The following is a 65,553-nucleotide window of genomic DNA, read 5'->3' on the forward strand; positions in this document are numbered from 1 at the left end:
CTCTCCTATAAAAAGGCCGAAAAATAGGCCAAAAATTCATTATAATCCGAAAAAAGAAAAAGTTGAGAAGAGGGAGGAGAAGAGAGGAGAGGAGAGGGGAGGAAGAGAGGTCGGCGAAGCCCTGCTGCATTTGGGCCGCGGATTTGAAGAATAATTTCGGGTAAATCTTTTTTTTCTTTTTATTGTTATTAATTAGTGCAGTAGTAGTATATGACATAGGTTTTAGACATGTGTGACCTAGGGTTTAGAAAATTGTCAAATTTATTTAGAAAATGGTATGATAGCAGTGCAATGTAGAATATTATTTTTAGTATATTATTTTTACTATATTGGGGTTGTACCTGTGGACGTAGGAGGTAGCAGTATATGATAATTTGCGAACCTAGGATAGCATTTAGAAATTATTTTATCCGATAATTAGAAATATAATTTATTGTCTTAACATTGGTTATGTTTGCTGGTGTTTTCAGGGATGACAGATAAATTAATTTTTCAGATATATTATGGTGAGGGTAAAATTAGGTACGGTCATAACGGTGTAGATCTGTCTGGATTTCGTCATGTCATGAAGGGGCTTAGTAAAGCTAATGAGAGGACCATTGTGGGTGTGTGCAAATGATTCATGCGGTTTTTCCAACTGGATTTGCAGCAACATGAGCTGAAGTTGAAAGCTGTCCTCAGCCGTGCTAGTCATGGATACTTTGGTGAGCTTGTTTCCATCGAAGCCACATCAACTTGGAGGCAGTATATAGATATATGTTGTGAACGTGGCATACCGCTTGTTTTATTAGCTGAGGCGTACCTGAAAGATCAAAATGAGGTGAACTCTGCGGAAGCAATAGCAGGACCAAGTGAGGCAGTGGAAGATGAATCAGAGGCGGCTAATGTCGGGCCAGGGAGGAAGTTGGTGATGTTCCAGAGCTGCAACCGATGAGTGTAGCTGATGAAGGGGAGCACATCCCTAGCATCATTGAAGATATGGATTTGGAGGATGAAGAGTTGGAGGAAGGCCTTGCCGATGGGGATTCGTCTGACGAGGAGGGTAATGCTCCAGTTCCTGCAGAGTGGCGAGATCATGAATTTTTGAAGTTGGCGGTTAGCGAGGCTGACCAGACACCGTGGCAGTACCATGAGAACGAGGTGTCACAGGGTGCTATGTACCCTACAAAAGAGGCAGTTATTGATGCAGTGAAGTTCTGGTCGTTGTCTCTTCGTAAGCAATTTAAGGTTGTTAAATCCAGTAAAAGGGAGTACGATGTGAAGTGTTTGGTGCCTCAGTGCCCTTGGCGGGTGCACGCATTCAGAGGGAAATGGGTAGACTACTGGCACTGCTCAATAGTTAAGGAACATAATTGTCACATTGAGAAAATAGAGTTAATTGTATGCTTTATGGACGGATGCTATGTGAGTACATGGAGAAGGCTAATAAGAAGGCCCACATGCATCGCACAAAATCATGAGGGCACTACGGAGCACAGGTTCAGTGTCCTGTGTCGGGATAAGGGTCGGAGGGGGGTAGACGTGGGCGGCATGTTCAAGAGTGTGTGCTAAGGAGTGGGATATGCATATGTAGTTGTCAGAAGCCACAATTACTCCACAAACCTTGTACACATGTCATAGCTGCGTGTGCGGAGCACCATATGCTTCCCAGGCAATATGTGTCAAATTATTTTATGAAAGATCAAATACTCAACACCTGGAACCAGGAGCTGTATGGTTACGGCATTGTTGACACTTTTACAAGTAATCCAGGGCCTGCAAGAATATATGTGTCTGATTTGGAAAAGATGAAGAACGCACCGGGCCAAAGACAAAACTCGTCGGATTCGCAACGATATGGATGAATCTGAGGCTGGCCCTAGGATGAAGCGATGCAGTCAGTGCAATGAAATAGGTCACACATACAAGTATTGTCCCAAAAATGTACAAGGTGATGCACCTGTTGTCTAGGTGAGTTTTTATGTGCGTTGTGCTCGTTTTGTACCATTTTAATATTCGTTAATGTTGCATATAGTGATATAGTTAATTTGCATTCAAAGTATATTATTATTGTATTTATTTAATAATGTATTAATGTACATATTTTTCAAATGCAGATATGGCTGACCCTGCGACCCTCGAGCTTTTAGACCCTGCCGTGGACAAGAAGCATCGTAACTTCTTATACGCCGAGCACCAGACGGAGCTAGGAGTGTTTCGACCATGTGGCCCTGGAGAGTTGCTGACGATAGACGAGCGATGGAAGCACAAGTACTTCGATAATTTTATACAAAATTGCCATATCACTGATGTTGTTCCATATTATTGATATACTGCAACACTTATAGGTTGGCAGCGGCCGTACTCCTACTGCTTTGCCGGTTGGTCGAGGCCCGATTGACGGAGAACCCCGAGGTTGCAGCCCGTCATTTCTACTTTGATCGATCGCTGATTGCAGCACTGGTCGACCGATGGAGGCCGGAGACACATACGTTCCATCTCCCGTGCGGCAAGATGACCCCGACCTTGCAGGACGTAGCCTATCTCTTAGGCCTTCCTTGCGCGGGAGCTGCGGTTGGGGTCATCGATATGCATGCTGATTGGATCAACGACATGCATCAGCGCTTTGGCCCAGTGGAGCGAAAGGCAGACGAACCCCCCTACGTGTCTGAGTTCTTGTCCGATGCATGAGGGCCAACGAAGAAGTGGATCCTACAGTTCCAGGTACGGTACCATACAACCTATCAAATACTAATATAGTATGTAGTAATGCTCATTTTTGACACCAGTCATATTTGCAGCCGGCGTACATACACCCACATGCCAACGCATACGCGGTCTCCAGGCATTTGCAGGCCTTCCTGCTTTGGTTGTTTGGGTGGGTAATGTTCACTAGTGGCCAAGGCCACCTGGTTGCCAGGACGTTTGTGCCGTACGCCCGGTCGATAGCGGACGCTAATGCGGAGGACGTACCGCAATTCAGTTGGACATCCGCTGTTCTTGCTGTGACGTATCGGGTGCTCTGTGACGCGTGCACGAAGAAAGTGCCACTAGCCACTTTCGCCGGGTGTCCACTTCTTCTGCAGTTGTGGTCATACGAGTATTTCTCCATAGGCAGGCCGGTGGTGGACCGCTCCCCGTACCCAGAGGAATGGTACGACGAGCCGGATGAGGACGCGCCAACTATGTCCTCGATGTGGTGCCATCGCCGAGTACGTATTTTACATTAACAATTTCCTTCGTGTTCTTTTTCCCTCTAAAGATTTGTATTGATGTTTGTTACGCAGCCACACTGGGCGCACGAGCAGCCTCGCAGCGCGTACGAGCATTTTCGTACCCAGTTCGACAGGCTACGTCCAAACGATGTGGTATGGGAGCCATACAGCATCTTGGCCGTGCAGGGGCATGCAGGTTGCCACGTGGTGACCTCCCGTGGGGAAGATCTCCCCAAAGTGCAAGAAGACTAAGTCCCGGGAGAGGGCGCTCGGGGCCATGAACAGTGGTTCCCGGGTACTCGGGTTCCCTGATGATCCGAGAAGACCAAGTGCCGGGAAGAGAGTGCTCGGGGTCATGAACAGTGACCCCCGAGCACCCAAGTCCCCCGACGACCAGAAAAGCTGAGTACCGGGAAGGATGTGCTCGGGGCTGCGAACAGTGGCCCCCGAGCACCCGAGTACCCCGAGGACCCAAGGAAGGTAGTTCCGGGAGAGAGTGCTCGGGGCCGCGAGCGGCGGCCCCCGAGCACTCGGTTCCCTAAGGATCTGAACAGTCAATTCCAGGAGAGAGCGCTTGGGGCCGTGAAACAGTGGCCCCCGAGCACTCGGTTCCCCGAGGACCAAGAAAGGGCATATCCGGGAGAGAGTGCTCGGGGATGTGAACAGTGACCCCCGAGCACTCGGTTCCCCGACGACCTAAAGAGTCCTTCGTCGGTGGCCCCCACAGGGGTCCAGCGGTGAGGTGCCATCACGTGAAAGGCCCGATGCCGCATTTAAGAGGGCGCGTGGCCTGTCTCTTCCAACTGCTCCAGCCACGCTCGGTGTCAGTCCCTGCCACATTCTGGCAGGAGGGCGTGGGGACATTTAATGCACGGGTCCCATCCAGTGTCATCCGGCGCGCCTCGGGATAGCATCGCGAGGCCTGAGGCGCCCCGCCTGCCGCCCTGCTGTGTCAGGCAAATAAGACCGGGCGGGTACGTCGGGCTGCTCTGTGGCTGCTTGCGGCGCGTTTTCAACCCCCCCCCCCCGTCACTTTGCGCAGCAGCCCATGATGACTGCTTTTCCATTTATGGTGCCTTGGAACTCGTGCCCTCCCTATCGGGGCACGCTACCGCCGGCGAGTATTTAAGAGAGCCGGCGGGCACGGACAAGGAGAGATTGTGAGACTCTAGGAGAGGGGGATCTAGCTCTCTGACTCTCTCTCTCTCTCTCGGACGGGAACAAAGACCGAAGAACAAGAAACCCGAAGCTCTATGACAGACAAACATTCTTGTAACCAGCAATATCCCTGAGAAACATTCTCAGTGCATTTATAGCATCCACACAGGAGTAGGGTATTACGCTCAGTGCGGCCCGAACCTGTCTAAAAATCCCTCCAGTGCATTTACTGCATTCTGCATCCGATCGTTCCATCCCACCTGTCATTGCATTTACGTCCATTTATTTCACCCGAAAACGGATTCAGAATCATCCCCCCTGGCCGAATCTCAAAGGGGGTCCCTCCGGATCCCTGCTTTAGGAGTTCACCCTCCGACAGCTGGCGCGCCAGGTAGGGGGGTTGCATCCCTGAATTTGTTTGTTTTTCCTGCAGAAAAAATAGCAGGTGGCCATCGCCTCTGACGCACCGGCTCCAGCTCCAGTGAGGAAATAGAGCCCCTCGCACAGGAGGCCCTTGTCGCTACTACTTCTCAGCAGCAGCCACGGTCCGCATGCACAGCGCTCCCTTCTCATGGGGACCATGGCGCTGGGCCCAGCAGGGCCGCCGTCACCGTCGCTAGCATATCGCCTAACCCTCAGCAGGCGACAGAAACTCCTGCCACTAGATCCACGTCTGGACAGCGCCGGGTGCCGCTGCGGCGTAGGCTCACCTTTGGCGAGGCCAGTCCTGGAAGTGCGCTGCTTGCGGCGCAAGCTCTCCTCAGGCATCCGCCTGTCTAGGTGGCGGGGTAAATCCCAGAAGGCCGCTGGCTCCAGGAGGTGGCCGCCTTGGTGGGCACGGCTCGCCGTCAGGTGCTGGCCAAGAGCTCTCATGCTACCTCCCACCGCGGCACAACCAAGGCCGGCCTATCCTCGGGTGGCGGCCGAACCGGCCGGGGGGGGGGGGGGACTCCAAGCGGAGTGCCGCCCCCCTGGCCACTACCGGAGCTTAGGACCTCCGCTTGCACCTCAACGAGTGGAGGGCCGTCGAAGATGCACGTGTTACCCTTGAGCGCCAATGGGAGTCCTGGCATGAGGCCGAAGCTGAGGACCAGGCCTCCTCCTTGCCGGCCCATGACCCCGAGGCTCCCCGGCTCGTCAACGTTCACCGCCCAAGGGCGCCGCCCGCGCAGCAGGGTACAGCACAGGCTGTCGTGCCTTCACCAGCGAGCTCCACCGGGTCAAATGGCCCACCAAGTTCCGGCCAGAACTGCCAGAGAAGTACGACGGGTCCATCGACCCCGTCGAGTTCCTCCAGATCTACACCACCGCCATCCAAGTGACTGGCGGCAGTGAAAAGGTGATGGCTAATTATTTCCATGTTACCTTGAGGGGCTCTGCCCGCTCTTGGCTTATGAACTTACCACCAGGATCCATCGGCTCCTAGGATGACCTTTGCCGCCAGTTTGTGGCAAACTTTCAAGGCACGTTCACATGCCCCGGCCTGGAGTGCGGCCTCCACACCATCAAACAACAGGAGGGGGAGACATTGCGGTGCTTCATACAGCGCTTCAGCCAAGTCCGAAACACCATCTCGCTGATAACCCCCCACGCTATCATTGTCGCATTTCGGCAAGGTGTCCGCGACGAGCGGATGCTCGAGAAGATGGGCACGCACGAGGTCGAAACCACCGCGGAACTCTTCGCGCTGGCCGACAAGTGCGCCAAGGCGGCGGAGGCTCGGGCGTGGCACGTTCTGCGCCTTGAGCATCCCACCGCCGATCAACCAGGTCCTTCCAGCTCTGACAGGAGGGAAAAGAAAAAGAGAAGAAGGCGCGAGGCAGTCCCTGTCATGCCGGCCTAGGGCCCTGCCCCTGGGCCAGCCCAGGAGCCCGACCCCTGGCCAGCTCACTGGGCGGCCGCCGACAGAAGACCCGCGCCCGCAAGGGCTTCAGCTCGAGCCCCTCCGAGGGCTCCGGCTCCCTCTCCTGCAAGGGCCCCCGCTCCTGCGAGGCCCAAGCTGGGAAAATAGTGCCAGATCCACCAGACCAAGTGGTACAACCTCACGGAGTGCCGCACGGTCAAAGGTCTCATCGAGCAGCGCCAGCGGGATCGTGAGGAGCCCTGCAGGGGCGGCGACGACAGAGCCGCCCCCGACAACCAAGAGCTCGGCTTCTAGGAGCCTGAGCACACCGTTGCCTTCATCGATGGAGGCGCGTACACGCCCTCCTCCCACCACAGCGTCAAGACCATGCGGCGCGAGGTGTGCTCGGCGACCCCGAGCACTGAGGCCGCAAGGCCCCTGAAGTGGTCGGACTCCCCGATCACGTTCAGTCTGGCCGACCACCCCACAAGTACTACAGGCACGGGGTGACTACCCCTGGTAGTGTCCCCCACCATCTGCAACGTAAAGGTTAGCAGGGTGCTGATCGACGGGGGTGCCAGCCTGAACCTCCTTACCCAGGAGGCCTTCGAGAAGCTGCAGGTACCGTCCAGGCACCTGAAGCCGTCGCTCCCCTTCTACGGGGTGACGCCCAGGCACTCCCTGCCCCTCGAGCAGGTCGAGCTGTCCGTGACATTCGGGAGCCGAGACAACTTCCGGACAAAGAACGTCATCTTCGATGTCGTGGAACTTCCCCTCCCCTACAACACCATCCTCGAGCGCTCGGCGCTCACTCGGTTCATGGTGGTCACCCACTACGCCTACCTCACGGTCAAGATGCTGGGCCCTGCGGGCCTCATCTCCGTGTCCGTCGAGACCGGCAGCGCCGTCTCCTTCGCCGAGCAGTTATACTCGGCCTTGGTCTCAGCTCGGGCCAAGGTCGAAGGTCACCCAGGGGGCCCGTGACCCTCTTCATCCAAACCTCGACTCGCCGCTGACACCTCCGTTCCTACGAATAAGGTCGTGGTGGGCGAAGACGCTTCCCAGGTCGTCCGAATTGGCGGTGACCTGGGCGGCAAATAGGAAAGCGCGCTCGTCGCCTTCCTCCGGGCTAACGTCGATGTGTTTGCATGGCAGCCGTCCGATATGCCCGGGATCCCTAGGGAGGTGATCGAGAACCACCTGGCTGTGCTCCCGGACGCACGGCCGGTGAGGCAAAAAGTCCGGCGGTAGGCGCCCAAGCTCCAGGAGTTCATTCGGGAGCAAGTAAGCAAGCTCCTTAACGCCGGCTTCATCCGAGAAGTCCTCCACCCCGAGTGGCTGGCGAACCCAGTCATCGTCCCGAAGGCCAACGGCAAGCTCCGCATGTGCGTCGACTACACCGACTTAAACAAGGCTTGCCCAAAAGATCCTTTTCCTTTGCCCCACATAGATCAGATTGTAGATGCAACCGCGGGGTGTGATCTTTTATATTTTCTAGATGCAAACTTTGGTTATCATCAAATTCGCATGGCCATAGATGATGAAGAAAAAACTTCTTTTACCACTCCGGTGGGGACTTATTGTTATTTATCGATGCCATTTGGTTTGTGCAACGCTGGGTCATCTTTCCAGCATGCTGTGCGCATTACCCTTGATTCGCAGGTTGGCTGCAACGTCGAGGCTTACATCGACGATCTTGTGGTCAAGTCCCGAGACCACGCCACCCTGCTCGAAGATCTGGCTGAGACTTTCAACAGTCTCCGCACTACCCGCCTGAAGCTCTACCTAGAGAAGTGTGTTTTTGGGGTACCTGCGGGCAAGCTCCTCGGTTTCTTGGTCTCTAGCCGAGGAATCGAGGTCAACCCAGAGAAGATCCGGGCCATCAAGCAGATGCGGCCCCCGGCTCAACTCAAGGAGGTTCAGCGCCTTGCTGGCTGCATGGCGGCCCTCGGGCGCTTCATCTCCAAGCTCCGGGAGCGAGGACTCCCCCTCTTCAAACTCCTGAAGAAGACCGGTCACTTCGACTGAACGCCGGAGGCTAAGCAGGCCTTCCACGATTTGAAGAAATATCTCACTTCGCCACCCGTACTGGTGGGCCCCTCCAAGGGTGAGCCTCTACTGCTCTACGTCTCGGCCACTCCTCAGGTCGTGAGCATGGTACTAGTGGTGGAGCGTGATGAGTGCTCGGGGCAAGATGCTGGGTCCCAGCTCCCGGCCGCCCCCGAGCACTCCCTAGTCCTCGCAGCTCCCCCCGAGCTGGGGGTTGAGCCCGAGCACCTGGCTCCTCCCGACCAGGGAGTCGAGCCTGAGCACTCGGCCAGCCCCGACCACGCCGCCGAGCTCGGGGGCTGTGACAAGCCCTCAGGTGAAGCCGCAATCCAGGCCCGCCGTGTACAGCGACCGGTGTACTTTGTCAGTGAAGTCCTCCGAGATGCCAAGACAAGATATCCCCAAGCCCAGAAGCTGCTCTATGCTGTGCTCGTCGCTTCTCGGAAGCTGCGCCACTACTTCTAGGCGCACAAGATCTCGGTGGTTACCACGTACCCACTGGGGCCAATCCTCTAGAACCAAGAAGGCACTGGGCGCATCGTCAAGTGGGCGGTGGAGCTGGCGGAGTTTGATCTGCACTTTGTCAGCCGCCAGGCGATCAAAAGTTAGGCGCTCTCTGACTTTGTGGCAGAGTGGATGCCCGTCCCCGAGATCGACCAAGAAGAGATTTCCGCATATCCCGGGCACGATGCGCTTGGGCACTGGGTTATGCACTTCGACGGTTCCCTCACGCTGAAAGGTGCGGGGGCCTAAGTGGTTCTCACCTCCCCAACTGGTGAAGAACTCTGGTATGTCGTGCAGCTGCAGTTCCGAGCAACCAACAACATGGCGGAATATGAGGGCCTCATCGCTGGCCTCCGGGCCGCAGTGGGCCTCGGGATTCATCCCCTCTTGGTCAAGGAAAACTCGCAGTTGGTGGTCAACCAAGTGTCAAAAGAGTACCAGTGCACGGATCCTCAAATGGCGGCGTACGTGGCTGAAGTCAGGAGGCTGGAGAGGCACTTCAACGACCTAGAGTTGCGGTATATATCTTGCCGCGACAACGCTCTGGCCGATGACCTCTCTCGCCTGGCATCTTCCCGTGCGCACGTCCCTGCCGGAGTCTTTGAAGAAAGGCTCACACGGCCTTCTGTCCTGCCTGCCGACCGGGATGAAGGGGAACCCTTGAGCCTAGTTGAGGGGACCCAGGCGGCGCCCTCAGTGGGGAGCCCCGTCAGGGTGCCGCCACCCGGCGAGTGCGCTGCGCTTGCTGGTGGTTCTCAAGATGCCTCGTGGATGGACGAGATCCGAGGGTACTTGAAAGAAAAGTTCCTTCCCGGGGATGATGCCTCTGCCGAGAGGATTGCACGGCAGTCCAAACGCTATGCCATAGTAGACGGGGGTCTCTACCGGCGCAGCACGGATGGTGTCCTCCTGAAATTCATCACCCGGGCAGAAGGCGGTGAGCTTCTCACTGAGATTCACGAGGGCGAGTGCGGTGGCCATGCATTGTTCTGCACGTTGGTCGGGAAGGCCTTCCGGTAAGGTTTCTTCTGGCCTACAGCTCTCCAGGATGCTTCCGAGTTGGTTCGGCGCTGCAGGGCATGCCAGTTCCACACAAAGCAGATTCACTAGCCAGCTCAGGCTCTCCACACCATCCCCCTGTCATGGCCCTTCGCGGCCTGGGGCTGGATATCCTGGGTCCATTCCCCCAAGCGATTGGGGGCTATGAGTACCTCTACGTCGCCATCGACAAGTTTACCAAGTGGCCGGAGGCGGTTCCAGTCATCAAGGTTACCAAGAACACGACGCTTCAGTTCATCCGTGGAATCAAAAGTCGCTTCAGCGTCTCGAACAGAATCATCACCGACAATGGCACTCAGTTCACCAGTGCCCTGTTCGGGGACTACTGCGAGGACCTCGGCATCAAGCTCTGCTTCGCCTCTTTCGCTCATCCTCGGAGCAATGGGTAGGTCGAGCGTGCCAGTGCTGAGATACTGAAGGGGCTCAAAACCCGGATCTACGACGTGCTCGCAAAGCACGAGAAAGGGTGGATCGACGAGCTACCTGCTGTGCTATGGGCCAATCGGACTATGCCAAGTCACGCCACTGGGGAGACTCCTTTCTTCCTTGTGTACAGCGCTGAGGTGGTCCTCCCCTCCGAGCTCACTCTTGGCTCCCCTCGGATGCAAGCCTACTCCAAAGGCGAATAGGAACAACGAAGGTGCGACGACGTCAACTACTTCGAAGAGCGCCGACGGTGTGCCGCCGTCTGAGCAGCCTGATACCGGCAAAGCCTGCGGTGCTATCATCAGTGTCACATCCGGGCCCGGTCTCTCGAGGTGGGGGATCTAGTTCTCTGACGCGTCCAATCGCGCGAAGGAAGGAATAAACTGTCCTCTATGTGGGAAGGCCCCTTTACCGTGATCGGTGTCCTGCGAGAAGGCTCTTTTCGGCTGGCTGTAGAGGACGGGCAGCCGCTCCCGAACGCGTGGAACATCGAGCATCTGCGCAAGTTCTATCCGTAGGTGGCATGTATGTGCTCGGGCCAACCAGGCCGGGGCCCCCCCCGCCCAAGTTGGCCGGGGGCTACCACTAACCATGTAAGTCACCCAGTCTTGTACAAAATTGTCAATATATATTATCATTGTCCAGTTCTTATTTCAAATTTTATTTTCTCTCTGGAATCCATATGTTTAATCTTTCTGGTGAGGTGCTCGATTGTGCGAGAAAAACATGCTCTCTCATTTTTCCCGTTGATAAAAGAATCCCGATCGGTATGCGCGCAGGTAGTTGCCGCCTGACCTAAGTCTGTTGTGGTAGGCTGTGGTGCCCAGTGCCATGGCAACACCCCGAGCATCACCGAGCCTCTGGGGCTCTCGGGTAATCCTACCACTTGAGCAAAGAGTGGTCGGGAGCCTAGACCCCAGGGGCGGGCTGTCGGTGTTCGGTCTGGTCAGTTCTTCCCGGGCGCCACCAAGCCATAGGACCTCTGGGTTATGCCTCTGTCTGCATATTTCACCAGTTCGGGTATTCGAGAGGTCTCGGGTCAAAAACGAGAGCAGTCTATAATGAGTACCGCACTAATAGAGCGCACCAAGAAAAGAATCTTTTTCTATTTTCTTAAGCTACAGATCGACAACCGAGAACAAAAGCAGCTCGACCGCAAGGGTCTCAGCGCCCAGGCCGCTGCTCAGGCCTAGGGGGTCCTCGGGTGGTCCTACCGCTTGGGCATGAGTGGTCGGGACCGCTTGGCCCTGGGCTCCCTCTCATGCTTCCCAGTGCTCGGGTGCTCCAACCGAAGGAACCAAGTTCCTGGGCACCCCGAGCTCGGAGCACATACCCCTCCTGGATCGGTTGGCTGAAAGGCTGACAACTGTCCAGTGAGTGGCTAAAGTCATACGAATTCACATTCTTACATATTCAGCAATGTATTGTTCCCGAGCTGTCCTCGGGGCCCTCGCATTCTAATATGTTCGGTGAGTGGTCTCCTCGCACACAAAACCTTGCCCATGTGTTCGCTTTTTCCAAAACGACAGAACAGACAGTAGAAAGGTGTACCGTACGAACGGCAATATCTGACTGAAGTCCTTCATGGTGGTCGTGGTGTTCGGCCCGCTTGACAGTACCCCGGGCACTACCGAGCCTCTGGGGTTCTCGGGTAATCCTACCGCTCGAGCAAAGAGAGGTCGGGAGCCTAGACCCTGGGGGCAGGCTGTCGGTGCTAGGTCCGGTCCATCCTAGCCCGGGCACCACCAAACCGTGGGGACTCTTGGTCGCATTTCCGCCCGCACGTTTCTCCGATCTGCTTGTTTGAGTGGCCGCAAAATGGGAAAGCGTTCACTGGTCGTGGCGTGCTCCGTGCTGGATCGACCCATCTCCCGAGCAAGGAAGTTCGTGCCTTTGTCTCTTGACTTAGCCGCTGTGGACTCGCGAAGGCTCGGGGGCTGAACGTGCTGAGAGGCCTCACTACTCGGGCAATGAGTGGTTAGGGCGACTTCGTTCTGGGGGGGGGGGAAGGTCGGGCTCGGTCTGACTAAGTACTCCTCGGGACATCAAGTGAAAAGAGAAAAGACTTCATCAAGCACCAAGACAACACTAGAGTTGCGATCCCAAGGAAAGGCTTCCATTATATTCAAAAAGGAGCTGTTCAGAGGGATCACTCCCATATTTACAACAAGTCAAAAGAAAACAAAATACAAAAGCCTAATCTAGGTCGGTGGGCTCTGGAGGTGCAGAGGAGTCCTCGCTGTTGCTGCCACTGCTCGGTACTGGTGGCGGCTACCGTGTGAAACAAGCCGCCACCTCGGCGGTGACGCCCCAGACAGCCTCCCGGGCGGCCCCTTCCTCAACCTCGACCACCCCCTGCCGGGCTGGCTCCAGCAAGATGTTGGGGTCCTGGCTCCAATAACAGGCCAGGACGTGCTCGGCCACCGCTTGGGCCAGAGCACGCCCTTCCCGGGAGGCTAACTCCTTCACGGCCCGGGGAAGTGCCTTCAGTCGCCGGCTGATCTCCTCGAAGCCGAGGGCGATGTGGCCGATGGTGTCTCGATCCATCCCCTTCTCGCCCATGTTCACTCACCCGAGCCCGGCCACCCTCACGGACCTCCGTGCTTGCCGACGGATGTCTCGCATCATCAGCTTGACGTTGGCCCGCTCTGTGGTAACGTTCTCGAGCTCGTCCTTCGCGATCTGCAGTCGCTCCTCAAGGGTTATCTCCTCGGCCGCGCTGGTCGGGACGGCGCTGGTCACCAGGGCTTTGGCTTGCCCCTGCTTCACGTGCTCGGCGAGGGCAGGGAGGGCCTGCTCCTGGGCAGTCAGCTCCGCCTCCCACTTGGTGGCCTGCTCCTCCCAAGCAGTTAGGGCCACCGATGCCGTGGCAGCCTCCCCTTGGCACAGGGTAAGCTGCTCCTCCCGGGCGTCCTGAGCTGTCCCCGTGATTTCAACATCGATCTCGCGGACCGCGACCTCCTCCTCCCGACGGCGGACTTCGGCACGACTCCACTCGAGCTCGTCGTTCCAGCGGGCTAAGTCTGCCTGGGAGGCCTCCACCGCTTTCTCGCGCGGCAGGATGGCGTCCTCCCGAGCACGCACCAGCTGCTCCCTGGCGAGCAGCTGCGCGGCTCGCCGCCACGATATCTCCCCCAAGCGGGTGGCTTCTTCCTGCGCGGTGACGGCTTCTTCGTGTATCTCCTCCAGCGCCTCCCATTCCTCGGCCACCGCGCGCCTCTCCCTCTCATGGGCGGCGCGGGCTGAGGCGACGCGGGCCTCTAAAAGCCGGCCGGCCTCCTCCAAATGCCCCCTCTCCTCGACGAGGGCGGCGCGGTCCGCCTCAAGCTGCGCCCACTCCCCCCCCACGGCCGCCTCCAGCTGCTCGATCACCTCCCGGGATCTTCCTAGCATGTCCGGGAGGGGTTCGGTGGCCTGGCTAGATGACGGCCGGGCGCTGGGTCCCCTGCGAGCCCTCTCTACAGAGGCGCTCGGGGTCCCCGATTGCTTCCACATTGGAACCATCCTCGCCGAGGCCATTCACCCCGCCCTCGAAGTACTCAGGGCGGGCTCAACCGGCGCCGGCTGCTCGGGCGCGGCCACTGCCCTCGGCTCGGGGCAGGGCGGCACCTGCGGCTCTGGCTCGGCCAGTGCGCTCTGCGGCTCCAGCTCGGCCGGTGCGCTCGGCTCAGGCGCACTCGGCTCGGGAGCAGGAGCCGGCCTCGGCCCCTCCGGTCGCCTTTGGTCTCCGGCGGCGTCCTTCGGCGGCCTGAAAGCAAACAAAGGTTAGTCCCCTAGCTAACTCCGGGCGAATCGCGCTCGAGAAAAAGGACACTTACGCTGACTTTGGTCCACGGTATTGCCATCGTGATTCTGGGATCTTGAACTCCGGGCCCGGCGGCTTCGGCCCGGAGTCCACCCTCCTCCTCTTCGGCGGGGGGCTCCGAGCGGCTGCCCTGGAGCCCGTCTCCGGCGGTAGGCCGACTTGGGCACTCGCTGTAGATGCACTCCCGTGCCGGCCTTGGTCTCTAGTCTCCGGCGCCCGGGGCCTCGCCTCCGCCATGGAGCCCGTCTCCGGTGGCGGGCCGGCTTGGGCACTCGTTGTACACGCGCTCCCGCCACGCCGGCCTTGGTCTTCGGGTTCCCGAACCCTGGACCTCGCCTCCGTCGCGGACTCCGCGCTGGACGACTGGCCACCCCGGCCTCCCTCCTTCGCGCCACCCACCGACGGCCGTTGCCGTGGAGGCGACGGTGACGACGAGGACGACAGCTGAGGCACGAACGTCCGGGGGCATTTTCCCTTGTCCCCCAGGGCCACTGTTCCGTTGCCGACGGCGCCTCTCCCACCGGCCTGATGGCTGCTGCCTGCGGCAGCCCCACGGCTGGCCTGCGGCCTGCCGCCCACGGCGCCCCGGCCGCTGGTCTGCATCCAGCCACCAGCAGCCTCCCTGCCGCTCGCCTGCGGCCCGCCACCTGCGGCGTCCCGGCTGCTGACCCTCGGCACGCCGTCGGTCTCCTTGTCCACCCCGGGGATCTGGATGGTCCTGGGGGTCCGGTGCCCCGGCCGATCGACCAGACCCTTGGCGTCAAACTCAGGCAGCATCGCTTGCAGCTTCACCCGTCCCGGGTCCGCGCAAAGCGCCAACTGCTCCCGGGGTAGCACCGCCCAGGTCAGGTCTTCCACACCGGTCACCACCTGGAGCAAGCCCGACAGCGCCGCCTCATCCAGGTCCCAGTCCTCGCTGATCTGGTTCCTGGTGATGTCCTGAGGTCCGGTGTACATCCAGCAGGGGCGGGCCCACTCCCGCAGAGCAGCCAGGCGACAGCGCAGATAATCCGCTACCACCATCACCGACGTCAACCCCGCCTGGCGTAGGTTGTCGATGTGGTTCAGCACTGGCCACATCCGCTCGTCCTCCACCGGCGTCGTCTCCTAGATCGACCTCTAGGGTTCCGCCGCCACCTCCGACAGCGTGAGGCGATCGTGGGGCCTGACGTCGACGTAGACCCAATCGCGCTGCCAATTATCCCACTTGCTCCGTAGCACTTGGGGGATGTATAGCTCCGCCAAGCCATCCCGCAGCCGGAAGTTGCAGCAGCAGGTGATGTCCGCGGTGGAGAGGCCTCTCTTCTTCCCGGCCGGCCACAGGACGAAGAAGTGGTGGAATAGCGCCACCGACGGTGGCACTCCGATGATCATCTCGCAGAAATGCACGAAGATCGCCAAAATAACCACCGAGTTTGGGCTGAGGTGCACCATCTGAATCCCGAACATGTCAAGGGTCTGGAGGAAGAATGTCGAGAACGGCGGCACCAGTCCAGCCGCCACGAAGGAGATGAAGATGACAACGCGCTCCAGCCGGTTTGTGACGGGCGGGAAGCTCGCCGGTGTCACCACCGAGGCCTCCCGCTGGCCTTTGGGCACCATCATCTTCCACACCTTTTCTGCCCCCTCCTCGTAGACGATCCGTGACTCTGGCAGTATGCTGTCGACCCCCTTGTCACGACAGCTGATTCCTACCCTCGGCATTATTTCAGGGTGGGGGGGTGTGCTGGAACAGTGGGGGAGGAAGGGTTTGATGCGAGCCAAAGGGAGGGTGAAAGCTTTGGAGCGCAAGGAAGAAGAAGGCAAAGCCTTGATCGCAAAAGATGGCGTAAAGGGGGGATGGTTCGCACCCCTCTCCTTTTTATATCTTCGGGATTTCAAATGATGCCTGTCTCGGCACGTTCGACGACACAAAATTCCTCGACCGACGCAAGTGCCAGGCGAATCTCCCTCAGCCTGCGTGGTTGTCAGCGGTTGCCAGGTGCACTATCCTCGATATGCGCGGTTACCACGCGCGCTGCCCGCCTCGTTATCACGATCCTCGGAAGTTGGGCGGGCGCGCGCCCGTTCGGCTTCCCGCTGGGCCGTACAGAAGGCCCAGGCCAGAGAAAATCGACGCCTATGAATCGGCCACGTGGCATCGGTGCTGGGTTCGGCCTCGGTGAGGACGAGGGCCCCATCCGCAGTCTCTGGACCATCGCCTGCCAATGGACCCAGGGGCTGCTGTTGGTGAATCAGGAACCAGGGGTCCCCGAATCCCGAGGCCAGACCAGCAGGTTACCACGTGGTGACCTCCCGCGGGGAAGATCTCCCCAAAGTGCGAGAAGACTAAGTCCCGGGAGAGGGCGCTAGGGGCCATAAACAGTGGTTCCCGGGTACCCGGGTTCGCCGATGATCCGAGAAGACCAAGTACCGGGAAGAGAGTGCTCGGGGTCATGAATAGTGGCCCCCGAGCACCCAAGTCCCCCGACGACCAGAAAAGCTGAGTACCGAGAAGGATGTGCTCGGGGCTGCGAACAGTGGCCCCCGAGCACCCGAGTACCCCGAGGACCCAAGGAAGGTAGTTTCGGTAGAGAGTGCTCGGGGCCACGAGCGGCGGCCCCCGAGCACTCGGTTCCCCGAGCATCTGAACAGTCAATTCCGGGAGAGAGCGCTCGGGGCCGTGAAACAGTGGCCCCCGAGCACTCGGTTCCCCGAGGACCAAGAAAGGGCATATCCGGGAGAGAGTGCTCGGGGATGTGAACAGTGACCCCCGAGCACTCGGTTCCCCGATGGCCTAAAAAGTCCTTCGCCGGTGGCCCCCATAGGGGTCCAGTGGTGAGGTGCCAGCACGTGAAAGGCCCGATGCCGCATTTAAGAGGGCGCGTGGCCTGTCACTTCCAATTGCTCCAGCCACGCTCGGTGTCAGTCCCTGCCACATTCTGGCAGGAGGGCGTGGGGACATTTAATGCACAGGTCCCATCCCGCGTCATCCGGAGCGCCTCGGGATAGCATCATGAGGCCCGAGGTGCCCCACCTGCTGCCCTTCTGTGTCAGGCGAGCCAGACCGGGCGGGCACGCCGGGCTGCTTTGTGGCTGCCCGGTGGGCCCTCTTCGTGACGCCCGTTGCCAACGCCATCATGACGACTGAGACCGGACGGGGGGCGCATTTTCAACCCCCCCCCCCCGTCACTTCGCGCAGCAGCCCATGATGACTACTTTTCCATTTATGGTGCCTTGGAACTCGTGCCCTCCCTATCGGGGCACGCTACAACCGGCGAGTATTTAAGAGAGCCAGCGGGCACGGACAAGGAGAGATTGTGAGACTCTAGGAGAGAGGGATCCATCTCTCTGACTCTCTCTCTCTCTCTCAGACGGGAACGAAGACCGAAGAACAAGGAGCCCGAAGCTCTAGGATACACAAACATTCTTGTAACAAGCAACATCCCTGAGAAACATTCTCAGTTCATTTATAGCATCCACACAGAAGTAGGGTATTACGCTCAGTGCGGCCCGAACTTGTCTAAAAATTCCTCCAGTGCATTTACTGCATTCTGCATTCGATCGTTCCATCCCACCTGCCATCGCATTTACGTCCATTTATTTCACCCGCAAATGGAATCAGAATCATCCCCCCGGCCGAATCTCAAAGGGGGTCCCTCCGGATCCCTGCTTTAGGAGTTCACCCTCCGACAGTTTGTCACCGTTGTGTACCCGCGACGAGGAGTACTGGCTCATGAAGGTGCCGCTTGTCTTCGACATCTACATCGAAGAGTACTTACCGCACAGCGTCATGCGGCAGTTTGGCCGTCACTAAGCATTCCCTCTAGTCCACATCCGTACCGTCCCCATGCAAGTCCACAGGTACATATGCAAAATTACAGTTTTTGCAACCTTCGTTTTACTATGACATACAATTACCGTGGTTCAAATGCAGGTACACACGGAAAGGCCAGCCAGCTGGCAACCTCTGGGCAGGGCGCTTGACCCCTTACGTGGCAACATGGGCCCAAGCGCTACAGGATGTCGTAGAGGAGGCTCGTCCCCACACCGAGCAGAACTTCAACGAGTACCTACAGTGGTATGTTCCACGTACACGCACACGTGTCACCTACACCCCAGAGGGTGTCCGGCCCCACATCGCGTCGACAACAGAGGCATACCCGGTGCATTGGGACGAGGACGTCGCATTAGCAGTAAGTTATTTTTTGAAGTCAGTAGTCCATATTGAACGAACATAACTGTATACTGTAATTGTTTACTTCTGTTCGTATCCGCAGGCAGATATCGTTTATGATGTACATAGGGATGCAGCTGGTGCCATGGACCGCCTCCAGCAAGGGCACCACCTAAGTGCGTCGGATGTTGCGAGCTTCATTAAGCGGGTTTTCGACAAGACAGCGCGCACCTTAAAGCTTACCTCCTGCCAATCTACCACAGATGTAGCAGGGGAGCCTCCCAGGTCCAGTGGTGTCCACGCCAAGTCGTCTCGGCCGTCAGACGTGCACCGTCGTTCATCCGTGTCGGCACCCACACGACCCCTTCTACCACGTCATGGAGGCTCGGAGCAACTTGGTATGAATTATACTTTTGAATAATATTGAACAATATCCTTTACTTATTATTAAACTTTCATTAGGTCCGCTTGCACAAGTCTCGATGCAGCCTCGTAGATCGAGCCCTGTGCGTCCACCCTCAGGTACTGGCGGCACCCTTCATCCTAGTTTGTAATACTTTCGACAAAATAAGTTAATATTGTGCTCAGGTTACTTCGGTGACGAGGCCGGTCCGTCTTCGGCGGCCCCACGCCCGACCCCACCCGTAACGTACGAGCCATACTACGGCACGACAGCGTGGCCTTCTTCTGTTGCACCATCGTACCACGCAGGTACAATTATACAATTTTTACTACTACTTCCAATACCACATTGTTCGTATCTAACGTGATTATTTGTTCGTAGGCCCCTCCAGCCAGTACACATGGACGCTTGCGGAGCCTTCACAGTCCTCCTACCATAGTCAGGAGGATGAGGCTGGCCCAGACGCCGCATATGACCTTGTCCGTGACTTCTTCCCAGGCACACCTAACTACGACGTCCTCCAGTGGTCCCAGGTTTCCAGTGCTCCCCTTTGGACACAGCCCACGCAGGACGAGGCCTCAACACCGGTGGTCCCTACTAGGCCTACCAGACACGTCGGTCCACCCGATCCCCTCACCTACTCCAGGGGTCACGTGAGGGTTAACCAATGGCATCGAGACCACGATGGGGCGCACGGGCGACGGCAACGAGGGAGGCAGCAGTAGACTTTTACATTTTATGTAACTTACATATGCATATTCGCTTCGTGATGTACTCCTATGTATTCAGACATGTTTACTTTGTATGGTCGACTTAGCATGTCATAAATGCATTTCGTATTCAGACACGTTCAATGAAGAAGTGACCACACTACTAAACTTTAACCATGACTTGACAACACATGCCTCCTTGCGCAGACTTTAAACAAGACGTGACAACACTACCCAGCTTTTTCCAAACAATAAATGACAACACGGGTACCAATAAATGTGGAATCTCTGACCATGATCAATGACACAACTTTCCCATTCTTCAAGATGGAATCCGATGCTCCTGCCACCAGCTACACCCCTGCCCTCACTCCTTTCTTCAAGAGCGAATCCAATGCTCCTGCCTCCCCCAACTATAAATAGCCGAACCTCCTTACGTTGAAGCATCACTCATTTCTCATATCTCTCAAGTGCAATGTCTTCCTCAGCTCCATCAAACCCACCAAAGAAACATTGGGGGACTACCATACCTGAAGGTCTCGAACCACCTATGTGCTTCTGTGGTGACCTTTGTAAGTTCCGCGAGTCGCAGGACATCTCATACACCTATGGGTTGCGCTTCTTCATGTGTGCCAACTACGAGTATGACAAGCCTCGATATGCAACAACTGGTTATCGATTGGTACGGTAACAGATATCCGCCTCATCTCTTCCGATTTCGCACCCTCTTTTACTAACCGCTCATCTTGTTCTATTTGTTCAGTCCCCTCCACCGCTATGTGATTTTATTCAGTGGCTCGATAATGGGCAAAATGACTCACAAAAGCAGTGGGTAGACATGAACATGAGGTGGAGAAGGGAAGCGTACGCACGTCGGGAGTACGAGCAACAGCAAGAGGAACTTCGCCTCAAGCGGGAGGAAGAAGAGCGCATGAGGAAGTCGGCGCACGACCGTACCGTGGCTCAGGCTCGGGAGGCTGAGAGGGAAAGGAAGCGGGAGAGAGCCCACCGTGCTAAGGCGGCAGGTCCCGATGCCCTCCGAAAGGGAAAGTATCCTAGATGCACTCAGTAGAGAGTACCTAATGTAACCCGACATACTTTCCCTCCCTAAGGCATGTTATGATTAGGATCGGCGCACTAATAAGTAGGTCTTAGTGCGAACCGTACATGCCATCTATGTTTCCTCATCGTGTCGTCACGGTTACAGTGTATTGTAATGTTTTCACCATATGTTTAATACTATGTTTGTATTCGTTCGCACCTCATACCCACGTAAAATGCTGTGACTGCTAATTACTAATTTTTTATTCTCTGACTATTAGATAACCTACTCCAAATTTAAATTCTTAGTTTCCTTACACCTCTTCCTTTTTATTTCTTCAATTACACAAAAATTTACATTTTTAGAGGGAAAAAAGGCCCTAACTGCCCCCTTAGAGGGCGGCAAGGGGGCTAACCGCCCTCTCTGGGCCTAACCACCCCCTAAGAGGGCGGGTAGCCCCCCTTGCCGCCCTCTGAGAGGGCAGTTAGGCCTGTCGCCCTCTCAGGGGGCGGTTAGGTCCTCTAACCGCCCTCTTAGAGGGCTGCAGCCCCCTGAGAAGGCTGCAGGCGCCTAGTTTTGCAAATTCTCCTGCGGGGAATCTATTTATTTAAAATTTTAATCAAAAAATATAAAAAAAAAACTCAATTTTTTGGGGTATGTTAGATAGGCTCATAACACTCAAAGCCGGCCGTAACAATATTACTGGGCCCATTGGGCTAGCCGGTGCCAATTCGGCGTCCACGCTGACAAGTTCTGATTTTTTTATATTTTGAAAATCAAAAAATTGTAGAACTAGACGTCGTTTGAAAAAATTGCAAAAATAGATTATTGTGATCCGTTGGCAGGGCAATAGGTGCATGTCTTCTTGCAACATGCGACATGTTAAAAAATAAAAAACACTATGTTCCATTGCTCTCAAAACTCAAAACAATATCAAAATGGTCACGGATTTTTTTTTTTTGGAAATTTCAGCCAAACACTGCACTCCACTTACAGTCGTGTACAATAAAATTTGTCTTTTTTTGTTTCTCATTGTACATATCATATTTTTGGCTGATTTTTTAGAGCTAGATTATAGTATCCTCTACACCACCAATTTTTTTAGACTTTTTCATGACCATTTAAATATTTTTTTGAATTTTGAGAGCAAAGATACACAATGTTTTTTTTGACATGTCGTCCGTTGGAAGAGTGAAATATTTTTTTTAAGCTATCACCTGTTGGATGGGTTACATGCACCTGCCACCCTTCCCACGAACGACGGTACCTTATTTTTACAATTTTTTCAAACAACAGCTAGTTGTGCAAATTTTTTATTTTTGAAATATAAAAATATAAAAACCTCGACAACTTCCCCTCAAGGTTTAGTGGTGTGGACACTTAGCCCCTGAGAGAAAAAAAAGGGTCTGTATAAACCCCAACTTTGTAAAATCAGATTAACTACCCCTCCCCCCCCCCCCCCCAAAAAAAAACTTACTCCCTGTGATTGTTTTCAGTGGCCGTTTTGTATAGGGGCTACTTAGGAACAATTGTTTTACCACCTAGGCAATGACATAGTTTAATCCAGTCCAAAGGGAGCTTTGGCGCATCCTTTAAAGGTAGGGAAAGCTTTGGCCCCAAAGGGAACGCATCGATTCGATAAGCTGTGCGAAGATGTTGAACAAAACATCAATCTGAGTTCTTATATTCATAGGATACAAGGTTCTCTTGAAGATCTACTAACCGAAACACAGAAAAGGCCACAAAGGCGAATATTGCAATGGTCCTAATACACATATTAAGACCTATACTAATCTACACCTTTGATTTTTATCGCCACTGTCTTCTACGCTGCTAATGGCTCATGGTCCTCTTGGCCCGTCATCATCGTCACCGGAGCTAGAGGAAGAAGAGTGGGCAAGGTGGCTCTCATTGTCGAAATCTGCCCCTATCATTTCTTCTTCTCGCCTTTTCCTGGCAGCAGCATAGTTGCCAGAGGCAGACGAGGAGGAAGCCGAGATAAAGCGCTTGTTGTCGATCCCTCTTTCTTGAGCTTCATCGTCTTCTCCTCCTACGAAGGCCATCGGTAGTGTGTTGCGATGCAAGACTCCAACATTCACTTACTCTACGATGTGATCCTCGGTCAGGGCCCTGTCTTCGCCATCTTCTTTATCTTCACGGAAGATCTCCTCAATGGTCTCATCGTTGTTGAGGTCACTCTCGACCTCAGCATAGAACTCCTCTTGCAGGGCATCGACTATAGCTTCATTGTTAGAGTTATCTTCATTCCCCTCTTCGAAGGATGATATAGGTGTAGAGGTCGGAGATGGAGGAGGTGTGTTTGTCATGGATGGAGGAAAGCTATGGAAGAAGAGACTTGATGAAAGCTTGAGGGTAGTATGGATGCGAGTATTCCCCCTATTTATAAGGGGGAGTAGGGGCATTTATTGTTCCATTACCAGGCGATGTTACTCCCGTTGGTTCGCATCCCTCCGTCGCTTTAGAGCCCAAAACAGTCTTTTCCTAAGCATCACCCACATTGATTTTTTTATTTTTGAAGAATCATGATGGCAAACTCTCCTCAGAAATTGTAATAGGTTAATAGGATGTGACTGGACAACAAATATTTTGTCAGGGGTGGATTCTTGGTCTTTATCTTCCTGATAATATTCAAAGTTGCCCTTATAAATGTTCCTGTATAAGGAAAAATTTCTCAAACGAGAGATTGACATTTAGTCGAGTAAGTCTCTTGTCTTGTTCCAAGATTCGCTCAAGATAGCCTCCTGACTGGCTATACGATTTTGAGTAGAATTTGGGGCAAGTTGATGAGGAGTATATAACTAATAATTAATTAGGATATTACTAGAAATACAATATTATCTAAGGAGGAACTTCCTTCGTACACATGTCTAGCTTCCGTGAGATAGGGTTCTAGAAGCCACAATGGCAAGCACAACTTGAACTCGTTCTTCAAGAGCATGTTCTATCTATACTTGAAAAAAAATCCCCTGATAAGGAAACAAGTGCCCCGGATACCCTGGGAGGTACATATCAAGCCGACTATGCTTGGGTGCTCGAGTAAGACACGACCCCTCTCCGTCCGACTATATAACCAGGGTAGAGGGGTATGATCAAAACAACTCAATTCAAGTTAGTTCAACTCTACAAGGTCTAGCTTTCAAGCTTCAGAGAAGCCCTCGACAAGTTCGAAAGACTCACCGATAAGCTTAGGGTTTAAATCTAGACATATTACATTATAATCCTTTATTCAAGTTAATACAAGGCTCAAGGCAACACACATGATATCTAGCCAAGAATATATATCAGAGCAATGTGAGCCCTATTATACTTGCACCATTAGAAAGATCAATAAAGTTGAGAGACACCAAACTTGATCAATTATTTTTCTTGTTCTCTTTCAAGTTGATTGGATCACCGAGAATTCTAAGTTTTGTGACACAACATTTTGTTTTTCGCACCTAGGGAATGTAATTTTTTATTACTAGGAAAGTTGATGGAATTTCTTCTTAACTCACTACAATAGGACATGTCATCCGCATCAGGTCATCATTGTCGACTAGGTTAGAACCTGTACTAATAAAGTATCAGTGTCAGTTCGTAACATCTCACGCTCGATCAATGATTGAGCCGGATTGAACCGGTGTTGATACTGAGTATCAGTGCTGGCTCTTGGAATAAACCGACACTGGTACTTCAGTGCCGATTGGTAACCAAGACCCAGCACTAATAAATTTTATTACTATCGGTTTGTATTACGGCCGACAGTGATGAGTGCTACTGGACCAAAAAAAATTATTGATTCTGCTTTTTGTCTCACACCCTCTCACGTCCGCCACCATTCCCTATCACCCCTACCATTCTTTATCCTCTCTGTCTCTCCTCTCTCTCTCCTCATCCTACCATTCCTTATCTACCATTGCATCCTCACCACGCACAGCCTCTTCTTTCGCAAGTTCTTCTGCGGCGACGGTGCCACCGTCGACGAGGCCGTGGATGCACCCGGCGCTCTGCTCCTGGACCACCTCAGCCCTTGCTCCCCCTCTGGCGCCTTCGCGTCCTCCTCATGTGGCGACATTAGCTCCATGACCACCTCGGCAGCTGCGCCCGACGTCGTGATACCGCGATAGCTGCGCGCGGATATGAAGTGTTCTGCTACTACTGTAGTTCTTATATAGCGAGCAGGTGTCCCTAATGTCACAGAAGAGGAAAATAGTTTGCCTGCAGTTTGGTGGCGGTGGTTGCTTCGTTAATGAGGTAGCTCGGGGACAAGGAAGTAAACAAGCTCTGCATAGCTCTTCATTCTTTCAGATCATAGGTTGGTCTTAGATATTGGTGCTCCTTTAATTCCTAATTCTTCTTGGACCTAAGAAAGCAGCTATGTTATGTTCATTCTGAGCAGCAATATCTATATCTCTCCCTCTCTACTTTTGTTTTATGTGTGGAAGTAGTACATACCATGTATATGTCAAAATGAACTCCCTCTGTATTGCCATATTTTTCCAATTCCTAGGCAATTGTTGCTTCATATTTTTTTAATTGAATAAATCAAGATTGACTTACTGCAAATGTTTGGTCTGTGCATCCGATTTGTGTCTTTGATAATCGGATTTGGTATATGCATCTGATTTGTGTTTGTGCTCATTGCCATAGCGAGGTCTCTCCTTTGCATCGGCAGCTCTGTGTGTTCATGCTCTATGAGATAATTGTAATATTCACTATTGTAAGACAATTAGAATGAAGTGGCTCCAGCTCGATGCATCAATCTGGCTTGTTTTCCGTAGATTTTTCTTTTTTTGTTTTCTAGAAAATGGCATCACTGCCATTTATGATAAAAAAAATTGACACTGATAGTCTGAGTATTAGTGTTGCTTCTTTGTTATGGACTGGCACTGATACTCATTATTAGTGTCAGTTCATAAATCGGCACTAAAAGTCATGGACAATCAATCTCGAGTAATCAGTATCAATTCAAAAACTGTCACTAATAATATTTTTGAGTTAGCATTGATGACCATTTCTGCAGTAGTGACTTGAGGTTGGTTAGGCATTGGTCTAGCTAATCTGACCCGATGCAAGCCTATCTCCGCTTTTGCTAATTAGTCCTTTCAAGACTAATAAAATCACTGCGACCTATTAAAATCCCGAGATACTTTCATTTAAAAAGTTAGAACATGGTCACTACACACCACATCGGATGATTCTCCGAGCGTAGGCCAGAGTAATGATACAACGGCCTCCAGGTCAACATGTCTCACTCACCCCCTTCGACGTGTGCTGGTTGGCGCTACCACCCGTCTGCCACGTCTTCCTCTTCCCTGCGCCATCGCCTCCTGTCCCCTTCTTGGACATTGTTTGCACCCTCAGGTCCTCCCTTGCGGCAGTCCTCCCAGCCTTCCATCCCTTTGTCAGCGACCTCGTCTACTTGCTGAAGATGCGCACCGTCTCCATCATATGCGGCGAGGACGCCCACGTCACGTTCATCGAGGCTGAGAAGGATCTCGAGTTCATGAGGTTCGTTGAGGAGGGCGTGAAGCATGACATGGACGAGTTCCGACAGCTTGTGCCGGACATCTTCCATAGGGAGCTATTAGTGCCTATTGGTTATGACTCCCAAGATAACGAGTATGTCCAATCCATTGAACCGTGACCACGTGAGTGACCAGCTCATGCTCCCTCAACCACGCACTTGACCAGATAGTTCCGACCATGAGAGTGATAACCTAGTTCATGCCATGCGAACAACCAGCTAGCGTGAGCTATACTCAAACACGCGTCCGCCTCGTACATGCTACTCTTTGATCACATTGATCTACCATCTATGTGTGAGTTGCATACTACTCGACGAGAAGTACCTGATATTTGACGAGAACTAGATTCTTGACGAGAACAACGAAACAGAAGAAGCAAGATGAAAACTCTTTAGAGAATAATTTACGACTCTATTGAACGTGTAACTTGACTTCTACTTTTAAAACTAGAGATTACAACTCATTTTTATAGCACCTACTAACTCCTAATCCTAATACGAATCGTGCCATCCCATGATTCAGACTCTGATTCAAACTAGACTCGTGCACACCGCATGTTACAAAGTCCTAAATGACACCCCAGCCATATACGAACCATATACGTACTCCTTGATTCCGCACCATGTGAAACGAGTCCCCGATACCCGCGCTAGGATTAAGTCCAACATACTCTCTCTTAATCCTGATATGGGCCAAGATCATGAATTCCTAGAAGCTGTCGCATGATCGCTAGCTTCACCACCGGCAATGCTTTCATCAAAGCGTTGGCTTGCTGCCCCTCCATGTAGATGAACTCTACCTCAATCTGGCCTCCTTCAACGCACTCACAAATGAAGTGAAACTTGGTGTCAATGTGTTTACTGTAGCCGTGAAATACTGGATTCTTCATCAACGCAATTGCTGAATTGTTGTCAACAAATAATTTCATAGCTTTTGACTCTTATGTTGTCAGCTTCCCCAATAGACTTTTAAGCCATTGTGTTTGGCATGCCTCTGCCATTGCTGCCATGAATTCAGCCTTGCACGAAGACAAAGCCACCATTTTCTACTTCTGCGAGTTCCATGACACCAGACTATCATTGATATAGAAGGTCATACCTCATGTAGTCTTCTTGTCATCCATGTCACTAGCCAGATCACTGTCCGTGTAGCCGGTGATCTCCTCTATTTCTCCTCTTTTGGTATACACAAGACCATAATGCATGGTGCCCTTCAAATACCAAAGAATTTGCTTCACTGCCTTCAATGTATCACCGTTGGCTTCTCCATGAATCTGCTTGCCACTCCGATAGCAAAAGAAAGATCTAGTCTTGTATGGAGCAAATACCTTAGGAATCAAATGATGCGACGATACTCAGTGGCATCAACCGGTTGTCCATCTGGATCCTTATGCAGCTGCGCCCTTTGTTTCTTGGGGAATTTTGTGGGATTACAATCCAGCATACCAAATTGACCAAGGACCTTCTTCGCATATGCTATTTGCTAGATTGTAATTCGCCTATCTTCTTGCACTACCTCAATCTCGATATGGAAATTAAGCAATCCAAGATCAGTCATCATGAACTCACTCATCATCTGCTGCTTGAATCCCATGATCACTTTTGAACTTTCTCCTATCACAATGAGATCATCAATATATACTCCGACTATCGCACCTGCAGGACCTGATCCTCTTCAGTATATGGCATGATCTTGAGCACACTTAACAAATCTAAACTGTTTCAAGCTCCTGTTAAGCCGAATATTCCATGCCTGTGGTGCCTGTCGGAGTCCAGAAAACACCTTGCTGAGTTTGAGCACAAGATGCTCTTTATTTTTCACTTCAAAACCCTCTTGTTAGGCTACGTATACTTCCACTTCTAGCTCACCATTTAAGAATGCTGACTTGACATCCAAGTGATGAACCTACCAACCTTGATTGGCTGCAAAAATAAGGATGACGTGCATGGTGTCCAACCTTGCCATAGGCGCAAACACTTCTTCAAAGTTGATTCCTTGTCGTTGCACATATCCTTATGCAATCAGCCTTGCCCTATGTTTGATCACATTTCCTTATGTGTTCTTCTTCAGTGTGTAAACCCATTTGAGTCCAATCAGCTTATGTCCAGCCGGCAGCGCTGTGAGAGTCCATGTGTTATTCTTCTCTATTGACTCGATCTCCTTAGCCATGGCATCCTCCCAGACCTGCTGCCCAGCAGCCTCAAGGTAGCAAGATGGCTCCTCCGTCTCCACGAGCATGACCTCTTCTTTCATGTCCTCCTCGTCAAGCTCCACCCTTCGAGCATCTCTCATGATGTCATCGATGTGCCTGTAATGAATCGGTCCTTCGTCTGTACTACTGCTCCCACTCGGTAGCGGTGTGGACAGATCATCTGTTAGCATTTCAGGAGTCGGTGACATCAACAAAGTGGTGGGAGTTGTCGGGGAGGTTGCTGCCACACATGCCGCAGCACGTCCCTGGTTAATGGACCTCCCGGCGTCACCTCACCGGCCAGAGGAGTTGATGAAAGAGCTAGATCGTCTTGTGTCATAGGTGCTAGCATGCTTGGTAGGCCACCCACGTGAGGCACAAAGCCACCAACTACCGGCTTGATGCTGAACTCCTCCTTGATGATGAAGTCTGATGGATCCCTGCTGCCTATGCCTGTACTCCAACTCCACTCCATATTTTCTTCAAACTAACATCACGACTTACATAAAACTTTCCTGCATTGTGGATCAAAGAGACGGTGCGCCTTGCAGCCATCCTCGATACCAAGATATACCATCGGCTAGCTTCGGTCGTCGAGTTTCTTCAAGTGTGGCATTGTCACCTTCACATGCGCTGTGCAGCCGAACACACGAAGGTGCGCCAAATGTAGCTTCGTTCCATTCTAGGCCTCGAGCGGAGTGCGAGCATCCAACGCCTTCATTGGCAAGTGGTTCATCAGATACACCGCATGTCACACCGCCTCCCCCCAAAATCTTTCAGGCATGTTCATGCTCTTGAGAAGGGACCTCGCTATCACCATCACAGTCCTATTCCTACGCTCTATCATGCCATTTGTTGTGACGTGTATGGCGCAATGAGGTGCCGCTCGATCCTGCCTCCTCGCAGAGCAGGATGAACTCGGCAGAGAGGAACTCCTTGCCATAATCTGTTCTCAATGTCTTGACGCACCGCCCACTCATGTTCTCGGCTTGGATCTTGAACTTTCTGAACACAAAATAGGCTTGACCCTTCATCTTGATCACATACACCCACATAGACCATGAGTAATCATCAATAATTAACATAAAGTAACTGTTATCAACAAGGGTCGAGGGTGTGATTGGACAACACAGGTCCGTATGTAGCAACTCGAGTGGTTTCTCTGCCCTAAAACTTGCAGGCGTCGGGAATGGCTACCTCGTCTGCTTCACCACCAAACACCCTTAACATAGCTGGTTTGGGTGCGTGATCGGCGGCACACACGCCGCCATCTCCTTGTCAACAAGTAGCTTCAGAGCTACGAAGTTTGACATGTTCGAGCCTCGCATGCTAGAGCCACGCTAGGTCTTCAAGACTAGCTAGGAGACAGATTGGCATTGCTAGATGTAGCTCGATTTTGTAGATGTGATTTGGAGTTCGCCTCAATTTCATCAGCAAACGTTCAAGACTTCCATCATACACACGTAGATGTTCAACATCCATGGTCACCTTGTGACCAACTTCGGTAAGTTGTCCTAAGCTGATGATATTGATGCACATTCTTGGAATGTAATAGACTTCTTGCAACAGCCACTGGTTGTCGTTCTTGCAACTGAACACGATAGACCCTAAGCCCATGATCTGTACCATGGATCCATCCCCAAACTTCACCCTGTCAATGATACCTTCATCCAGCTCTCTGAACTTCTCTTTATCACCAGTCATGTGATTACTAGCTCCATTGTCTAGGTACCAGACCTCAGAGCTGGAGCCTCCCTCATTTGCTACATCCCGACTTCACTTCTCCTCATTCAGCAACAAGACATCCCGCCTTTGCTGTAGCCACAGTGCAGTCTCCTCTGACATTGCGAGCAGTAAGGTCGGCTCGGTGTCATCAGTACGTGTGAGGTGTGTCTCTCCTTTCTCTTCCTCCTTCTTCTTTGGTGCCATGCACTCATTCGTATAGTGCCCCATCTTGTAGCAATTGTAACATTTAATGTGACTCTTGTTGCGGCGACCACCGCCCAAGCCGCTCTCCTTGTAATTATGCAATGTACCACCGTGACCACCTCTGCCATGGCCTCTGTCACAACCAAGACCACCCCGACCGCGGTTGCTATCTGAAGGAGGGTGGTATTTGCCCTTGTTGCTTGATGACGAGTCACCATCGTCCTTCTTCTGCCGCACCTGCCACTCAGCCTGAGTGAGAAAAGGCTGACTGTCGCCATTGCTGTTGCTGCTGGATGCACGTGGGTGAGCACATTCTTCAAAAGTCTTCAACCACCCCATGACTTCCTCGAATGGCATGGTGTCAAGGTCATAGAACTGCTCGAGCCCGATGATCACACTCAAGAAACAATCCGACACGGTGTCAAATAGCTTCTTGACCAATATAGCATCGTCGAGCGTCTCCCCCTGATTGGTGTACCTGACAAACATGGTGTTGAGCTTTCCAGCATACTGGTTCAGCGTCTCTCCCTTCTGCATGCGCATGATGTTGAAGTCGCTCTTCAACATCTGTAGTCACGCATTCTTGACGTGATCCGCGCCAACAAACCTTGTCTTGAGATAGTCCTAAATCTCTTTTGTAGTTTTCTTCCTTGCCACCTACATCAGGAGATCCTCCGGGAGCACTTGAAAGAGATGCGACCTCGCCTTCTTGTCCTTCTTCTCGTTGATGGCCGCACCGGCCACTAGCTCGACTGCTTCCAAGACGCCTTGATCCTCCATCGTCGCTTGCACATGAATCACTCAGCTTGTGTAGTTCATCATCATCAACTGCGTGTAGGGAAACGGCCCACCGCCGCTCTCCCACGCTACCTTGCCCTGAGAAACAATCGACATATTCACTAGTTGGTGCTACGCCCTTCCGGCTCTGATACTAGATGTTGGTTACGACTCCTAGGATCACGAGCATGAACAGTCCACTGAACTGTGACCACGCACCCGATCAGCTAGTTCCGACCACGAGAACGACTAGCTAGTTCAGGCTATGCAAATGACCAGCTAACGTGAGAGAATATAACTCATATTTATAGCACCTACTAGCTCCGAATCCTAACACAAATCATATCATCCCACGATTCAGACTCCGACTCGAACTAGATCTATGCACATCATACGTTACAAAGTCCTAAACGACACCCCAGCCATATACGAACCATATACGTACTCCTTACTTCCGCACTATGTGAAATGAGTCTTCAACGCCTACACTAGGATTAAGTCCAACAGCATCGTGATGGTAGCACAGGTAAAGTAAACACCATGCTAGTGCTGTGCACAGTCTCCCTACCGCCACCTAATTTTTGCATTGCAAAGAACGAAAATTTCTCTATGCACAGGTGACAGAGTTCGTCGGAGGTGCTGGGGGCACAGTAGTAGGACTGGTAGTGCATCACGCCGCGGCGGACGGGAGCGGCTTCTGGTGGTTCATGAAGATGTGGGCGGCTGCGGCGGTGGCGGCGGCAGCTGGGGTTGAGTGGGGCCGTGTAGCAGGGGAGTCGGCCACGCGGCTTCACGACCGAAGCCTGATGCGCTTTGACGGTGACTGAGGAGCTGGCCGGCGTGTTCTTACGGCAGGGCACGCTGGACTTGCCAAGGGTGAGCTACTTGCCCAAGGTAAGCTGCTGACACTATTCCTAATTTTCTGCAGTTCTAACTATGCTACGAAAAGGAATGACGAAGCTAAGCAAACCGCGCGCTCTGCTGAATACAAATCTATCTATCTATTTCGTATACTTATAACAGACTTTGAGGAAATCGTAGTTAATATGACAAAAAGGAAAATCATTTGGACATCCATCCAACGTTGGGACCGAATTACAAATTAATTGATGTAACCACACCGTAGTTGCTAGATCGAGTTACAACAGTTCATATCAATAGTTGAAGAAATCTCTTGTGGCGTATGTCTTACAGAAAATGATTCGGTTCCCAGTGTTGGGTGAGGACTATTCCCATTTACACCATGTTGGGAGAGGTCACGTATTAACCGTAGGCAGATGTACGTGTTGGTGGTTCAGATCATATATATTCAATTACGTATCACGGGGCCATATTTCTTCAAATATATTAAAAAGAGGTATTTGTTGGTCTGACAAAATGTGAGAAACATATGAAGCGCAAACAATGTGCATACATAATACGGCCTATCGTATTCATATGTTTTTCAGTCCAACAAATACATCTTTTTAATAGATTTTTCTACCCCTCATGCTAACCCTTGATGGAGATTCCCATGTTAATGTGGGTGGGGTGGGGGAGGAAACATAGAACTTTCCACATTACAAATAAAACATATACACCTAATAATCTATATATGTCAAATAGATTAAATCTAGCATCCTAGCAACTTCCAATTAAAATAGCACTTCATGTCCAATATACTTACGTTCGAAATTTGGATTAAAAAACCAGAAAAAGAACTCCATCTATACAACAATTTCTGTTTCATTGAAAAAATGTTTAATTTAAAAATTTCTGGAAAATAATGGCCCTTTTCCAAGTACTTTTATATTAAAACGTACAACATGTATATATAATATAATAAATAAAATGTCATATATTTTGCAAAAAGATATATACTGACCCCTTCTTCAAGGTATAATTATATCAAGACTCCATGCCTAATACAATAAATGAAACTCTATACAAGTTCCTGAGACATTTTTGAACATAATTTCCATAGGTGGGAGGTGTAAGCATGGAAAGGTGTGAAGGGATCTCATACTAAACGAATGGAACTTTCCAACCTTCGAGAAAAGATCCCATTCTTCAGTATCACGATTGGGTCAACCATGTTATATTATAAGTTTTATAGTTTGACTGTGCCTAATACAATAAATAAACCTTTGGATTTTGAATACCAAAAAGATAATGAACCCACCCCTCTTCTACCAAGGCTAGCTCAGTGCCTAATACAATATGTAAATTGGAATATAAATTAATAAATAAATTTATAGCCTACCCAAATGCACGGGTCGACCCTAGTGATATTAGTACTTGAGATGCCTATAAACAACACCCGATCGGTCTTCAAATACACAATGTGATTAAAGGTAACCCAAAACTTTGAGGGGCAATTTTGGAACGGATGATGAATTTACTTGAAAATCTGTCTGTCATAGCTTTGAGTCAATCTATCTGGAATTGGAGAGAGGTAGAAGAGAATACGGATTGGAATGACAAGGGTTGAGCCGATCTGTCTGGAATTTACTTGAAAAGAATGACAAGGGTTGTAGCAATTGCGAACATAAAAAAATAAAAATTTGCTAATCATCGATCATTTGATTTATGTTATGTGTTATATCGTGCATTCTCCACGTACTAACCTAATCAAGGAATAGGATCACTGCTGAACAAGCCGGGGAATTCGAGGCGAACAGGATCACCGTTGAGATCGAGGGGGGTTCTTCCGTCGGCGTGGTCGCCGGCAGGGGGGTGTGGCATCATGCGGCATTTCCAATGGCTGCTGGCGATCTAGGCCGTGGTTGCTAAGGTCGAACGGGAATGGAGGACGGAGGAGGCAGATCGTCATCGTCTGGCCTATGATCATCTGGATAAAGCTTTCAAGGCTGGGGTATTTCGCACTGCAAAATTAGTGTCGACGTCGACAGACTTTGGGTCGCCTAGGGTGGCCACCGGTGATGCACCATCTACAGCCCACCTCGTGGACGCGGCCATGCATGCTGGGTGCACCATGATGGAGCTTGCCAGAAATGTTGATGATCTAGTTCCGGCCATCGTGGATGTTCGACCAGGGGCTTCGCTAAATCCTTGGGTCGATCCACTGCCCAAGCCTCGACGCACCCCGCCGTGTACTCTCGGTGACTTTTTGCTAGAGCTTTTGGTCCAGCGGGGAGGTCCGGCTGACAAACCTGCATCAGCGGCGCTTGTTCCAGGTTTCACGCATGTTCGAAATTCGAAAAGCGAAATTGGACTGGCATTGGTTGATGGGTCAGTTTCTGTCTGGGCCCGTCGCTTTCCTGATTTGGCTCGCCTGAAATCTCGCATGTGATGGCTGCCTTCTAAAAAACATAATTCTTCTTCCCTGCAGATCTCGCCGAGCGGCAAGCGTTCGTACGCAACGGTGGTTCGATTGGGCATGGGTGGTGGTTCACGTGGCTTCGGAGGTGATGGCGGCGGCAAGGGCTCTGGCCATGGGAATGGGGGCTTCAATCCTTGTTTCCCCAGGGCCAGATCCCAATTTTGACATGCTCATAGGGGAGGTCAGGATCATGTGCCTGGCCGCTGGGGTCATGGTCTTGGTGGTGGCCGCGCCTCAAGAGGTGGTTGAGGTACAGGTGGTGGTCGTAGCACAGGTGGTGGCCGAGGCTACAGAGGAGATGGCCGTGGAAACTCTAACGTGCTGTTGCCGCCAGTTCAAGACCAAGCAGATGCCGCGGCAGCAGCTGCCGCGGGTGCTTTTGCGCGGTAGGGTGCAACTCGAGAGGATAATAACATGAAACGTCCAACAGATGTGGCCGAAGGTAGTGGGCTTAACAAGGGCACAGTCGCAGGGAAGAAGTCGAAGGGGGTTCTGTGTTTCTGCATTTGTGATGATGAGCATCTAACCCTTACTTGCCCTCTGTTACATGCTCCAAAACCGGCTGCTATGTTCTGCGGTTTCGCAGGTGATCATCTTGGCTTCTTTCAGATACCTATAGATGGTGCTTCAGCAAGCAAAATTCCAAAGAGAGAAAGTGCAACAGCCTTGATCCGCATCAAAGAGGGTGTTGTACCGGTTGACCTCATAAAATCTAAGTTGGCTTGCCTTATTTCGGTTAAATGGTAGTGGATAATACAAGATCATGGAGATGGGTTTATCATCTAGTTTCCGTGTAAAGTGGAGATGCAACGGATGGTTTGCATAAAGGAGGTGAGGACTGGACATGGTGAGGAGGTGATGACCTTCCAAGAATGGGAGGAGAAGATCGAACCAAGACAGTACCTCCAGAAAGTGTGGGTGAATGTGTATGGTGTCCCTCACGAAATTCGATCTTTCTTGCCACTCTGGGCAGTTGGAACTATTCTCAGAAATATGTGAAGGTGGATATGAAGTACACAAAGAAAATGGGTGTGGTTCGCATCCTTGTTGTTGTCCTAGATGTTAATGGTATCTCGGATGCCACCGATATTGTGGTGCATGATGCTGTCTATGAGATTTTTTTTTCAAGGTTGACAAGATCTTACATGACGGGAAATGGGAAGATCACAATGTTGATGGTAATGAAGATGAGGACCAATAGCAGGAGGAGGATGAAAATATGGAGGATAGAGATAGCAAGAAGCCGAATAATGAAATAGGAGGGGATAAGGCTAACTCCTCTGATAGCACCAATATGGAAGTTGCTATGCAGGAAGATATTTTAAAAACTGGGCAGGCCTCGAAAGATGACGAGCCAGTCAGAGCAATGGCTGGAAATATAATGGATAAGGTCGTCGATAACTTATTGTATGAGCTAGCTGACAGGATAATTGCTGAAGATAACAATATGACTGAAGATGGAATGAACCAGATGGAATCATGTCACTCAGAGCTTCCCTCTAGTATGGATATTAATTTGCAGGGTAGGGGTGACTTGCCTTTGGAGCCCTTTGGTTCTGAAACTGCGTTGAACGGTGGGGCCAACATTTCTTTGATCGAGCTGGACTCGGTTGGACTGGATGGCTCCATGGGGTTGGACTCGATTGGGTTGCTGCTCTGGCCTGAGTTGATTGCTGAGAAAGGGGCTGAGTCCAAAATGATTGAAATGGTGGATCCGAGGTTAGCTCCGGTCCTTGCCATGGCATCGGTGGACAAGGATGATGTGCTGGACCGGGCGTTGGAGGTCCAAGCTATGTGCAGGAGTGTACCATGAGATGAGGCTACTGATGATCATGGTGGTGGTGTGGTCATCAGTATGGCTATGGAAGTGGCCGATGCCGCACATGGAGCGCATGATAGTCCGAATCCTGATGATCTAGTGCCCCTTGAGTTTTTGATGTCAGAGTTTCCTGTGCTACCAAAGATGCCCGATGACGAGTGCGATGAGCTGGTCGGGGCCACGAGTGGCATGGTTGCGAATCGTGCACAGCGTGCCAGATGCTACTGTTGATTCCATTGTTTTGTTTCCTAAGGATGTGGATGGGGCAGTGCAGGCCGGTGGCCGACTTCGTGGGCTTGGCGGCTCCTCCGCCTGGAGGCCATCCAGTGCTCAACGGTGAGGGCATGAATGCTTCGGGTGGTTGTCTCGTATCCTATGAGGAGGTGAAGAAAATGGCACATGATGTGCCTGATCTCAGCAAACTTCCTCGGTGGACACTGCAAACCCTTTGCAAGAAGAATGGAGTTAAAGCCAATATGACTAACAAGGCAATGGCAACTACACTGTAGGACCTTCCCCTCATTGATGGATTGAAGGAAGTCCTTGCTATGGCTAGGAAAGGGCTAAATGATGGAGCTACAACACGCACAGAAGAAGTGTCTATCTTCACCATCCTGGATGATAACAAGGGTGGAGGACGATCAGCAATAGAGTTGTTGGTGATGAAAGTACCATGGCCAAAGCTAAGCGAATAGCGGCAAAGCATAATCTGGAGGAAGGTACGCATAATTCTTCATTCCTTTTGTTGTGTTTGCCAAGTATTTCCTCTAATGTTAAGAACCTGGGAGTTACCATGGGTAGATATGATAGAACTATCAATCAATCGGTAATTTCTATTAAAAAAATAGAAATTAATAGATTATTTGTTTTCGCTAAAACATGTAGTTCTAAGGTTACCAAGAGATATAAGGTTCTATCACCACCCTCACATAATCTTGAGGATGATGATTATATGGATGAAGTGGAAGCAACTCTTAGTCACTGCCATGATTTATCTGAGGCTCTCGATGGTGAAGGTTTAGATCAATTATATTGCGATCTAACTGTGGTGACTCGAAAGAAAAAGTCCAGCATTAGTAATAGTAAGGGGAAGGTTGATCGCCTCCTCAAGAATCCAAACACTCCATCCAAAGTTGTTCTATAATGAAAGGGATTTCTTGGAATAGCAGAGGTCTTGGAGACTTGGCTAAGTATAATTATATATGAAACGTTGCTAAAGAATAACACCTTGATTTTCTTGCAATCATGGAATCAGGTAGAAGTAATTTTTCTAATTCTACTCTTATTCATCTATGTGGAGGCATAGATTATCTGTGGCACACTATGCCTCCAAGGGGTAGATCAGGTGGAATGATTATGGGGGTCAATATATCTAGTTTTGATATCGGTTCCATTGTTGAGGGAGATTATTACTCAAAATTCCTCTTAAACAACAAAGATGATGGATTCACTTGGGCATTATACGCGGTCTATGGACCAGCCCAAGATGAATCTAAAGCTAAATTTCTTACGGAGATGGCTCATGTGTGTAGTTTGGAGTCTAACCCAATGATTATAGGGGGGATTTCAATGTTATGAGACGTTCTGAGGATAGAATAATGATAATTTTGATCCTAGATGGCCCCGAGTATTCAATGCAATCATCGATACATTGGATCTTCGGGAAATCAAAATGATTGGGAGACAGTATACTTGGGCGAATGATTTAGTCCCACCAACCTTTGAAAAGTTGGATCATGTGCTAATGAGTACGGAGTGGGAATTGAAATATCCCAAGGTCATGGCTAAGGCACTTGATAGGTCCCGATCTGATCACACTCCATTATTACTCAATGCGGGGGTTGCCTTCCATCATGGTAAACAACCACTCTTTAAATCCGAATTGGGATGGTTGATCCGTGATGGATTTCATGAAATGGTAACAAATATTTGGCAATCGGAGCAGTGAGGTAATAATTCTATTGAAAGATGGCAAAACAAAATCAGAACGCTACGAGAATATTTGAGAGGTTGGGCTAAACATACCTCAGGTATACTCAAAAAGGAGAAGAAACAGATTACAATGAAAATTGATGAGCTTGATAAGAAGGCGGAGCATAATCCTTTAATGCCTAATGAGATAGCTTTCAAACATTATCTTAATGAAAGATTAGCTCACATTCTTAGATAAGAAGAGCTCAAATGGTATCAACGAGCCAAGGTCCAAGAGCTACTAGATGGAGATGATAATACTAAATATTTCCAATTAGTAGCTGGTGGGAAACATAGGAAGAAGAGAATTTATAAATTGGAACAAGAGAAGGGTGTTATTATTGGAGATGCCAACCTCAAGAAATATATCACAAAGTATTATAAGGGTTTGTTTGGCAAACCTGAACATAATAATGTTGCAATGGATGAGTCAATAAGACATGATACTCCTCAAGTTTCCGATAGCGAAATTGAGTTACTCACGGCACCTTTCAAGGATGATGAGATAAGAAAGGAAATCTTCCAAATGGAGCATAATAATGATCTTGGCTCTGATGGTTTCCCGGCTGAATTTTATCAAGTCTTTTGGGAAGTCATTAAAAACAATCTTTTGGATATGTTCAAAGATTTTCAGCTTGAATTTCGGTGTGATTACGCTTCTTCCTAAGAAAAGTACTGCTTTGAAAATACAAGAGTATCATCCTATATGCCTCCTTAATGTTAGCTTTAAAATATTTACCAAAGTTGTCACTAATCGTATAAATAATGTGGCTATAAAAATAATTCATCCTACGCAAACAGCCTTCATGACTGGTCGTAATATAATGGAAGGGGTCATAATACTCCATGAGACCATCCATGAAATGCATAGGAAAAAGCAAAATGGGGTGATTCTTAAGATCGATTTCGAGTAGGCATATGATAAAGTCAAATGGTCATTTCTCCAACAGACTCTGAGAATGAAAGTATTTTCAGCACAATGGTGCAACTAGATCCAAAATATTGTGTCTGGGGGACATGTTGGAATTAAGGTCAACGATGAAGTTGCACCTTATTTTCAAACCCAGAAAGAACTTAGACAGGGTGATCCCCTCTCGCCTATTCTCTTCAATATTGTGTCTGATATGCTTGCAATACTAATAGCAAGAGCAAAAGAGGATGGACAGATTGATGGAGTTGTCCCACACCTTGTGGATGATGGGTTATCAATATTGCAATATGCAAATGATACTATCATCTTCATGGACCATGATCTCGAAAAGGCTAAAAATATGAAGCTTATACTTTGTGTGTTTGAACAACTCTCGGGTTTGAAGATAAACTTTCATAAAAGTGAACTCTTCTGTTATGGTGACGCTAAAGAATTGGAGGACCAATATGCACAATTATTTGGCTGTCATATTGGGGAGTTACCCTTTTGATACCTCAGTATTCCAATGATACATAGAAAACTAAGGAATACGGATTGGAGAGAGGTAGAAGAGAGGTTTAAAAAGAAATTAAGTAGTTGGAAGGGTAAACTTATGTCTGTAGGGGGCAGATTAGTGCTCATCAACTCAGTCTTAAGTTGTCTTTCTATATTCATGATATCATTCTTTGAGATTCCCCAGGGTGTGTTTAAAAGATTGGACTATTTTCGATCTATATTCTTTTGGCAAGGGGATAACCATAGGAAGAAATATAGACTTGCTAGATGGGATATTCTATGCCAACCAAAAGACCAGGGAGGACTCGGCATTGTTGATCTCTCGGTTATGAATATATGCCTCCTTAGCAAGTGGCCTTATCGGCTACTTAATGAGGATGGGGTTTGGCAAAGAATGCTTTGAAACAAATATCTATGCGGTAAAATGCTTACTCGGGTGGAAGGGAAATCAGGTGATTCTCATTTTTTGTTAGGACTCATGAAAGTTAAAAATGACTTCCTCAAATGGGGTTCCTTCCATGTTCAAAATGGCTGCTAGACTAGGTTCTAGAATGATAGATGGTTAGGCGTCGATTCTCTCAGTGTGCAATATCTGACATTGTATAATGTGGTTCAAAGGAGACAAGCCACAGTGGCCGATGTTATGCAATCATTACCTTTAAACCTCTCCTTCCGCAGACCATTTGTGGGGGATAAATTAATTGCTTAGCAACATATGGTGTCAAAAATTGCTTCTGTTCAATTATGTAATGAACATGACATTTTTAGGTGGAATTTGCATGCACATGGAATATTCTTAGTTCAATCCATGTATAAGCAAATGATATCACAACCTACCATTAGCAATGCCAAAGGTCTGTGGAAACTCAAGATCCCCCTTAAAATTAAGGTTTTCTTGTGGTACGTAGGTAGAGGTGCTCTTTTGATCAAGTATAATCTAATCAAACAAAATTGGGATGGAAACCAAAAGTGTTGTTATTGCAATCAGAATGAAACCATTAATCACCTTTCTTTCAATGCTATCTTGCTAGAACTTGTTGGCAAATAATCTCTATTGCCTTAGGTATTAAAAAACCTAGCAGTATGTGTCACATTATGGGAAGTTGGCTAAGATAAAAGGGAGCGAGAACTAAGAATGAGATATTAGTTGGGGTGGCGGCCATCTTTTGGTCAATATGGCTCTGTCGAAATGATATAATATTCAATCAAGCTCTTGGCCATGTTTCGGATAAACTGGCCAAATGTTGCACTCATCTCGCCTTGGGGACCTCGAGGTGGGAGATGTCCTCATCACCTGCTAGTAGATGGATGTTGTTTTCCTATCAAAAAAGGAACAAATACAAATATCTTCATCCATTAATAACTTAAAGGAGATGAGACAATAGTACAAGACATACCTACCACAAACTGAATGAGAAAGGCCTTTGTCGTGCTGTGCTTCTCGGTCCCTAGAAAAGCCCTGAACGGGGCTACATCGTCCATCGTTCAATGACAGAGAAGCGGGCTAGCATCTCATCGCGCCAGCCCACACCCACATTTCTAGTCCCAATAGCAGCACTTGCGCAAGGCAAGCCCATCAAGAGCGAGACGTCCTTGAGCATGAGCGCCATCTCGCCACACAAGAGGTGGAACGTGCGCATCTCAGAACGCTACCTGTCGACCAGGGCTGTGAGGAGACCCTATCATAGCTGAACTATGCTACCACCTCCGAGGCCCCCACCAACGCATCCACCTCCACCAACCAACACAGCGGAAGTAGGCCAACAGCACGTAACCTGCAAACATAATACATTTAGCGATGAATACCAATAAAATCCATATGAAACATTAAATTCAAATTGGACAAACCTCAGGATCCAGCGCTCGTCAATCCTCATGAGCTCATCTGGCACACAAGGTCGTAGTACCGAGAGCTCCTCAGTCTGCAGCGTGATGCGGTACGAACTGTGCCTAACATCAAGCTGAGGGTCAAGCAGCTCCAGCTGTGCCATACCTACATGTTCACAAGTTATTTACATTCTTATATGCAAAACAAACATAGAGTAAGAAGTGTTGAACAGTCTAGACCTGGTCTCAACTGGTCTAGACTGGTCCTTATCTGTGGGAACTGAGAAAGTAAATGTCTAAGATATAGCATGACATAATAGATTATTCAAATCGTACACAAATATGTGAACAAATCACAACCTAACACATTACAACCTCACACATAGTGACAGTCTCAGTGCTAAAATAGTAAAGTACAATGTTATGTATATGAATATTCATCACACCACAAACTACATAAGTAATCGATCTCAATGAGCCAACGAAACTAACGATTAACGACAACGAGGACGTTTCCCATCTACACCAAACCCAGAAGGACCTACTTCTATGGGGTTCACACTTGGGACACAAACGGTGTATTTTTTGTAAGTGTGTCCTATTCTGTTGCAGTTGATGTAGCATTTCACACGATGCCAAGTTTCTGCTTCATCCATGCCACTACAGAGCTTAGTAGTCATGCGTCATCCCTTCTTTTGCTTCATCTTGTTGGGATCAGGGATGAACAAATAATCAGACCTATGTTCCTTTATGAAAGAACCATAAATCCCAAAACCATAGACCACATGGTTCCAGGTGTCGAACAGAGCTTCCTTCTTGAAGTAGTTGGAGACGGACCTCCAGGTCCTCATCCCCATCACAGCATACATGACAATCACATGGGAACATGGCTTCTGCAATAGCATCAGCTTGTAGCAGGTGCAAACACACCTGTCAACAAAGATGGTACACTCATAGATAACTCTCTCATGTTTGCCTCCCACCTCCTTCTTTTGTCCCTGCATAGAATTTCATATTTATGCTGTGCAGTTTCCATGATCTTCACCTAGTGCATCTTTGCCTTATCCGTCTTCTCTTCCGTGTACTTGATCATCTTCATCTCATAAATCAGAAAAGCATCATTTAGTGTCGTGTGCGCCACTACATAACGGTCCCTGAAATACTTGTAGATCCCTTGAAGTATGAACTCTACAATCCCCTTCAGCGGCAACCCTCTCAAACTTTTCATCACCTAGTTGTAAACCTCTGCTAAATTTATAGTCGTAGTGTTGTACCTAGCTCCATTTGTGTCATAGAGAATAGGCCACTTCTCCTTCGACTCATTTTCAATACACTCACTAAATGACCCGCTAGATGACTCATTTCTTCGCGTGATGCCAGCTTCATTGTCCATTGGTAGAGACTCAAGAGGTACTAGTTCGTCTTCCGGTCCTCTCACGACCCTCCTTGCACGCTCATGTGTTTACTTATTCGTCAGCTCATCCAGTGTCTTCCAAAGAGCATCAAACTTCCGTTGTTGGTTCTAACCGCACAGCCTCTTAAACATGTTCATGAGGCTCTTGTTCTTGAATTGACAGAAGAAGTTTGCACCAAAATACCTCATGCACCACCTACTCTGTAGATCTGACTACATAGGTCCAATCAAGTCATCGGCCATTCCATTTTGTAGATCCAGAATTGCCGCAAGCATCACATCATGCTGGTCATGTATAAGACACACATTTGGCCGAGCATCAATAATTATCATCCTCACACAGTACAAGAACCAATACCAACTGGTGGTATTCACACTCTCCACAAATGCAAAGGCCAACAGTAGAACTTGGTTGTTCCCATCAACCCCAACAGCAATCAGGTCTATCCCATGTACATGCCGGTGAGGAAAGTGTTGTCGATGCACAAGATATGTCGACAATGCTTGAAAGCTTCAATATATGCTCCTAATGTAAGGAAATATTGTTTCAGGACATACTTGCCAAATTTGGACAACAATGTGTACTTGTCAATGTCGTAATACATCACTGGATTCTTTCGAGCAATGGTCTGCAGTAAGTGTGAAAGATTGTCATATGACACTTTATAGATCCCGAACCTCATTTGAATTGCCTTCCTTTTCACCCTCTAAGTCTTGTTGTAGCTGATAGTATACTTGTACTTCTCCTCAATTTGTCAGATTATGGAGTTTGTTCGTAGTTCAGATTGTTCACAAAGACTGAGGTGATGTTCCTATGGCTGGACTCAAGTTCATCCATCGTGCAAATGTGGTCGACCACAATTGACACCTCCCAATACTCAACACACTTCCCCTTGAAGTCATACACCCATCACGAGCAACCTTCCTTTACGCACTTAACATCATAATCCTTCTTGCTTGACTTGACAACATAAAACTGTCATCGAAGCGATGTCATCCATTGAGTCACAGCATCCTTCATGGTCTGATTGGTAGGGTACCTATCATTCTGGGTGACCTCATTCTGTGTATACTCTCAGGCCATCTGATTCCCTTCATTGACCACAAGATTGTTAAAGTTAGGATAGTTCTAGTCCGCAGGAACAAGAGCATCGTCCTCATCATCCAAGATGTCATACTCAGGAGATTCGTCAGCCTCAAGATCATCCCGCTCCATCTGTTTAATTAAAGAAGGGATTTGTTCCCCCTCGTCTGCCTCATCTATCGGTTCAGTCGGATAATCCAATGAATGTGCACCATACGGATTGACATCCTCATCATACTATTCCTCATCACCCTCCTTCGCATACCTCCCACCCTCCATCTCCCCAACTGCCTCCTTATTCTTCCATTGCACAAGCAATATAGGAGGTCAATCTCTTCACACAACATCTTGCAGGTACCTTCTCCATGCTTGATCTTTATTGAGCGAGTACACCTCCCAGTATACATCATCTCTCACTCGGTTGTCCATAATGCTAATAGTCAGCTCTTGAACCCTAGGGTCTATTTTGAAATCCCGCATCAATCAGGCATACAAGTGTTCGACACTATTGTTCATAGGTCTGGAGATACTCTTATCCATTGACTGAAATTCGAACAATACTACCCCTTCGATCATATACTATTTTACTATCCCCATAAAAAAATCTAAACTGCCACATATCTATCATATCTGTTAACCATCAACAAAAACCCTAACATTATTACGACAGAACAGAAATAATTATATAAAACTACATCTACAATGAAAAATTCATTACAAACGTAATCCAACATGTAATCTATACTGCAATAAAATATTTCCGAGTCACTACATCAAACGTCTCTAGATCCTACACCTACCACGTTAGCTATGACTATACTATGTCTAAATCCTACATCAAATACCTAACATATGTCTAAATGCTATATCTAATTGCTAAAATATACATATAAGTAGGATCTAATTACTAAACTATATCTAACCCTGATTTTAAAACAAGATATACATTTTAACCTACATCTAGTGACTATCCTACTAGGTTTATAAAAAGACTCCTACATCAAACATCTAACTTATACCAAAATCTAGCACTAGTGGCTATCCTACCGAGTTTATAAAAAAAATCATAAAAAATATATCTCTTTTTTTCCGGTAGAGCTTCACCGCAAAATATCCCCTCCCCTCCCCTCCCCTCCCCCCCCCCCCCCCCCTCTCCTCTCCTCTCCTCCCTCCCTCCCTCCCTCCTAGCTCAGCTAGAATCAAATAGCACGCTGACATCGGCAAGACTCGCAATCGAGTTATATACTAAAAGATCTTATCCACTGAACAAACGAGATCTTTTGAATAGCCCCGCCTAGTGTCACAGCACACTAAAATCTCACCAAGTGAATTAGCGAGACGTTGCTGTAACCAGTTATTTAATAAAATGATCATCGGGGCCTACAAGATCTCACCCGTTATTATTACTTATTGAACAAGCAACGGTACATATACCTGTTATTTTTAAACAGGAATGTATTTTTAAAAATATTAAAGAAAAAATATAAAAAAAATTCGAATCCCAGCTCGGTTGCTTGTGTTTGGGCCCAGCCTTGTTGTCCCGTGGGCCGCCATGTCACCCTACCCTAGTTGGAACTGGAAGGGAACAGGTCAGGTGCGGCCAATTACGCGCGCTTCCCACGCGCCTCTTCTTCCTTTCGCGCGCTCAGCGGCGGCGCAACGCAAGACCCGGCAGTCCCGCAGCTCCTCCTCCCAAGGCACCCCAGGCCGCCGCCGCAGCAGCTGCAGCTGCCAACTCTCCATCCAATCGAAGCCGGTGAGAACGGGATCCCCTACCTCGCTATTCCTCTACTGTTTCTCCCTACTCGCCTTCTGTTTTCTTTTCCTTCTTTTTTTGTCCGTTGCTAACGCTGACAGAGCGCGTTTGATTTCGTTTCATTTGCCGGATCCGCTCACCAGCCATGGCGGCGCCGCCCTGCGACGCTCCCCTCACCGCCGCCAACAACATCCAGGTGCGCCGCTTGCTCCCTCCGTTTACATATGCCTGCAAAAATTGTAACTGCTTCGTGCCCCTCGATCCCTAGCCATTTCTTGCTTTGTTCTTGCAGCCATTCTTTGTCCTCCACAAGGCGGCCACCGCTTCCTCAGCGCCGTCTTCCCGCGCTCGGCGCCGGATTGATGCCTCACAATCATCCTCCCCCAATGCCAAATCGGCAAAGAGATCCCGTGATGTGGAAGCTGAGGATGAGGAGGACGAGGAGCTGTATGAGCAGCTCCGCCTCGAGGCCTTCCACCGAACTTGGTCCAAGATCCAGTCCACCATCGATGTATGCCCCTCGCCCCCTACAATTATTCTCACTTGGTTTGATTCTACTTCCCACAACCATTCTCATCTAGGGATTCTTTTGTTTGGATTACTGTGGATTGCCACCAGGAGGTCCTCAGGGGCATCAACCTCAAGCTTTTCGATGAGGTGCTGCAGTGGGTGCAGGAATCCTTCTCTGCAGTCCGCGCAATTGCGGAACCCTGCCACGATGAAGTCCAGCAGCCGCACCCTCTCCTCACTGATGTGATCTGCAGAAGGATCCCAACGGCGTTCGTTCTCACTAGTGGGCACTCATTGTCTAATGTCCAACAAATAATTGTTTCTACTACTGAAGAATTGCCTGATTGATGGATTTTGGTTTTTCACTTTTGCAGAGAATGCAGAATTTGTTGATGACGTCACGACATTTCGGGATCTCGCGGAGCATTTGGAGTCCAATGGATGTCACCTGGCCAAGCTGTCTGCAGCTGAATTGTCGGCGAAACATGGAGTCGGTGGTTGCTTTAGGAATCTGTTGAGGCAGCTACTTTCAGATGTTCCAGATGTGAGTGACATGACTTGGGCTTGCATCTGTTGAGGCATAGTATTAGTCCTGACTAGAGTGTTTATACATTCTAACTTCATGTTTCCTGTTGCTGCTTTTCTCATTACAAAAGGTAGCTGATGTATCTGCGTTGGCATCTTGGTATTGCGGCACTGAGAACCATGACCAGCCTATCATTATCGTAATTGATGATTTGGAGCAATGTTCTGGTGATGTCCTGGGAGAGCTTGTGATGATGCTGAGGTAACTTATGTCCCATAGCATCTATGCAGTTTGTTCGATCTTGCAGGCATGTGGTTCAGCCTTCCATGCTGACCCAAGCATCAATAAGTACAAACTTTGAAACAATTGTTGTTATAACCAAGGACTACGTACTTGTTTGAATGTTTTAACTCACGCGCTTGCCCCATTCCAACTGCTTTAGATTTCACATTTGTTTTTATCTGGGATAGCATAGAGGCATTTTATTATAGTTCTCACCTGTCTTTTGATGTGGTTCATGCTCTGTGGAACTCACCTGGCCTAGTTTAGCTCCTTGTTAATTATGTACATAATAAGTAGTCACTTTTTAAGTCTATGATTACTCAAAGTTAAATACTTTGGATGTATACTCTTGATTTGAGCACTTCCATAGGATATTTGCAGCTTAATCCATGGTCTCCCTATTGCAGTGAATGGGTAATTAAGATCCCAATCTTTTTTGTAATGGCGATAGCAACCACCCTTGATGCACCAAGGAAACTGCTCTCATCAGAAGCTCTTCAACGACTAGAGCCCTGCAAACTCACCTTGGGGTCTCCCTCTGATAGAATGAATGCACTTGTTGAGGCCATCCTTGTTAAACCTTGCGCTGGATTCTGCATCAGTCATGAAGTTGCGGTGTTCCTCAGAAATTATTTTTTTAGGCATGATGGGACAATAACTTCTTTTATTAGTGCTCTCAAGGTTAATGCTGAATCTTACACTATTATTCCCTTTTTCATGTTACCAGTATTGTTGTTTATGTTTTCTCCATATGCCATGGGAACTAGGACTTAATCAAACTTCAGCTTGCATGCAGTAAGCACTTCTCCATGGAACCTCTGAGCTTTATGTGCATGGGAATGCTTGAAGCAGATTGCAAGGTTGCCACTATTTCCTATTCTGAAGATATACAACCTTAGCTATTTATATGTTGTTGTTAGTAATTATAGTCTGGCTTTTAGTTTCTCATATATTTATTGTTTAACTACAAATTTCTTTATTGGCGTTTTTGTTTTCTGACTTCACTATGCATATCTAACTTATGTTTGATTTACTACCCCATAGGAATTTTGGCGTGATAAGTTTGAAACACTCCCTCAAGTGATGCGGAAATACGCTTTTGGTCTTCCCTCATGTACAAGGTATAACACTTGACAGTACATTTTTCCATCAGTATTGCACTTTAATACCTTTTTTTAAAATACATTGCAGTGGAAAGAACGCAAGCAATTTTAGCAACAATTTGGTAGAAGGATTGTCTGAGCTGCTGAAATTGCAAAAGGATTGGAGTTCTGTTCTCTTGGTAAGTTTTTGCTGTGCTCCTAATTTTTTGTACCTTTATGTCAAATATGTCAGTTATTGCAAGTTGACACGCAATAACTAGCACCATGCCAAGGATATACAATAGCTAATAAAACTTTGCCGTTGCAATGTGGTTTCCTGATGATCAAACTATAACATAAAAAAAAACATTTGTGTCTTTTGAAACTTACCTACACAATACATCTGGGACTTATTTTTATGAGTAAATTTCGCAAAACTACAGATATTTTGATAAAATTATCGCAAAACTACATATTTAAGCAATAGTTTCACAAAACTACAGATTTAGTACCAATTTTATTGCAAAACTACATATCTTTGGCAAAATATCGCAAAACTACATAATTAAGTAATAATTTCACAAAACTATAGATTTAGTACCGATTTTATCGTAAAACTACAGATTCTAGAGGAGTTGTTCCCAGCCCTGTTACTATGATGACAGGCCTGCTTGTAGTCTCACAACAGCTACTAGCTCATGAAATAGACCATCCAGGAACTCATGAAACTACATATACTTTGGCAAAATTATTGCAAATCGCAAAATTACAGATTTAAGCAACAGTTTCACAAAACTACAAATTTAGCGCAATTTTATCGTAAAATTATAGATTATATCGTATACCTAACGAATGGGCCCCACTTGTAGTCATATGAACTCCCAAACAATCTGCGAATTTTTTCATTTGTATTTCTACTTGAATCAGAGAAAAAAAGTTTCATGAGCTGGCAGCTGCTGTGAGACCGCAAGTGGGGTCCAGTCATCATGGTAATGGGGTTGGGAATAGCTCCTCTAGAATCTGTAGTTTTGCGATAAAATTGGTCTAAATTTGTAGTTTTGTGAAATTGTTGCTTAAATCTGTAGTTGTGCGATAATTTTACCAAAGTATCTATAGTTTTGCGATGAAATTGACACTAAATTTGTAGTTTCGTGAAACTATTTCTTAAATCTGTAGTTTTGCGACAATTTTGTCAAAGTATGTGTAGTTTTGTGAAATTTACTCTATTTTTATTTACACAGAGTAAAATGTAATCTGATCTAAAGCACCTTTTCTTGCCATGAATATACTAGCAACAGACTACTAATTTATGTAACTCATATAATATTATGTAGTGCTTGTATGAAGCTGGAAGACATGACAAAGTGCAACTTTTAGATATTTTCTGCGAGGCGGTCAACTCTAATCTTCAAACTCAAAGTGCATCAAATGGCGACCTGTTCATCTCTAAAGAGACTAGTGAGAACTTATCAGGAGTAAAGCTAGGATCTGATAAAGGATACATAGCTCAAGCCATGAATACAATAAGGTAAGATGATAGAAGTTGGTTTCAGGTTTTGAATGCCCAAAGCATCTGCTTTTATTTATTATAGCTCAAGATCACCTAAGTCAAAAAAAAATACCATTATTAGAGCTTGAGATCACCTAAGAGAATTAAAGCATTGTTTATTGTTATGCCGTGAATGACATTTCAAGTACTAATGAAGCAAATGTGATTGTAATTTCTTTTTGTATAAGTCACATAGTAGAACTGAGTGGTTTTGTAATTTGTATAAACTGATATAGGCAATACATTCTGCCATAAGGTTTATCTGCTTTTGAAATTCTGTCTTCAGGTAGGAGCATAAGAATGATTGAAATGTGTTCTTCTGGATCAGGTACCTGCCAATGGAAACATTATTACGTGTTCTTGAAGTCTGGAGCATCCATTTAAAGGGAATGAGTGAGGTATGCTCACTGCTGTCTTCTGAAAAACAATTCAGCATGCATCCTAATTCCTAAATTGAACTATGTGCACTTATAGTCCAAATAGAGCTTCTTGAATTCTTTTTTAATAGTTTTATTCCCTTCCATATAGCATGCTGTTTTTTTGAAAATACATATGACATCCAACTATCTTAATGGGTCAGAAATTTGAAGTCATTTTGCTTCATATGCTGTTTTCTTTTTCTCTCTACTGAACCATGAGACTTGACTGTTATAGGTTTTCAGTTTGAAATAATGAGTTTTCTATTGCTGGTTGTGTCTGTATTTCTTCTGGAAAAGGAGCTATTATTTTGGTTCTTTGATGTTCGAATGATAGTTTATTTAATATTTTTTTGTTGAATTAATTTCTAACACTCCTCATCAGAGGACCTTCTTTGACCAAATGGATAATTCATTCCTCAGTTTAAAATTGAGAAACAAGATGAGAACTTATGGTAGAGGTCAAACATAATAGCTGCAATTTGTGTATAGACTGTACAGTTGTGCTAGTTCTCAATGTGCTCATTCCATCACCAGATCAGTGACAAAGTGAAGGAGCTTCAGTCAACTACAATCAGTGCAGATAGTGTGAGGACCACACAAAAAAAGTGGACTAGGTAAGTCCCTTCTCATGTAAAATTCGATTGATCAAGTAATTAGTAAGAATATCAAACAAAAATATTTGCTGATTATACTTTATAATGGCCAAGCAAGAATAGTAATACTGAATCAGAATTAGTATGGTAAAATCATTGGATAATCTGGTAATCTGTCTGCCTAATTTAAGTATATCCTTGTATTACAGTATTTCTGTAGCAACATGAGGTTGAGTACCCTAGGTACTTGAAACTCTAATATATTATTTTCAGTTCTGATTACCTGAAACTGTCTCTCCACCATTTTTTGTGTTGTGTCAGGAGATCAACCTGCAGTATTGGAAATGGCACTGTACCATTGAATGATAAAGCTGTCGTGCTATTGCATGATGTTACTAGGTAAAAGTTATTGCAAGATTATATTAACTCGGTACAATTTTAATCCTGTTTATCTAGATTAGATCTAGTTGTTCATATAACCTTTAAGATAAGAAATTTGATATCAATTTGATCATGTACTGAGCAAACATGTTTATCATTTTTACTGGAATTTTTTTTTAATAATGTTCATCACTTCAAAGTTTTCTCAGCATCTAATTTCTAGAAATTCAAACAGGAAATATTTGGTGCCTGTTGAGTGTTTACCTTTTCATGAGCTCATCTGCTTCAAAAATGTTGGCATTCTCCAATCTGTAAGTTTTCGCTTCTAACTTACTAATGGAATTAAATCTAGTCGTGTGTTGAAAAGAAAACTGGTATTATAACTAGTTACTAGTAACATTTAGTTATATAATAGTGGCAAACCTATAAAATAACAATATCCTGATTTCTTACATTGCATCTCAATCCAGGCGCTGATTGGAAATCCAAGGAGAATGGTTCAGCTTGATCTGCTGAAGTCACAAAGCCATCTAAAATGCTCTTGCTGCAGTAGAAGTGGAACTGCTGTATCAGGCTCCTTGCATGACACGTCAATTATGTAAGTCCATGTATTCCTTAAACTAACATTTGACTGATATCTGATTAATTGTTATTCTTCTAATATAAACACTACTGCTCCATGATCAAAGAGAAACAATGAAAAACATTTGGCTGAATAAACTTCCACCGTCGTATAATTCCAATGGAATATCGACGCTTTCTGTTTTATCAAAAAATATTGTTATGGGCCTGATTGCCAGGTGGATAGGAGACTAGGGAACTTTTAATTTGTTCGATTCTTGTTGGTCTCTCCAAAAATACTAGTCTTACGTATAGCGGAGGGCTCAAGTATAACTAGATGGCACACAAGAAAATAAAGTAGGCATATTTATCCTTAACTAACCCTAACTAAATAGACACTTTCCTAAAGCCTACTTAGAAAGGTCCACGAGCTATCATTTCAGCTTCAAGTGAGTCCCTCCGGTTGGATCGTATAATGTTGATGGATTTCATGCCTTGCCAGATCATATTCATACCATGGCATGATATGTGGCACCATATCCTGAAATGGTATTCCACAACTTTTTCATTGACATGGTATGACATGCCCCCAAATTTTGCTGATGTGCTTTCTACGTCAGTCCTTATGGGATTTAGTGGAGACTGCAGATGGCCTTGCAGGCAGCCTCACTGAGTATATTGAGTTTGGAGGATCCTATGGCATTGAAAGAAAAGGGATCCGGTTGATTTTTTTAAGAAACAATGGAGATTAGTGTTTAAACATACTCATAGTGGGATGAATTGTATAGGTCCTGCTGATGGGAATCCCTTTTTCTATGCAGGTGCAATCTAGCCCAAGAATATGGTGATGTAATTAACGTTCATGATTGGTACATAACTTTTGAAGGAATTGTCAACAGCACAAATTCAAAAGTCAAACGGAAATCTTATAGTTCTCCCTCAAAAAAGAAATCAAAATCCACACTTCCGGAGGGTGAAGCTATGATCCAGTATCCTTCAACTAAAAGTTAGTTCATGAATATATTTTTACCAGTGCTTCTAGGCTGCTCTAAAAAAGTGAAAAACACCAATTCTAAAGCACGATAGATCCTGATGTTGAATAATCCATTACTCCACTACTACTAATACTGCTTTCAGAATTGTGCAATTAGTTTGTAGGAGAGCATAGAAGCACTGATACTTGCCCTGAAAGTATAGGTTCATCATTCTTTATAAACAATTATGAGTTGATGTAATCCTTGACATGATGTTTTCCAGAGCAAGGTTTTGCAGAGCTGTTACTGAGATGCAAATCACTGGCCTTCTTCGAATGCCAAGCAAGAGAAGGCCTGACCTTGTGCAGAGAATCGCATTTGGTCCTTAGATGATTCTTTGATGACATGCTATACAATGGAAGAATTCGCTACACACGAATATTGGAATGATCGAAGCTCAGCAAGCTAGATTACCTAGAAACTTGTGACGCCTTTTCACTCTTAGATGGTTGTGTTGTTGATTGCATCAGCAGGGTCATGATAGTTTCTTGTAAATTAAGCAGCTGTGGAAGGTTCAACCATTTGTATGGATACATTGTAACGAATAAAGTGCCTTTAGACCCTTCGCAAGCGAGGAACGAAATGGAGCAGCAGCCACTTGGGACTTGCAGTTTCAGATATTTGCGCTAAAGGCTAAGCAATGCCTTTTTAATCTTTCTTGTAGAGCAGTATTTAACATGTACCATTCGCTTTGTTGCCTGTTGAGCTGACTTCAACTCAATGCAGTTCTAGTCAATAATGTGTCTAGTGTATGTATTCGTAGATCCTGAACAGTCTCGAGAGCAGAAATATAACACTGAATCTTTTCAAGTTTCGATATGAGCAGTATTGGTGCTTCCATTGTCTATCTTCGTCTTTTCCCCCTTGAGAGGACTACTATGTCCAATTATTGTGCAAATTATGGCTAGGTTTAGATTCCTTTATCATTTCAGCTAATGAAGCACCTCATGTTCATGAGCAAAATTGTCGATAGGAAAATTGCTTCTGTGATGGCTTCCGAATTTTATAACCAATCGCTGCTCTGTTCATTTCGAACTTCTTCAACACCAAATAGCTGAAATTTCCTGGTACTATTCGACTGAATATTAATGAAACTTCGGTTCGGTCACAATTTAGAAAAGTAAAACCTCTTACATAAAACGGAAAAGACAAGAATATTACAGCCAGAGTGAAGTAACTCAGAGGCATTGGAGTAAGCCATTTACGAGGATTATATATGACCAAATATTAACGTTTTCCTATAGATCTAATGTATCCACGGTATACGTAGCTTATGTTCGAGTAGGGAGGAGCAGGAGATTACAAGTAAGACATTTCTTCACATATATATCATATTTTTTTACAATTCTAGTGTACCCTATCAGATGTACAGCAACGCCCGGATAGTACACCTAGTTTTACTTAGAAAAGTACACACATTACACAGTGCCGCAGTAACTATCAAAACCTGGAGAGAAAAGAATACATGGCCTACAAGATACTACTAATGTGACAGACCATTATATAGTACCTTTACATGTGCACAACGTTCAATGTTGAAAAATAGTAAAATAAAGGGCGATCCAATTCTTCATAATCCTATTTTAGTTTTGTTTTCAGACGATAGCTCATCTAACGGCTCACAGCTTTTATTCAATCTTAGAACCTGACACCACCCGTCTGACGTAGCTTCTTCAATCAACATCGCCCAACGCTGGCTCGCTCCCCTGCTTCCTACCTGTCGACGTATCAGGAACCGGGGGTCCCTGAGTCCCGAGGCCAGGCCAGCCGTCCGCCACGTGTCACCATCCCGCGAGGTCCCCCTGTGAGGTGAGGAAAGTCTAAGTTCCGGGAGAAGGTGCTCGGGGCCACAATCCCTGGTCCCCGAGCACCCCAGTTCCCCGATGACCCGCAAAGGCTAAGTTCCGGGAAAGAGTGCTCGGGGACTGCGCGCAGCAGTTCCCGAGCACACGGTTCCCCGAGAGTCAGTGTGAAAGTGCTCGGGAGAGAGTGCTCGGGGCTGCACGTGGCAGCCCCCGGGCTCTTGGTTCCCCGAAAGATCTGTGCAAAAATGCTCGGGATAGAGTGCTCGGGGTTGCACGTGGCAGCCCTCGGGCTCTCGGTTCCCCGAAGGTTCGTACAAGAGTGCTCGGGGAGGTAAACAGTACCCCCGAGCACCCGGTGCCCCGAGGACAAGGATAAGCATTCTCGGGAGAGAGTGCTCGGGGAGGTGAACAGTACCCCCGAGCGCTCGGTGCCCTGACGACCCGGAAAGGCCCCCGAGGGGCCCGCCGATGAGGTGCCAATCAGTCAGAGGCCTGAGGCCGCATTTAATGAGCGTGCGCGGCCTGACATTCCCAACTGCTCCCGCTGCAGCGTCAGTTCCTGCCACATTTTGGCAGAGAGGCGTGGGGCTATTAATTGCACGGGTCCCGTCCCGTATCATCCGGTGTGTCTCGGGATAACATCGCCAGGATCAAGGCATTCCGCCTGCCGCCCTGCCGTGGCAGAGGAACAAGACAGGGCGTGCACGCCGGGTAGCTCTATGGCTGCCCGGTAGGCCCTCTCAACGGCGCCCGTTGCCAGGGTATTTATGGTGACAAGTGACCGGGCGTGCGCCGCGTTTTCCACCTCCACGGTCACTTCGCCCAGAGAAAATGATGACGCCTTTCCCAGTCATGGCGTCTTGGAACTTGTGCCCCCTCCTTCCCGTTCGGGGCATGTCGCGGCCGACGAGTGCATAAAAGAGTCGGCACAGAAGAGAACAAGCAATCGAAAAAAGCCCAACGAATCAACCGCCCCCCGATCAACCAAAGAATAGACCGAAAGAGAATCCGACCAAAGATACATCCGAGACGTCCAAGATGCCGCAAGCATCGAGCACAGAAGCACCAAGAACCAAACCGTAGTTCCAGCCCCAAGAACAAGGAGCCTCAAGCTCCTAGTTAGACACAATATTCTTGTAACCAGCAACATCCTTGAGGGACTTCCTCAGGGCAGTTATTACATCCATACAGGAGTAGGGTATTACACCCCCGTGCGGCCCGAACCTGTCTAATTTTCCGGTGCATTTACTTCTGTCTGCACTAGGTCATCTCCCCCACCACCAGCCGTTGCATTCACTCTCATTTATTTCTCTGACGAACTTATTCAGGATCATCCCCCTGGCCGAATATCTAAAAAGGGGTCTCTCGGGATCCCTGCAACAGGAGTTAATCCTCCGACAGCTGGCGCGCCAGGTAGGGGGGAACATCCCTAAATCTGTTTGTTTGTTTTCTTCCACAGGAAAAAATGGCCGGTGGACACCGCCTCCAGCATTCCGGCTCCACTTCCAGTGAGGAAATGCAGCCCCTCGCACTGGAGGTCCTAGCCGCTGCTGCATCCCAGCAACAGCCGCAATCTGCGCGTGCGGCTTTCCCCTCCCAAGGGGACCAAGGCGCTGGGCCCAGCAGGGCCGCCGTCGGTGCACCTTCTGACCCCCATCAGGTGGTCGAAACTCCGGCCGCCAGGTCCGCCTCTGGACAGCGCCGGGTGCCGCTTCGGCGTAGACTCGCTTTCAGCGAGGCCGGCCCGGGGAGCGCACTGCTTGCGCCGCACGCTCTCCTCAGGCATCCGCCTGTCCAGGCGACTCCAAAAACCCCGGAGGGTCGCTGGATCCAAGAAGTCGCTGCCCTGGTCGGTACTGCTCGCCGCCAGGTACTGGCCGGCAATTCTCGCGCCACCACCCAGCGTGGCGCCACCCGGACCGGCCCATCGACGGGCAACATTCGCACGGGCCGGGGGGCCTCCAGGCAGAGCGCCACCCCCCTGGCCGCGTCCGAAGCCCAGGACCTCCGCTTGCGTCTCAACGAGCGGAGGGGCCACGAAGATGCGCGCGTCACTCTCGAGCGCCAGCGGGAGACCCAGCAGGAGGCCAAGGCTGAGGACCAAGCTTCCTCTTTTCCGGCCCGCGATCGCCAGGATTCCCCGGCTCGCCGGCGTTCTCCGCCAAGGAGCGCCGCCCGCGCCACGGGGTACGGCACCGGCTGCCGTGCCTTCTCTAGTGAACTCCGACGGGTCAAATGGCCCTCCAAGTTCCGCCCTGAGCTGCCCGAGAAGTACGACGGGTCCATCGACCCCGTCGAGTTCCTCCAAATATACACTATGGCTGTCCAAGCAGCCGGAGGCAGTGAAAAGGTGATGGCAAATTATTTCCATGTTGCCTTGAGGGGTTCTGCCCGTTCTTGGCTCATGAACTTACCCCCAGGATCTATTAGCTCCTGGGATGACCTCTGCCACCAGTTTGTGGCTAATTTTCAGGGCACATTCACGCGCCCCGGTTTGGAGTGCGACCTCCACGTCGTCAAGCAACAGGAGGGGGAGACGCTGCGGTGCTTTATTCAGCGCTTCAACCAGGTCCGCAACACCATCCCGCGGATAGCCCCCCACGCTGTCATCGTCGCCTTCCGGCAGGGCGTCCGCGACGAGCGGATGCTCGAAAAGCTAGGTACGCACGAAATCGAAACCACTGCGGAGCTCTTCGCACTGGCTGACAAGTGCGCCAAGGCGGCAGAGGCCTGGGCGTGGCATGCTCCGCGCCCCACCGCCGACCAGCCAAGTTCTTCCCGTTCTGACAGGCGGGAAAAAAAGAAGAGAAGAAAGCGCGAAGCCGCTCCTGTCGAACCAGCCCAGGGCCCCGCCCATAGGCCGGTCCAAGAGCCCGACCGCCGGCAAGAACGCCGGGCGGCCACGAGGGCCCCGGCCAGGGCCCCTCCTCGGGCCCCGGCTCCCGCGAGGGCCCCGGCACCTGCGAGGGCACCAGCTCCCGCAAGAGCCCCGGCTCCCGCCCGGGCTCCTGCTCCAGCGAGGGCCCCCGCTCCCGCGGGGCCCGAGCCAGGCAAATGGTGCCCCATCCACCAGACCAGATGGCACGATCTCACGAAGTGTCGTACGGTCAAAGGTCTCGTCGAGCAGCGCCAACGGGAGCGCGATGAGTCCCGCGGGGGAGGCGACGCTGAGGCCACCCCCGGCAACACCGAGCTCGGCTTCCAGGAACCCGAGCACACCGTCGCCTTCATCGACGGAGGCGCTTACACGCCTTCCTCGCGGCGTGGCATCAAGACCATGCGGCGCGAGGTGTGCTCGGCAACCCCGAGCGAAGAGGCCGCCAGGCCCCTGAAGTGGTCGGATGCTCCGATCACGTTCAATATAACCGACCACCCCACCAGTACTGCAGCCGTGGGGCGACTCCCTCTGGTGGTGTCCCCCACCATCTGCAATGTCAAGGTCGGCAGAGTGCTGATCGACGGGGGTGCAGGCCTCAACCTCCTCTCCAAGGAGGCTTTCGAGAAGCTGCAGGTGTCCTCCAGGCGCCTAAAGCTGTCACTTCCATTCTGCGGAGTGACGCCCGGGCACTCCCTGCCCCTCGGGCAGGTCGAGCTGCCCGTAACCTTCGGGAGTCGGGACAACTTCCGCACGAAGAACGTCCTCTTCGACGACGCAGAGCTCCCTCTCCCCTACAACTCCATTCTCGGGCGTCCGGCGCTCGCCAAATTCATGATGGCCGCGCATTATGCATATCTCACGGTTAAGATGCCGGGCCCAGCAGGCCCCATCTCCGTGACGGCCGACTCCGGCGGCGCCGTTTCCTGCGTCGAGCAGTCGTACATGGCTTTGGTCTCAGCCCAGGCCGAAGTCGAAGGCTGCACAGGGGGCCCGGGACCCTCTTCATCCAAACCCCGACTCGCCGTCGACGCCTCTGTTCCTACGAAGGAGGTTGTGGTGGGCGAAGGCGCTTCCCAGGTCGTCCAAATCGGCGATGACCTGGGTAGCAAATAGAAAAGCGCGCTCGTCACCTTCCTCCGGGCTAACGCCGACGTGTTTGCATGGCAACCGTCCGACATGCCCGGGATCCCTAGGGAGGTGATTGAGCACCACTTGGCTGTGCGCCCGGACGCACGCCCGGTGAAACAGAAAGTCCAGAGGCAGGCGCCCGAGCGCCAGGAGTTCATCCGGGAGCAGGTCAGCAAGCTCCTCGACGCCGGATTTATCCGAGAGATCCTCCACCCCGACTGGCTGGCAAATCCAGTTATCGTCCCGAAGGCCAATGGCAAGCTCCGCATGTGTGTGGACTACACCGACCTAAATAAGGCTTGTTCTAAAGATCCTTTTCCCTTGCCCCGCATAGATCAAATTGTAGATGCAACCGCGGGATGTGATCTTTTATGTTTTTTAGATGCAAACTCTGGGTATCACCAGATTCGCATGGCCGTAGAGGACGAAGAAAAAACTGCTTTTACCACCCCGGTGGGGACTTACTGTTATATGTCTATGCCTTTTGGTTTGCGCAATGCTGGGTCTTCTTTCCAGCGCGCCATTCGCATTACCCTTGATTCGCAGGTTGGCCGCAACGTCGAGGCCTACATCGACGATCTCGTGGTTAAGTCCCAAAATCGCGCCACCCTGCTCGACGACCTTGCCGAGACTTTCAACAGTCTCCGCACTACCCGCCTCAAGCTCAACCCCGAGAAGTGTGTCTTCGGGGTTCCTGCGGGCAAGCTCCTCGGTTTCTTGGTTTCCAGCCGAGGAATCGAGGCCAATCCAGAGAAGATCCGGGCCATCGAGCAGATGCGACCCCCGACTCGACTCAAGGAGGTTCAGCGTCTCGCCGGCTGCATGACGGCCCTCGGGCGCTTCATCTCTAAACTTGGAGAGCGGGGGCTCCCCCTCTTCAAACTCCTGAAGAAGACCGGTCATTTCGACTGGACGCCGGAGGCTGAGCAAGCCTTCCGCGATTTGAAAAAGTACCTCACCTCACCGCCCGTGCTGGTGGCTCCCTCCAAAGGTGAGCCACTACTACTCTACGTATCGGCCACTCCTCAGGTCGTAAGCATGGTGCTGGTGGTGGAGCGCGACGAGTGCGCAGGGCCAGGTGCTAGGTCCCAGCTCCCGGCCGCCCCCGGGCACTCCCCTGTCCTCGCGGCTCCCCCCGAGCAGGGGGTCAAGCCCAAGCACTTGGCTCCTCCTGACCAGGGAGTAGAGCCCGAGCACCCGGTCAGCCCCGACCACGCCGCCGAGCCTGGGGGCTGTGATAGCCCCTCCGGTGAGGCTGCGGTCCGGGCCCGCCGGGTCCAGCGACCGGTGTACTTCGTCAGTGAAGTCCTCAGGGAGGCCAAAGCAAGGTACCCCCAGGCTCAGAAGCTGCTCTACGCCATGCTCATCGCCTCACGAAAGTTGCGCCACTACTTTCAAGCGCACAAGGTCTCGGTGGTTACCACGTATCCACTGGGACCCATCCTCCGGAACCGAGAAGGCACCGGGCGAGTTGTCAAGTGGGCGGTGGAGCTGGCGGAATTCGACCTGCACTTTGTCAATCGCCAGGCGATCAAAAGCCAGGCGCTCTCCGACTTCATGGTAGAGTGGACACCCGTCCCCGAGGTCGTCCCAGAAGAGATTTCTGCGTATCCCGGGCACGACGTGCCCGGGTATTGGGCCATGCACTTCGACGGTTCCCTCTCGCTGAAAGGCGCGGGGGCCGGAGTGGTTCTCACCTCCCCAACGGGTGAAGAACTCTGGTACGTCGTGCAGCTGCAGTTCCGCGCATCCAACAACATGGCGGAATATGAAGGTCTCGTCGCTGGCCTCCGAGCCGCGGTGGGCCTCGGGATTCGTCACCTACTGGTCAAAGGGGACTCCCAGCTGGTGATCAACCAGGTGTCCAAAGAGTACCAGTGCACGGATCCTCAAATGGCGGTGTACATGGCAGCAGTCAGGAAGCTGAAGAGGCGCTTCGATGGCCTGGAGTTGCGGTACATCCCTCACCGCGACAACGCTCTGGCCGACGAGCTCTCCTGCCTGGCCTCCTCCCGTGCGCGCGTCCCTGCCGGAGTCTTTGAAGAAAGACTCACACGGCCTTCCGTCCTGCCTGCCGAACAGGGCGAAGGGGAAACCTTGAACTCAATTCAAGGGACCCCGCCGGTGCCCTCAGTGGGAAGCCCCATCAGGGTGCTGCCGTCCGGCGAGTGCGCTGCACTTGCTGAATGTTCTCAAGATGCCTCGTGGATGGACGACATCTGAGGGTACTTGAAGGAAAAGTTCCTTCCCGGGGATGAGGCGTCTGCCGAAAGTGTTGCTCGGTAGTCCAGGTGCTATGCCATAGTAGATGGGGATCTCTACCGGCGTAGCGCAGGAGGTGTCCTCCTGAAATGCATCTCCCGGGCAGAAGGCGGCGAGCTCCTCACTGAGATCCACGAGGGCGAGTGCGGTGGCCATTCATCGTTCCGCACGCTGGTCGGGAAGGCCTTCCGGCAAGGTTTCTACTAGCCTACAGCCCTCCAGGATGCTTCCGAGCTGGTTTGGCGCTGCAGAGCGTGCCAGTTTCACGCAAAGCAGATTCACCAGCCAGCTCAGGCTCTTCACACCATCCCCTGTCATGGCCTTTCGCGGTCTGGGGGTTGGACATTCTGGGTCCATTCCCCCGAGCAATCGGGGGATATGAGTACCTCTACGTCGCCATCGACAAGTTCACCAAGTGGCCGGAGGCGGTCCCAGTTATCAAGGTGACCAAGAACACAACGCTCCAGTTTATCCGCGGCATCACCAGTCACTTTGGTGTCCTGAACCGGATCATCACCGACAACAGCACCCAGTTCACGAGTGCCCTGTTCAGGGACTACTGCGAAGACCTCGGCATCAAGCTCTGCTTCGCCTCCGTCGCTCATCCTCGGAGTAACGGGCAAGTTGAGCGCGCCAACGCGGAGATACTGAAGGGCCTCAAAACCCGGACCTATGACGTGCTCGCAAAGCACGGGAAGGGATGGGTGGACGAGCTGCCCGTCGTGCTATGGGCTAATCGGACCACACCAAGCCGCGCCACCGGGGAGACTCCATTCTTCCTCGTGTACGGCGCTGAGGCGGTCCTTCCCTCCGAGCTCACTCTAGGCTCCCCTCGGGAGCATGCATACTCTGAGGGTGAGCAAGAGCAACAGAGACGAGACGACGTCGACTACCTGGAAGAGCGCCGGCGGCGTGCCGCCGTCCGGGCGGCTCGGTACCAGCAAAGTTTGCGGCGCTATCACCAGCGCCACGTCCGGGCATGGTCCTTTGAGGTGGGGGATCTAGTTCTCCGACGCGTCCAGTCGCGCGAAGGAAAGAATAAGCTATCCCCTATGTGGGAGGGTCCCTTCACCATGATCGGGGTCCCACGAGAAGGTTCTTTCAGGCTGGCGACAGAAGATGGGAAACCGCTTCCCAACCCGTGGAACATCGAGCACTTGAGCAGGTTCTACCCGTAGATGGCCATGCTCGCGGCTCAGGTCAACCAGGCCGGGGGCTTCACCCCCGCCCAAGTTGACCGGGGGCTACCACTAGCTGGGTAAGTCACCCAACCTTGTAAAATTTGTCCATTCAGTGTAAATGTTAATAGGCAATCGTATGTCAATTTCGCTTTTCTGGATTTCGTATGTTTAATCTGTCTGGTGAGATGCTCGATTGTGCGAGAAAAGTTCGCTCTCTCTTTTTCCCCGCTGATAAAAGGATCCCGATCGGTATGCGCGCGGGCAGCTGCCGCTGACTTACGTCCGATGTGGTAGGCTGTGGTGTTCGGTGTCGTGGCTGATCTCTGGGCACTACCGAGTCCTTGGGTGCTCTGGGTAATCCTATCGCTCGAGCCGCTCGAGTAGTCCAGAGCTCAGGCCCCAGGGGCGGGCTGTCGGTGCTCGGTCTGGTCTGTCATACCCGGGCGCCACCGAACCATAGGACCTCTGGGTTATGCCTCTGTCTGCTCTTGTCTGCCGGTCTGGGTATTCGAGAGGTCCCGGGTCGAAAACGAGAGCAGTCTATAACAAGTACCGCACTAACAGAGCGCACCAAACAAGGATTTTCTCCTCTCTCTCTTAAGTCACAGATTGATAATCAAAGCAAGGCAGCTCGACCGCAAGGGCCTCGATGCCTAGGTCGTTGCTCGGCCCCAAGAGTCCGCGAGTGATCCTATCGCTTAGGCATGAGTGGTCGAGATCACCCGACCCCGGGCTCCTTGCGTGCCCCTTGATGCTCGGGCGCCCCAGCTGCGGGAACCAAGTCCCCGGCCACCCCGAGCTCGGAGCGCACGCCCCTCCTGGATCGGTTGGCCGGAAGGCCGACGGCTGTCCGGTGAGTGGTTAAATTCAGACGAATTTACATTCAAAAGTATTTTGTTCCCGAGTCGTCCTCGGGGGCCCTCGCATTCTAATCTGCCCGGTGAGATGGTCTCCTCGCGCACAAAACCCTACCGTGTGTCCGCTTTTTCCTAGAACGACAGAACGGTCCACAGAAAGGTGCACCGTGTGTGCGGTGATGTCTGATCGAAGTCTTTCATGGTGGTCGTGGTGTTCGGTACGCTTTTAAGGGCCCCGAGCACTACCGAGTCCCTGGGTGCCCTGGGTAATCCCATCGCTCGAGCCACTCGAGTAGTTCGGAGCCTAGGCCTCAGGGGCGGGCTGTCGGTGCTCGGTTCGGTCCGTCTTAAGCCCGGGCACCACCGAACCATGGGGACTCTTGGTTGCATTTCCGCCCACGCATGTCTCCGGTCTACTGACTGAGTGGTCGCAAGGTGAAAAAGTGTTCACCGGTCATGGCGTGCTCCGCGCTGGATCGACCTATCTCCCGAGCAAGGAAGTTCGTGTCTTTGTCTTTTGACTTAGCCAATGCGGACTCGCGAGGGCTCGGGGGCTGAACACGCGAGAAGGATGATCGGGACGACTTCGTTCTCGGGGACGGAAAGGTCGGGGTCGGACCGACTAAATACTTCCCGGGACATCAAGGCAAAACATCAGAAAAGGCACTAAGTACTCGAGGATATCGGAGTTGCGAGCCCAAAGAAAAGCTTCCATTATATTCACAAGGGGAATACAAGCATTTCTAAGGGATCACTCCTGTATTTACATCAAGACAAAAATAAAAGAAGAAGAAACTACTACAAAAGCCTAATCGGAGGCAGAGTCGGCGTCGGAGTCGTCTTGGCCATCCCCGGGGGCTGGCGGCGGTGGCACTTCCCGCCTGAAGCCGACCGCCACCTCGGTAGCGGTGCTCCGAACCGCTTCCCGGGTGGCCTCTCCCTCGGCTTCGACTACTCCTTCCCACGCTGGTTCCAGCGGGAAGTTCGAGTCTCTGCTCCTGTAGCAGGCCAGAACGTGCTCGGCCACCGCTTGGGCCAAGCCGCGTCCTTCCCGGGCGGCAAGTTCCTGGATGGCCCAGGGCAGCGCCTTGAGGTGCTCGCAGACTTGCAGAAGTCCCAGGACGTGTCGTCCGGGGGCATCGCTCTTCTCGTCCGCGACGAGTCGCCCAAGGCCGGCCCTCTCCACGGCCCACCGCATCCGCCGGAGTACGTCCTCCAACATCTGCTGCAGGTTGACCCACGAGACAAGGGCAGCCTCGAGCTTCTCCTTCGCGGCCCGTAGCTGCTCCTCGAGACCCTGGCCCCCGGCCGCACCAGAAGCGCCGGCGCCGAGTGCGAGGCCGGTGGATTGCTTCGCCTGCGCCACCAGTTCAGACAGAGCCCGCTCGCGGGCGGTCAGCTCCACCTCGTGCTTAGCATTCTCCTCCTCCCTAGCAGCGACTGCTACCGCCGCCTCGGCAGCCTCCCCCTTCTGGCGGGACAGCAAGTCCTCCCGGGCGCCCAGGTCCGCCGCCCTGATTTCAGCGTCGAACTCCCGAAGGGTCAGGTCAGCTTCGTGGGCCTCCGCCGCCCACTCGCAACTCGCGACCGCATCCTCCCGCTCCTGCGCCCTCCTCTCCCTGGCAAGGGCCTCGGCAGCCTGCTGCCGCGATGCCTCAGCCAGGCGGGCAGTGTCTTCTCGCTCCCGCGCAGCTTCTACGCGGGCGCTCCCCAAAACCTCCCGCTCCCGCGCGATCTCCGCGCGGGTATCTTCCAAAAGCTTCTGCTCCCGCGCGGCCGCCCCGCGGGCCTCTTCCATGGCGCTTCGTTCCTCCTCGTTGGCAGCACGCTGCGCGGCGAGGCGGGATTCGAAGGAGCGCCGGGTGGACGCAAGCTGCGCCCTCTCTGAGTTCAGCCTGGCGCGCTCCGCCCCAAGCTGATCCTCCTTCGCGTCCACCGCCACGCTCAGCCGCTCGACCGCCACCCGGACGCACTCGATCGCGGCCAAGAAAGGGTCGGCGGGTCGGCCGGGCGCCGGTTGGGCGCTGGTTTCCCCGCGACCCTCCTCCGGGGGGTTCGGGGTCCCCGAGGGTTGCGCCCCGGGATCGGCACGCCCGGGGTAGGTTTGACCGGCACCGGGCGCTTGGTCAACTGCTGCGTCCCCGCCTCGGCCGCCGCGTCCGCTGGCCCCATCAAGGCCACTGCTTCCGCCATCATCCGCCCCGGGCTCGGCACGCCCGGGGTAGGTTCGACTGGTGCCGAAGCCTCGGCCGCCACGTCCGCCGTCCTCGCCTCGGCCGCCGTGTTCGCTGGGCCCACCACGGCCGCCGCGTCCGCTGGCTCCACCGCCATCGCCTCGTCTGCCTGCCTCGGCTCCGCCGGCCGGCTTGGCTCGGGTGCTGGCGCCGGCGCTCCTTCAACCTCGGCGGTGCCCGTGGGCGGCCTGCAGGAGACAGACGAAGGTCAAAACCGAAGCTTAGTTCGGGTGGAGAGTGCCCAAGAAAGAACGAATAATGAAACTTACGCGGTCGTAGTCCCCCGGTACTGCCATTTGGCCGCCGGGAGCCTGAACTCCGGGCCCGGCAGCGCCGGCCCGGAATCCTCCCGTCTCCTCTTCCGCCGGGGGCTCGGCGGGGCCACCGTGTGGTCTCCGCGCACCGGATCAGGCCCCATCCTCACGAGGCGCGGCTCCAAGACCGAGAACGCCGCCGCTGCCGATGGCGATAGTGGGGACTCTGGCGTGGGAATATAGACTCGGGGGCGCTTCCCCCGGTCTCCTGGCGCTGCCGCCACTGCGCTGTCGGCGATGCCCTCTTCTCCGGTGCGGCGGCTGCTGCCCGCAGCAGCGCCACCGCTGGCCCGCGGCTCGCCGCTCCCGTCACCCGGGCCACCAGTCTGCACCTGGTTGCTCGCGGCCCCCTCGCTGGCCACCTCATCTAATCCAGGGAGCTCGGGGGCCTCGGGCTCCGGCTCCTCGGCCGGTCGACGAGCCCCTGGGCGTCGAACTTCAGCAGCTTCGCCAGGATCGTCGTGCGCTCGGGGTTGGCGCAGAGCGCCATTTCCGGCCACGGGAGCTCCGCACGGCTCGTGTCCTCCACGCCAGTCACCACTCGGATCATGCCCCTCAGCTCCG

General features: G+C 50.6%; 4 protein-coding genes across 4 annotated transcripts; 2 read left to right on the plus strand and 2 right to left on the minus strand.

Annotated features, from left to right (window-relative positions):
- Nucleotides 1–25,570: 25,570 nt before the first annotated feature.
- Nucleotides 25,571–25,996, plus strand: LOC133907175 (malonyl-coenzyme A:anthocyanin 3-O-glucoside-6''-O-malonyltransferase-like). Its single transcript, XM_062349206.1, has one exon. The coding sequence runs from the start codon at nt 25,571–25,573 to the stop codon at nt 25,994–25,996; it is 426 nt and encodes a 141-aa protein (XP_062205190.1).
- A 1,933-nt stretch (nt 25,997–27,929) lies between these two features.
- On the minus strand, nt 27,930–29,772 carry LOC133907176 (uncharacterized). Its single transcript, XM_062349207.1, has 2 exons — nt 29,508–29,772; nt 27,930–28,249 (listed from the first exon to the last, which is right to left on the minus strand). The coding sequence occupies exons 1-2, from the start codon at nt 29,770–29,772 to the stop codon at nt 27,930–27,932; spliced, it is 585 nt and encodes a 194-aa protein (XP_062205191.1).
- Nucleotides 29,773–29,844: 72 nt separating this feature from the next.
- On the minus strand, nt 29,845–30,777 carry LOC133907177 (uncharacterized). Its single transcript, XM_062349208.1, has 2 exons — nt 30,682–30,777; nt 29,845–30,564 (listed from the first exon to the last, which is right to left on the minus strand). Exons 1-2 carry the CDS (start codon nt 30,775–30,777, stop codon nt 29,845–29,847), a joined length of 816 nt encoding a protein of 271 aa, XP_062205192.1.
- A 14,463-nt stretch (nt 30,778–45,240) lies between these two features.
- Nucleotides 45,241–53,147, plus strand: LOC133906913 (origin of replication complex subunit 3). Its single transcript, XM_062348874.1, has 18 exons — nt 45,241–45,393; nt 45,537–45,589; nt 45,686–45,904; nt 46,012–46,186; nt 46,278–46,447; nt 46,560–46,690; nt 47,119–47,392; nt 47,497–47,571; nt 47,756–47,832; nt 47,903–47,993; nt 49,128–49,321; nt 49,671–49,740; nt 50,296–50,375; nt 50,676–50,753; nt 50,971–51,046; nt 51,206–51,333; nt 52,118–52,285; nt 52,554–53,147. Exons 2-18 carry the CDS (start codon nt 45,539–45,541, stop codon nt 52,657–52,659), a joined length of 2,163 nt encoding a protein of 720 aa, XP_062204858.1. The 5' UTR covers nt 45,241–45,393; nt 45,537–45,538; the 3' UTR covers nt 52,660–53,147.
- Nucleotides 53,148–65,553: the final 12,406 nt, after the last annotated feature.

The sequence above is a fragment of the Phragmites australis genome, chromosome 24 (genome assembly GCF_958298935.1).
Source record: "Phragmites australis chromosome 24, lpPhrAust1.1, whole genome shotgun sequence".
In the NCBI taxonomy this organism is placed as follows: domain Eukaryota; kingdom Viridiplantae; phylum Streptophyta; class Magnoliopsida; order Poales; family Poaceae; genus Phragmites; species Phragmites australis.

Coding starts and splice junctions, on each gene's coding strand:
- LOC133907175 (XM_062349206.1), top strand. CDS start 25,571: ATGATACAACGGCCTCCAGGTCAACATGTCTCACTCACCCCCTTCGAC.
- LOC133907176 (XM_062349207.1), bottom strand. CDS start 29,772: ATGACTGGTGATAAAGAGAAGTTCAGAGAGCTGGATGAAGGTATCATT. Junction 28,250..29,507: donor GTATGATGGAAGTCTTGAAC/GTTTGCTGATGA, acceptor AAATGCTAACAG/ATGATCTGTCCACACCGCTA.
- LOC133907177 (XM_062349208.1), bottom strand. CDS start 30,777: ATGGAGGATCAAGGCGTCTTGGAAGCAGTCGAGCTAGTGGCCGGTGCG. Junction 30,565..30,681: donor CGAGGTCGCATCTCTTTCAA/GTGCTCCCGGAG, acceptor GCGTGACTACAG/ATGTTGAAGAGCGACTTCAA.
- LOC133906913 (XM_062348874.1), top strand. CDS start 45,539: ATGGCGGCGCCGCCCTGCGACGCTCCCCTCACCGCCGCCAACAACATC. Junction 47,994..49,127: donor ATTGGAGTTCTGTTCTCTTG/GTAAGTTTTTGC, acceptor AATATTATGTAG/TGCTTGTATGAAGCTGGAAG. Junction 52,286..52,553: donor GAGGGTGAAGCTATGATCCA/GTATCCTTCAAC, acceptor GATGTTTTCCAG/AGCAAGGTTTTGCAGAGCTG.